Raw genomic sequence first — 72,089 nt, forward strand, 5'->3', positions numbered from 1 at the left:
TGAAATTAAAATACATTTCCCCCTTAAGAAATAACTCGTTCTTTAAATATTATTAATTATAAACTAGCCATTAATTTCAAATGAACAGTAAGTTAGCGATACTATCGTATTCATTATTATTATATCTTCTGATGTCACAAATGTGTTGAAATATTAATAATAGTGATTTTCTCTCTTCTTAAAGCACATAAACTACTAAAGGATTATACAAAATTTGTAAACAGGTAAGAAAAAATAAATTTCATAGGTTTGTCTCTTTCTGGAAAATAAATACATATATTTTAGGTCCCAAATTAATGTCTTAATAAAAAAAATCTTCATGGGTAAAGTGTCTGTGACTTCATACTTTAAAATTTTAAATTATAAATGGTAATACCTATGAGTAATTAAGTATTGAGATGAAGGAAAGTAATAAACATATGCCCTCAGCCAATTCAGTAACTTACAATTTTCACTGTAAGATTAATTCAGTGTCAATTATTCAAAAACCAGTGATTGAAAGAAAAAAGCATTCCCAATTTCATCTCACAAATATTTTTGATGTGAAATTCAATGAAACTTTTTAAATTTGAAAAACTACACAATTATTTAAAATGTGACCTATGAAGTTAAAAAAAAAAAACTACTAAAATTTGCTCAAAAGGCCAATTGGTGACATATGAACACTACAGAAAAATTCTAATTTTCCTGCTCAATTTACATCACTGTTGACTCATTTCTTAAATAATTGATAGATTTCAATCACTGAGGAGGACATATAGACTATTTCCCAGGTATTAAGCACACAAATGAGCTAAATCAGCATCATGGAATCTCAGTACATATAATCTAGTTCTTATCTCAGTTATCAATATGCTGCTTCCTTTTCTCCACTCCTTTCCTTGATTCTTATATTAACTTTTTATTCCTAAGTAGTAATAATAACAGGGTGCTGTATATTCCCCATTTTCATAGTACTTGAAGGTAGTTCCCATAGTTCAGTCATTGGTACCGCACTCCATATAAGAAAAAATATATATAATCTTACAGAACAAGCTGTAAGTTAAGGTCTTAGGGGCTCCCAAACAGACAACTTGAAAGTTGTGGGGTTCAGTCCTTATACTATTCCATATCTGAACCCGCATTCAGTGTTCTTTCCATGTCAAGGCCTGTCTTCCAGTCTTAAATTTGATAGAAACATTGTAACATCTAAACCTTAAAGCACTTGCTTTTCTAGTTTAATCTAAATTCAGCAAATTAACTATAAGAACGACAAGGTAAAATGATGGATATTTTAGATATAATCTCAGCAATGACCAGAAATAGTTGGGGGTTGTTACAGAGGACTGATAATGAGGATGTAAAGATACAATTTCTAGAATTATTCTCAGATACAGAAAAATAGAAAGAGGACTAGTTAAAAAAAAAAAAAAAAAGATTTGAGACCTGAAATAGGTGAAGAGAATTCTAGTAACACGTAGAGGTATTTTGAATGTCTACGAAAGCAGATGGATTAATACCCAGGTTTCTCAGATGATTTGAAAATAAGTTCATGGACATTCTTGAAACCATTTGAGGAAACTTGGTGAAACTTAGAAGTACCACAAGTTTGAAGTTTGACAAATAATTATTACACTTTGAAAAGTTGGATGAAGATTCTGCCTACTGCTGCTGAGTAGCATAATATCGCCTTCCTTTCTAAAGAACACATCATTAAAGTTGAAAGATGATTCCTTAGAGAAGGAGGTGAATATAGACCCACAAAGAACAAATCATGTCAGACTAGGCATTTGTGGACAAGATTTAGAAAAGTGCAAGATCAAAGTGATGGATTAGGAGCTGATTGAAAAACTCAACTCAAAGAGATGATTAATGGATAGATGTCAATGTGTAAAGGTGGTTTCCAGTAGGGTGCCACTGACTTTATCCTTGGCCATGTCCTTTTCAAAATTTTATCAATCATTTGGATAAAAAAATATATATAAAAGGCATGACGAGTAGCAGGAATATACAGCAAATATGTTCAATGACTAAATAATAGAGGACTTAGGTGATTCCTTTAAAAATGAGTGAATACATAATCTTCAAAATATGAAAGAGTAATTATTTTAAATGAGGGGAACAGTAGCCCTGTTCAATTCTATAGTGACCCAAGGATGCCTAGAAGTCTGCATTTCGTTTGTGATGCACGCTTTAAAAAAACAAAACAAATTAAATAGAACACACCGAAAGAAAATCAAAGAAGGAATTAGGCTGTATGAAAATACAGTTTCCATAGTCAGAGATTTTTTTCAGGCAATATTATTGGCTCACAACAGGAGGTATGTTGACTGGTTGGTGATGGTTTATAAGATGGCTTATATTTATTGTGTGCTGATGTGTTGACTGAATGACGAATGGTATCTGGAAGCTCCTGGAAGACAGATTTATATGCTAGCAGCTGATGACTAGAAAAGTCAGTGAACAGATTCAGTAGGCTGCGAGACCCCGTCTATTGTTTATGATCATGCGTAGGGCAAATGACCACTTGGTCAGGAGCAGTGCTGCTAGGGACTGCCAGCTGCAGGATTTGATTTCTAAGTGTTTTTTCAGTGTTATTTCTAATAGCAAATCTAAGTCACATGTGAAAAAAAATATATAAAAAACAGGTAGAAACAGCTATTAAGTTGAATTCAACGGAGATTCTATATCTGACAAAAATAAGTCCCACCTCTGTGTGGACTGTATTATTATTCAAAAACATTTGCTTCCTCGTCCAGGAAAGATTGAGAAGACAACTGAACTTTCAAGAGAGTTGTATTTCCAACTGTCGGCAGCATGGCCCCAAAGAGAGTTTGAGCATTCAGAACATAAGATAAGCATTGACACTCCAAACTGGAAGGGACAAGGAAGAGACTGAGAAACCTGTCTAGCCCCAGAGAGAACAGATACTCAATGACCTTCTCAGACATTGGCAAAATAAGGTGGTGAAAAGGAAGGACATCTCCAAGAATGGAGCCAGAGGGCTATAGGGGAAGGGATAACAGACTGGGAGAGGGAGTATCTGTTCCTAAGGGTTAGATCAGGATCTAGACAACATCTTTCATCCTAAAAGTAAGAGCTTCTCAAAATATCCACCCAGCAGGTATAGAGGATTACTATAGACCAGAGACAGCCGGATGCTTCCAATAGTTCCCTTTTCCAAATGAGAGCTTTTATCACAATTCTATTGTTTTTGTCGCTCCACTGAATACAGAGAGTGGGGGGAGGCATTTCCCTTGGTTTTTGTTCATAGGTCTCCTTATCAAGAAGACACTGCTCCAGACCGGATGTAGAGACTTCTACATGTCTGTGATGGATGATGTTTTTAGGATTTGGGCTTGATGCCCTTGATGAGGGAGTGTGGATGCCTTGTGAGGGAAGGAGGAAAATAAAATTAATGTCTAGAAAGATAGACCCTGCTGTATTATGACACCAAAAATATCCCCTGCCCCTCACTGGTGAAGAAATACACTTCCCCATCTTCCTGACATCCATCCTAGCCTTCTGACTCACCTGGTCAATAAAAAGAAGTAGAAGTGACACATCTTCTTCCTGGCAGAAACTTAAGCACCATTGTTCGTCTGCTCTAGGCTAAAGCTGCTTCATCAGTGCGTGCCCACGTCAGAAGGATGTGGAACACAACTGCAGTGGATCTGTTCATAGATAGCTACCGCGAGGGAGAAACAATGCTTTGTGGACATTTTTTGAGCTGTTGGCTTCCACTGGATAGTATTGGCTCTCTTGACCATGGCAGTCTCTGAGAAAGGAGAATCTTCTTCCAAGAGGCCAGTTACCTTCAAATGAACGGAAACCATGAGGCGGATCATCCAGCCCTGATATATGTGTATGTGCAGATACGATAGTACAAAATGCAGTACCCTGAGCAAATAAGACAGCTGCATATTTATCTAGTTTGAAAAATACAAAGGAATAAAATAAACTATTTGTTGATTTATAACAGGTAGAAACAATAGTCTTAAGATTATGTTCTGTTGCCTATGGTAAGAAATAACGCGTCTCTGCTGAATTCCGTTAACATGCAAAGAGATAAGAATTGCTATTTGTAAAATTCTTTCAAGTAAAAGATTATCTTCACCCATATGACGTATCAATATATGTGGCATATGTAGCCATAATTTGGTTAACTTTAATCAATGAAATCCTAACAGCATTCCATAACAAGTTGAAGGTTGTAATTCCATTCAGAAAGCAGTATTATAAAACACACTTGACTTATAAAAAATATATTCATATCTAGAATAAGAGAATAGCTTTATAGAGAAAAGAAGTTAAAAGCAACATATTTTTTTTGCGAATGCTATAAAAATAGAAGCATCAGTTAAATGATGCTTTTGGAGAGTATTTTTCTCTTCTGACTTTTAAAACCTAGAGCTCACCTCTCAAGCCCAATGTTTTTATTTTTTGTTTTTTAATGTTTTTATTTGAATGTAGTGGACACACAATGTTACATTACTTTCAGCTGTCCAACATAGTGATTCTACAAGTTTGTACATTATGCTGGGCTTACCCCTTGTGAAGCTAACGGCTGTCACCAGACAGTGCTGTTACAATATCATTGACTATATTCCCTATGCTGTGCCTTTTATTTCCAAGACTTATTCAGTCATTCTATAACTGGAAGCCTGTATCTCCCACTCCCCTTTACCCATTTCCCCCCACCCCTGGCAACCATTACTTTTTTCTTTGTATTTATTTACAGGTCTGCTTTTACTTTTTGTTTATTTATATTTTAGACTCTAAATATGAGAGAAATCATAGAATATTTGTCTTCTCAGTCTGGTTTATTTCACTTAGCATAATTCCCTTTAGATCTATTCATGTTGTTGCAAATGACACCATCTCATCCTTTTTTATTGATCTGAAATGGTCCATTGTATAGATAGATGATAGATGGTAGATAGATGATAGATAGATAGATAGATAGATAGATAGATAGATGATAGATAGATAGATAATCACATATTTGTTATCCATTCATCTGTGAATGGACAGTGAGTTTTCTTCTATATCGACTATTGTAAATACTACTGCAATAAATATAATGACGCATATATCTTTTTGAACTGATGTTTTGTTTTCTTTGGATTTCCCAGTAGTGGGATTATTGGATCATATGGTGTTTCTACTTTTTAATTTTCTGAGCACCCTCCATACTGTTTTCCACAGTGGTTACACCAATTTACATTCCCACAAACAATGCACAAGTGTCTTTTTTTCTCCACATCCTTGCCAACACTTGTTATTTGTTGCCTTTTTGGTTCTAGCCATTTCAACAAGTGTAAAGTAATACCTCACGGTAGTTTTCATTTGCGTTTCCCTGGTGATTAGTGATGTTGAGCACATTTTCATGTGTCTACTGACCATCTGGATGTCTTCTTACCTACAGAAAAGAAGAACAGATTAAAATTTCCAAAGATTTATTTCGTTGACCTCTTAATTCCCTGGGTATTTCTTTGCTTATCAAACCAAAAGTTGAGGTGGCATACAGCGCCCCACAGCAAATGTCACATTTTTTTAGTTTTTCTTATGTCTACAGGTGACCTATCACTAAGTTGTGGCTCATGCAACGTGAAGTTATGTGCACAGTTTCCAGGAAGTGTTCTTTATGCTGCTTGGAATGTGGATATGAAAGTTTAAGCTCAAACTGGTAAAAAGTGGCCCAAAGTCAAGGTACAGTGGAGAAGAAAGTGGGAAGAAATGTAGGATCCTGGCTCCCTGAGTATTCTGTGGAGCAAAACCAAACTTGCCCTCTGTTGCTTCATGCTCAAATTGTACGTAAGAGAGAAATTAACTTCCATAGTTGTTTTGATTGTTGATGATCCCAGACATTATCTAATGCTAACATACATGGTTACTGTCTTAGCCACTGTGGGTTTTTATAACGAAATACCATAGATCAAGTGACTTATAAAGCAACCGAAATTTATTTCTCACAGTTCTGGGGGCTGAACGCCCAAGATCAAGGCTCTGGCAGATGCAGTGTCTGGTGAGAATCTGCTTCCTCATTCTGAGAAGATGGTCTTCTCACTGTGCCCTTCTCCCTCGCAGAGGGAGCTCTTTGGGGCATGAATCCTATTCATGAGGGTTCCACCCTCATTACCTAATCATCTCCCAAAGACCCACACCTCTAAGCTACTTATGTGATTTTCAAGGATTTTCTTTGGAAACATTCTAAGATTACTTTAAGCAAATCTGAAAGTTGGAAAATTATGATCTAAGTTGTAATATTTAATTGATCAAAAACGTTGTGCAATTGGGGCGCCTGGGTGGCTCAGTCGGTTGAGCGCCGACTTCGGCTCAGGTCACGATCTCGCGGTCCGTGAGTTCGAGCCCCACATCGGGCCCCTGTGCTGACAGCTCAGAGCCCGGAACCTGTTTCAATTCTGTGTCTCCCTCTCTCTGACCCTCCCCCATTCATGCTCTGTCTCTCTCTGTCTCAAAAATAAATAAACGTTAAAAAAAAAATTAAAAAAAAAACGTGCAATTATTTTTGTTTTTGCAGAGCTTTAATTTACAAGGATATCCTTTTCAAAATAGATAAGCATATTGTTTTTCAAATGTTTTACCTATTTTTTTTTCAGTATATTCTTTGTTACAGACATCAATTCTAGCTTCTTCAGGATAACTTCATTTAAGCAATCTTTATGTAAATTTACAGATTGTTATTTTAATAATATTTAAGATCATTCCTCAAACACTTCAAGTCACCTGAATGTGTGTGTTTGTGTATTCAATTCATTGATTTTTTTTTTCCCTCGCACTAAATTAGCATCTGCAGTAATAAATACCAAAGTTATCACCTTTCTCATTGTCATTCTATTTTCTCTGGCAAGATTCATAATTTTCCTCATATTTCTAATTCCCTGTCTCTCTTTGCATTATCAACTCCTTTGGTGTTGCTTGTACCAACTTTTAATTTATAACTCATGAATTTAATTAGAGCAACAGATTATCTTTGAGATCAACAAGATATTGAATTGGGCTCATTCCAGGAGCAATTCAGAGCTGTTTCATTAGAGGCTTCCCTACCTGAAAACAAAACTGCACCCAACTGGTTAATTTTTCAAAGTTAATAGTCAAGTCATTATTAAATATTGTATTCGGCTTATTCATTTAATAAGTATGTTATTAATTTATTAGTCTTTTTCAGTGTGCATATGTCAATGGAATTTGTGAACATTTTTTTGGTAATTGTGTTGTTTTAAGAATATTTTAATGTTGTAATGAGAAATAAAGTGCTTTTGTAAGTGACAAGAGTCCACATTGAAATATTTCATGAAGAGTATTCAAAAGAATCTTAGCATCAGAGAAATCAGAATTCTCTTTCAGGACTTCTAAAGTCATTCAAAATAAGACTTTTACTGTCAATAATGGCAAAGGTTGTTTAAATATATATTTGAATCTTCATATCTGAAGGGTGGTCACTCTTCTGAAATTGGAAGCTGAAAATGCCCTAAGAATAATTCATCCCAGATAGGTTTTTAGGGTAAAGTTGAAAAGAACTGAAGAGATGTTAATAAAGGCTGGAAAAACAAACTATGAACAAGGAGATTGATATTTAGTTGGAAAGAAGATAGAGATACGGAAAAAGACTAAAGAGCTCAGCTGAGGCCACACTTTCTGGTCATAATCCCCTTCTGTTTTCTTATCCTAACCCTCTCCAGCGGTCCTTCCCTCTCTCCCCCAGTGGATGATGTCACAGCCCAGTCAGGCCAGGTTCTGGAAATAATACTGCCTACTCCAAGGCTGATGCCAGACGACCAGTAGCCCCCCACACATTCCCCCATCCCCCCAGAGGCAAAAGAAGTACACCTTACTGGAGTAAACATCCTCTCCCTGGCGCTTTTCTGTTTCCTTTTCTGGTACCCAAGGTCTTTCTGATCCAAGGGACTCCATTCAGGGCCCTACCCCTGCCTGTCGACTTTGCTGCCCAAAGGCACCTAGTTGTGGAAGGGTATGCAGAGTATAAGGATTGATATACAGCCTAAGCTCCATTCTACCCCTACTGTCTGTGCCCTTCCTGGACCTATACCTGCACTGAACAAAATGCACCTTTCCTGATTCCAGCTTAGGCTTGTTTGTGGAAGCCCTGGCCAGCCCTCTGCAACCCCATCTAGTCACCTCTGATAAGTCCTTACCCTATAAACAGACTCTACTGTTTCCCTTTGCACTCATGTTGGCTGTTCTGTAATTTCACACCCTCTTTGTCTCTCCCACACTCTTTCTTGAGCTTGTGAAATCATATATTTTTGTATATTTTGTATATATATATATTTTTGTATATTATGTGTGTGTGTGTATATATATATATATATATATATATATATATATCATATATCATATATTTTAGCTCCTGAAATCATATAATCCTTCATTCTTGAAGTTGGTTTTGGGTGTGCCATCCAGTTGTCTAACCTTAGACAAGTTATTACCCACTTTTAACCACTTCCATTTTGCCTCTGGAAAATGGAAAATGTACTCATGTCTCATAAGGTGATTGTCAGGATTTAATTATTTGGTTCCTGTAGAGAACAATGCTTTGTTCCTAATAAGCATTCACAAATGTTGGATTACATCACCACCACCATCACCATTGTCATTCACTGTTTACCCTGCCCCAAACTTATGTCCATGAATTCCTGTGTTCACCTGTTTGCCCAGGGTTATTTAGGCTATTCTTGATTAAGAGTGTTTATTTGGTGGGATTCTATTTTAATACAAACCGGTAAATGTGAAGGTACTAGCTAAACCAATGATGTTGGTGGACTGTATGGTTAATTTTCACCCAACCAGTCGGTTTGTATATCTGTCATCAAATTTCCTGAATCAACCAACTAAGGGCTGGGTATGTGAAAACATAGTGAAAGAGTAGAAATGTTAATTTTCTTTTTACTTGCTACCAAAAACTTCAAAGGACATATTTCTTATACTTTCAGAAGTTACTAATTGACACATTTTTAAAATAAATTTTAAGGTCAATTGAAAATTGAGTCCTTTTCTGACAACTAAACCAAAGAAACATCATCCAAAACCATATGACCTGAGAGTTAAGCTTCCCTATTTTCAGTTTGAGAGTCCAGTTATTTAAATATTGCTAAATTACTAAATTGCTGATTCATTCAGAATATCATTGCTTTATACTTCATTATTTCAGAGAAATTTATGAGTCTTGGTACTCTCTGGATTCAATCTCCTCTGTCACTCCTTTCTATGCTTTTACATATATCCAGGTTTTGTTCTGTATAGTAGTATTTTAAAGTTTCATAATATATTTATGATAGATCAAATTGGTGACAAAATATAATTTAATTATTTATGCTGTATAATGAATGTCAAGGCAAAAAAAAAACAAAAACAAAAAAAAAAAAAACAGTTGCTGATGCTTACCTGGTAAAAGAAAGTGCAGAAAAGACTCCCAACAGAATAAAGAAAACAAGAAACTACTTTTACTTAAGACCAATACAATTTACCTTTAATGATAATATTTTAAAAATTATTCTCCCTTCTTTATGCAACACATTATTTGTATTGTGGTTTTCCTTGCTAGTTGATTTCATCACACTCCATTATCCAACAGATGCATTAGCCAAATACAAGACAGGTCAGTTTGTTTTCAGTGCTCTTTTAGAGACGTCGCTTCCTGCGTTTGTATGTCATGAAACGGAAAAGGGCTGATAATATCCAGGTTGAGTGGAACCCCAGAGCAGGTGGGGAAGGGTGGCTCTTTAGCTCTAAGAGGAAAGTGCAGAAGCATAAAATGCATGCACACTGCTTTCTGCTCAGAATGCCACAAAAAAAAAAAAAAAAAAAAAAAAAAAAAAAAAAAAAAGGCGTATCTGAGAAGTAGGCAGGTGATTATTCTCGGAGACCCAAAATGGCATTCCAATATCTGTGTCTCCACAGATCAGTAGAATCAGTAGCATTCGGCATTCTAACCAGAAGGTCAGTCAGTGGTAGTTACCAGGAATAGCATCGCCCAGTCGACACTAAACAGACACTAAACAGAATCGGAGACAAAATGTCCTGCCGGTAACAATAGGAGACGAGAGTGGCAAGAAGTCAAGACAACGACTCAGACTCAGAGAATGAAGAGGGAATCAATATCAAGAAATGGATTAAATTTATGGATTGTGTCTTCCAAATACGGCGGGGACTGTTGCTGAAGTTCAAAAGGGACATGCATTAAGATAAACCAAGAACAAAGCCCACAGGGCCGGCTGTAATTCCTTGTGGATCATTCCTACAGTTTGGGATGCCTGGAACACAGGTGGGCCCCTAATGTGAGGGAGAAAAAAGAGCCAGTGAGATGCTACGTGAATTTCATCATGAACTGTTGGGCAAACTGGACCCTTTGCCTATTCTCAGCTTTCCCTCGGGACGGTGTTGGCTCTTTTGTGTCTTATCAGTTTCTAGAAATTCTCCTTCAAATATACCAGCTAACAGGTTTTTTATGCTGCAGAGAAAACCCCGCTATACCACAATAAACGTTTTCCTAAATTTTACGTTATTCTTAATTTAATTTTTTAAAATTTTATTAATGTTTATTTTCGTTTGAGAGAGAGAGAGAGAGAGAGCGTGAGCATGAGTGGAGGAAAGGCAGAGAGAGACACACACACAGACAGAGAATCAGAAGCAGGCTCCAGGCTCTGAGCTGTCAGCACAGAGCCTGACTCGGGGCTCGAACTCATGAACTGTGAGATCATGACCGGAGCTGAAGTCAGACGCCCAACCAGAGGAGCCATCCAGGAGCCCCTAAATTAATTTTTAATTTTATATTTAATTTTCCCATTTAATGAAATAATCTTGTTCCAAATATTTACTGGCACTCAATTTGATTTTGTTATTCTCTAATTCAGATTTTCAGGGTTGAATTGAAAATATCTTCCAAAAGCTTTGGGATTTAGATAAATATTTCTGAAGTATTAATTAGCCCTTTGTTCACAAAATGAATAACAAGTATACGCTAAGATTGAAAATAGAATTTTATGTCTATGAAGATATACAAAGTTATATATATAAAGTTATTTTATGCTTATAAAGATACAAAGGTTACATTAACAATTTATAATGGAACGAAGCTTTAATTCTGTTGTTGTTTTTTTAAGTTTATTTATTTATTTTGAGAGAGAGGTGCATACACATGCACAGGGGAGAGGCAGAGAGAGGAAGAGACAGAATCCCCTGGATGCGGGGCTGAGTCTCACAAACCATGAGATCAAGACCTCAGGTGAGATCAAGAGTCAGACACTTAACCACCCAGGCACCTCTAAATTCTGTTGTATTTTATATGTTATTATTTCTGGTCATTTTATTTAGTCACATTCATTGACTGCCCTCTATATCATGGAATGTAGTCCGTGAACATTTTCCTGGGTTGAAAATGCACTCCCTCACTTGTGCACAAGAAAATAAATCTCCTCATGTCCACTCTCCCTCTTGACTCCTACCTATTCTGACAATGGCTAAGCCTACAGGAGAATGTGGAGGGAGAAAGCTCATTCCTAGATCTGCAATGTGTCTGTCCCAATGCTAACTTTGAACAAAAAAATAATCTATTTGGTTCAAGATGTCTACAAACTTTTACATATCAGAAAGGATTTTCTTTACCATATTAATTTCCTGTGAATATCAAAGTGCTGAGTGGATCACCAGGTTTGTATTTTAAAATAACACATGGGGCGCCTGGGTGGCTCAGTCCGTTGAGCGTCCGACTTCGGCTCAGGTCATGATCTCGTGGTCTATGAGTTCAAGACCTGCTTCGGGCTCTGTGCTGACAGCTTGGAGCCTGGAGCCTACTTCAGAGTCTGTGTCTACCTCTCTCTCTGCCCCTCCCCTGCTCATGCTCTGTCTCTCAAAAATAAATAAATGTAAAAAAAATTTTTTTTATTTAAAAAAATTAAAATAACACATTGTAGACAATTGCATTATCAGGAAAGACTATTTGGGGTTTGGAAAGGCAGATAAGCACAGAGAAGACAAAAACTTATGAATGAATTCTTCATCTTTATTATCAAATTGGTTTACAAATGCCTAGTCTTTTCCGTGCATAAATACACATATGTATCAAAATATAGTTGACATTTTATGACTTCTACTGTGTGATATATACGACCAGCCAAATCATTATCAAAATGATTTCCTTCCATATTCCCTTCCATATCATATTTATAAAACATATGATATTTTAGAATAAGGAGATTATTATTAATTATCATGATTATATTTTTAGATTATTTTAAGTTCAAAAGGAGGAAACAATGGATTACGACGTCAAGACCAGAGTTTGCTAAAGATCGTAAAGGATATCATTTATTTAACATACGTTCCATTCATATTTAAGAAAATTTCAGGAAGAACTTTTGAAACCATTTTTATAAAAGACATTATAAATATTTGGGGGGAAATTTTGTTAAACAGATATTTTACTGACTTACAGAATCTAAAATGAGGACGAACCATGAGAGAAGAGGAGATTTCTTTAGAAAGTCACAAAGCTGAACTTATTTGGGATACAACTTTTATTTATTTATTTATTTTTATTTAAGCTTCAAAAAGTACTAGGAACAGAATTATATTCTTTTGCTATTGTGGGTTGGAATAAGTTATGTAATAAGTTATGTAATTCAAAGGAGTGTAAGTTACTCTGGCTAGGCATAGGGATGCAAATGAAACCAGATGTCAAGTATTTGGAAAACACACGTTGAATTTTATCAGGGAGAAACAGAAATGAAAAAGAAAGAAAAAAGAAAGGGACGGAGGGAAGGAGAGAAGATGGAAATGCAGGAAGATGGAAGGTATGGAGAAATGTGACCTTTGGTTGGAATTTTTCTCTCTTGTTTCCTGGAACTAATAACACCAGCCCAAATCTTCGGATTCTGTGAAAACGATTATGATCAAAATGTTTTTGTATAACCAAGTGGCCCTGCTTAACCTTCATCATGTAACAAGCCGAGTTGTAGAGTGATGGCCTGAGAAAGGCCACACCGTAGTGCCATTTGTGACATCCTGACGAGCATAAAAATCAAGCTTCCAGCTATGGAAAGAACAAGTCATGGGAATAACAGGCACAGTGTAGGGGATATAGTCCATGTTACTGTAAAAGCCTTGTATAGTGACAGATGGTGAGCAAAGCATAACACATAATCTTCTAGAATCATTATAGAGTACACCTGAAACTAATGCGACATTACGTGTCAACTTATTCAATTTTTTTTAAATGAAGAAAAAAAAAGATTTCAAAAGGAGAAAAAAAAAAATCTATGCATTCCATAGAAGATTCCAACAGCTTTCCTTAACGTCTGTGCCTCAGCTCTTAATATCAGAACCAGGCTTAAATTTAACATAATTTATTCAAACATAGTCCACTTATTTATGTATTAGGAATCTTGTCTTCACATGCTTAATACTTGTTGCTTAGTCCCAAATCTCCCCTCTCGAAATTAATCAAGGTGTTATTGCGGCGCCTGGGTGGCTCAGCCGGTTGAGCATCCGACTTCGGCTCAGGTCATGATCACACAGATGGTGGGTTTGAGCCCCCCGCATCATGATGTGTGCTCACAGCTCGGAGCTCAGAGCCTGGAGCCTGCTTTGGATTCTGTCTCCCTCTCTCTGCCCCTCCCCTGCTCGCACTCTGTCTCTCTCTCTCTCAAAAATAAATAAACATTAATTTTTTTTTTTTAAATTAATCAAGGTGTTACTTAGGACAGTGTATCTTTTTTTTTTTTAATTTTCTGTATTACATTTCTTTATTTTTGAGAGAGAGAGAGAGAGAGACAGGGTGTGAGCAGGGGAGGGGCAGAGAGAGAGGGAGACACAGAATCTGAAGCAGGCTCCAGGCTCTGAGCTATTAGCCCACAGCCCAACGCCGGGCTTGAACCCACGAACTGTGAGATCATGATCTGAGCCAAAGTCGGACACTCAACTGACTGAGCCACCCAGGCACCCCAGGACAGTGTATCTTTTTACCTTCTTATGATTTTTTAAATTTTCAGATAAATTTTCTTATCTTTGTAGTAATAACATCCATATTTATTCATCGTCGTTAGATATACAGAACTGCACAATTTCTGTTTGGATGGTTTGAAGTTTATTGTTATTCTTGAGAAGTGATCAATTTTGTAACCATTTTGAGCATTCAAATAAAATTTAGTATCTCTTTAGAGTGCATATTTTTTGATAAATAGCTAATAAACCAATAGAATTAATTAGCTAGTATTTTGCTTTTACTACCCATTGGTAACATATAGTAATGTTAACATCTGACATTCATTTTGGAATTTCAGTCAATATTTCCAGGCGATGAGAAGAGATGTTGTATAACATGTTTTAATATTCTACTCGAAGCTAATCAAATTTTCATTGTGGACTTTATCTCATCCAATTTGATTTTCTTTTGCCTTGCATCTTTCTCTGTTGAATGTTAATATAGACACCTTCACTTTATCTCTCTTTTCACGTTTAAGCCAATTTTAGTCCACCCCCTTTTTAAATTTACGGACGCATTTTTACATCAGAGCATGTGTATTTCTAGGTCTAAGTTAAAAAAAAATAAAATAAAGAGAACTATCACATATTCTCTCAGTATGTTCTCCTAACATTTTTATAAGTAGCCTTCTAAACTGGGGGAAAGAGAGTTTAAATCCTGAAAAGACGCATCCATATTCTTGGTCTTCGACTTTCAGGTTGTTGTTTATGCAGAACAAGTTCGATAACATTGAGAGGACGAGTTTCCTCTTCTGCCCCCCAGGTGCCCAGCACAATCCGCTTGTTCTACCTACGCTCTGGCTTTTTCCAAGACCCTGAGCAGCTGCTGCGCACAGCTGAGAATGTTCCGTTCCCTGCCTTAGTCTGTGCATTGGCCGACCCTCAGGGGTCAGGAGCACACTGGTACTAGAAGTGCCGGGGGCCAATTTGCAGGGAATGTTGACTTCTGAATAGTAGGAGGACATCTGGGAAGGAACTGGGAGGCTTGCTGGGACCAGTTCCGGGAGTGATCGACTTACACCCACGAAAGTGGCCAGAGGGGAGACGTTCCTGCCACTCTTCTGAAGGCAGCACGGACGCTCAAGGCCAAACGCAAAGAAAAGCAAAAACAATCTAAAAAATATAATGGAATAGGGGCACCTCGGTGGCTCCGTCGATTTAGCATCTGACTGCGGCTCAGGTCATGATCTCACGGTTTGTGGGGATTCGATTCCCGGTCCTGCCGTGTGCGGACAGCTCAGAGCCTAGAGCCTGCTTCAGATTGTGTGTCTCCCTCTCCCTCTGTTCCTACCCCGCTCCCACGCTGTCTCTCTCTCTCTCTCTCTCTCTCTCTCTCTCTCTCTCAAAAATAGATACACATTAAAAAAAATACAATGGACAGCCTGGTAAAAACAAAATATAAACTTCCTGGTAGTACATTGAGTCAGAAATGTGCACCTTTATGGGCATCTTAAATCAATAGATCCGCTTTGTTGTTTTTTGTGAGAAACAGTCAGTATTTTAACAATTGGGAAACAATAATTTCCAAATGGGTATTGAGTTATATCATAAAAGGTGAAAAGGGAATTTGAATTCTCAAGAGTTATGTCTGTGTTAAATTAATCTGCAAGTGCTCAGTATATTTATCGCAACTTTCCGTTAACATTAGCACTAACTAGGCTGCTGTATACAATGCAAGATATTAGGAAATATAAACTAGCACACATAATCTAGAAAGACGTTTGAAAGTGTGCAGCATGCCTTGTATATTTTAAAGTGACTTACCCCATAATTCCACTGACAAGAACTTACTTTAAAATAAAGGACATATATTCAAGGAAAAACATTAAAGTTTGTTTCTCAGGGAAAAAGTGACTGGCTATTTATGTGACTATGTAAACGTATGAAAGTGCACTTAAAAAAGATAAAATTGTGTTGTCATATAAATGTTTGTATGTTTAAAAATTTCTTAAGGTTTATTTATTTGGAGAGAGAGAGAGCGCGAGAGAGCGTGTGTGCATGTGCATGACTGGAGAAGGGGTAGATAAAGAGGGACAGAGAGAACTCCAAGCAGGCTTCATGCAGCCCTCTATAAGTATTCTTATATATTCACGTGTTCATGGCCTGTTGTTAATTTTAAAAGTTATAATATTGCAGGAGTGCCTGAGTGGCTCAGGAGGTTAAGTGTCAAACTCTTGGTTTCAGTTCAGATCATGAGCTCACGGTTTCATGAATTCAAACCATCCCCAACCCTGGACCCTGTTGAGCTCTGTGCTGGCAGCCTGCTTGGGATTCTCTGTCTCCTCTCTCTAAGCCCCTCCCCAACTCACCCTGTCTCTGTCTCTCTCAAAATAATTACATAAACTTTAAAAAAGTTATAATATTGCATAGATAATAAATACTTCAACTCAATTTTGTCTTGCCTTTCATTTTTATTCTTTCTTTTGATAATTTCCACAAATACTTAATCTTGGAGCACCGGAATGGCTCAATTGGTGAAGCGTCCGACTCTTGATTTGGGCCCAGGTCATGATCTCACGTTCGTGGGTTCAAGTCCAGCATCTGGCTCCATGCTAACAGCATAGAGCCTGTTTGGGATTCTCTCTCTCTCTGTTCCTTCCCTGCTTGTGTGCTCTGTCTCTCTCAAAATAAATAAATAAACTTAAAAAAATTAACCACCACAACAAAACAAATACTTAATCTTAAATCACATATACTAAAGAAAGCCAGTTTCCTCACTGATATTTCAGAGCATTTTGAAGTGCAGATTATCTCTGGCAACCTGGAATGAATCTGTGGCTGTTGGAGACAATGAGTCCCTTTGCATTGGCCCCAAGTGCAGATTAGTTCTTGTCTCTTTCATTCACGAAGGTCTTACTAACAGGCTGCTACGTGAACTGACTTACTCTGAATGTTTGGGCATAATAGAGTTTCTAGGGTATGTAAAGTAGAGACGAGTCTCTGTTTGAAGCTTGCCGTCTTAGAGTTCCACAGCGTATACCGCAAACAAGACCTTTAACATTTGCCATATTTCCTGGATACGGCATATGCCATGGGCTAAATGCTACGGCTAATTACTTTCTGTTCAAAACTTCTAATTCCTGTAACCTGTACGATGTACATAAGTCTGTTCATTAACCTGTAACAAAACTAGGATTAATACATAACCTTGAGTAGCCAAGGAGTTTCCTGCTGAGTTGATCTAAGCATACTTTTCATAGATGTCTGACACAATTACATAGATGATTCCAGCACATTCTACGCTATAACTGAATGCGATATATTTATTCCTGCTTGTATGCGGTGAAAAAATGACTAGATGTCATCTCCCCACATATTATGTAGCTTGTAATTTTCTTTCATGTTCCATATTTTCTGAAAATGTTAATTTACGTTATATTGTTTTTGTAATTGTGCTGCACCGCGATTCCTACCTACTTTTGTTTACCAAAAAATAAGTATGCTCATTTTTGTGAGAATAAGCCATGTATCATGGTGTCTTAACTTCTGGAATTGTAGTAGTGTCAGAAGAAGCATACACAGAGAGGAATAAAGAAGGGAGCAAGTTTACATTACGTTCAATAATTCATTAAACACATAATGATTTGGTGCCTACTAGTGTTAGGATTGGAATTTCAATGCTGAGTAAATCAGACACATCCCTCCCCACATGGCAAACATTCTAGGATCCATGCAGCACTGAAATAAATAAGTAAATCAAATAATTACTGACTGCTGGCAGTAATGGTTGATAGTTCGTAGGAAGCTTTTCATATTCTGTGCTAGAATCTGTTCTTCATTGCCTCTGGACAACATCTCCTGTACTGAAGACTGGTGCACCAAAAGGGCACAGAAACTTACCAAGAGAAGGAAGGTTGGCTGGTTCAGGAGGACAAGCCCCTCATCATTTATGCCTCTACTCAGCCCTCCCGTAACCCTCGTGGGTAAAATACAATACTTATTTTCATGGGAACTTGCGAGTCAAACAGTAAACAGGATCTTCAGCATGGGATTGCGGCAAATGAGAGCGTTCTATGGTGATTTGCGCCACGTGGAGCTCTCGCACTAGAAGTTGGCCCAGGATGCTGGAAAGGCCTCACAGGGGAACATGCCTTCACAGGCATCTGAATATCTTGGGCATCTGGACAAAGAACTACCATGAAAAAAACACAACAAACCACTTGATATGAGGTCTCTAAAACCTAAAACATTGATCTGCTTGTTGTAAGTGTACATTTGTTGACATGTTCTAGAATTCTGTATAAATGGAATCATTAAAAAAATATACACCTTTTGTGTGTGTGTGTCTGGTGTCTATTACTCAACATAGATTTTGAGAGTCATCCGTGCTGTTGCTTTACTGGTAGGTTATTTTTGGTACTATCAAGAGTGATCATGGAAGAAAGAAAGAAAGAAAGAAAGAAAGAAAGAAAGAAAGAGGAAGGGAGGTAGGGAGAAAGGAGATGTACACAAATGAAAAGCTGAATGAAAAAGGGGAATCATTACAGACACAGAAAAGCATCAACAAAATGAAACAATATTGTCAACAATTGAATGTGAATAAATTTGAAATCCTAGATAAAATGGGTAGGCTTCACAGGGCGCCTGGGTAGCTCTGGTCAGTTGAGCATCTGACTCTTGATTTCAGCTCAGGTCATGATCTCAAAGTTCATGGGTTTGAGCCCCATGTCGAGCTTTGCACTGACATCATGGAGCCTGCTTGGGACTCTCTCTCTCTCTGCCCCAACCCTGCACACACTCTCTCTCTCTCTCAAAAATAAGCATTACTATTTTTTTTAAATGGGGAGGCTTTAGAAACATATATAATGTCAACAACTGGCACAAGACTATATATAGATTTTTAGTAAACCAATTAAAGACATTGGAATGGTATTGAAAACCTCACCATCCCTAAAATCCAAAGACCCTCATAATGTAATGGGCAAATATTACTAGTTAAAAAAATTAATTCCTGTATTATGCAAGAGAGAAAGTAGAAAAAAATTACAGTTGCCCATTTTATTTTTTGAATCTAGTGTGATCTAATAAGGGGTAATGGCAATAGAATACAATTGTAATTCCAACTGTGAATATAGATAGGAAAATTATTAAGTAAAATATCAGTTAACAAAATACAACAGCAAAAGAAGTCATGGATTATCACCAACTAAGGTTTATCCCAGGAATTCCAAGATGATTTCAATTGGAAATGTAATTCACGACATTAATTTATTAATTGTAATCAACTTAAAAGAAATTATAAGTATTTCTATCAATGCAAAAACACACTACCCCTTAAAAATCTAATTATCTAAAAATGTTTCATACCTTATTACAAACCACACAACAAACTAAGAATGGAAAAATTAACTCCCTTAGCTTTGCATAGATTTTATAATGATAGAATATAGATAGACAAATAAACATTAGACAAAATTAAGCCACAATTATATGCTTAGTAGGGATCCATTAAAGACATTCCCTTCAAAATCTGGAAGAGTAGGATGTCCCCTGTCTCCTGTACTATTTAGCAGGGTGCTGAAATTCCTGGCCAGTGTTAAAAGGAAAACAAAAAAAGGTCTCTACATCCCGAAGGAAAAGAGATTGAATCACCAGCAGTTCAAGACAATATGATCATCTTTTGCATTGTAAAAACCAACTGAAACGACGAACAATCTCTTTGAACTAATTAGATCAGAAATGTTCCCATTACTGTAATTATAAAATGTTGTGTGCTGGTAATTTTAATTCAGAAAACATAAGATACTATTTAGTGAAGCAATAGAATTATCAAGGACCTAGGAAGTTATTGACCAAGAAGATACTTGAAATCCACGGAAAAGACTTTGCAACCACATGGAAATGGCAGTTGAAAAGAACAGATGAATAACTATGTCACTAATTATTTTGAAATATAAATTCTCATAAAATTAATCTACAAATACAATGTCAGTTAAGTATATGGTCAGAGGCTTTATTTTCATTTATTTATTTTGTAAAAGTTTATTTATTTTGAGAGAAAGAGAGAGTGTAAATGGGGGAGGAGCAGAGAGAGAGAGAGAGAGAGAGAGAGAGAGAAAATCCCAAGCAGGCTTTGTGCTGCCAGCACGGAGCCCAATGCGGGGCTCGAACCCACCAACCATGGAATCATGACCTGAGTTGAAACCAAGAGTCAGGAGTTTAACTGACTGAGCCACCCAGGCATCCCATGGTTAAAGGTTTTAAATATCTCAATAATCTTTATATATATGCAGTAGGTCCACAGATAGCTAGCTAACCTGGATGAAATTGGCGAAGGGGGAGGGGGCATAATTTATCACATTTAAAATATTTTGAAAGCTATAGTATTAAAAAAAAAGCATATTATCGTTGAATAAGGATATACATGGAAAAAGAGTAGATATATCAGAGAAAACCAGTATAAGAGAGAGCTCAGATACAAGTCCAGGTGTACATGAAAATAATTTATTTTGAAGTTTTATAATTTATTAGGGGACAGGTATATTAGTAAATATTATTTGAGAAAATCTGGAAAAATCAAATTGGATTCCTATCTCTTGCCTTATATTAATTTTTACTTCCAAATGATTAAGGCATTGAAAGTTAAAGGTCACATGTCTCCAGAATGCAAATCTCCAGTTTTATGATAGAAAGAGAGTGGCAGTTGGGGTGTGGAGAGCCTGGGTGGGGTATGGAATTTCGATACTCCCAGTGGATCGTTTGAAATGTTTCCCATCATCTATTTCACAGTCCTACTTCCCAAGTACCTGGTACCTTTCAGCTCTCAGTCTTTCTGAGATTCTTATTTTTTTTTTTCTTCAAAGTTTATTTATTTACCTTGAGAGAGAGAATGTGTGTAAGCGAGGGGAGAGTAGAGAGAGAGGGAGCGATAGAATCCCAGGCAGGCTCTGCTCTGTTAGCACAGAGCCTGATAAAGGGCTCAATTCCACCACCGTGAGATCATGACCTGAGCTGACCCCATTTCTAGGATTCTAAATTTTGCTTCTTTTGGTCCCCCACAAAAACTAGGTTTCAATTTTCTCTGTAATGAAAATGTACCCCTTGTCACCCCTCTCCAATATCTCTCTTGACATGAGTTATTTCTCTAAATATGTTTTTAATGATTATAAAATCAGATAAAATTACATAAAATATTAAAGATTGTCAACTTTAGACAGATTACTTTAAAATGTTATGAATGAAGAAATTTCAATATTGGCCACACCATGGTCAGATATTTCCATTTGAATTTGATTATAATTCAGAAATAATTTTTTAAATGTGAGATTCATATACATTTAGAAATTCTGGGTAAGGTATGTCAATGTCTTTTCATATTTATTGAGCTTACCAGAATATTAAAGTGCTCTGGAACAGCTGGGTAATCAGAATAAGATAATATGTCCTTGTCAAACAAGTAAGTAACCAGTACTGACTTTACTTAGGAGTGTAAAAATTCTACTAAAAATATCTGCCCCACTTTTTCATTATAACCTTATAGGACATAGATATGCATGCCAAGTAAAATGTGTCTCTATGGGGGTAATCGTTATCATGAATATAGTATAAACTAATTCTTAAGCTGCGTTTCTGACTGTCGCTGAAGTAACTTCGAAAATCGTTCATGAGTCCAAAAGCATAATTAGTGTCAGCTGACTTGCGCCATTATTAAATTTAGCTTTAAAATGCTACAAACAGAAGATAAAAAAATCAAATACCTGAAGTTATGGAACACGCTTTCAAATTTGAATTCTTTTAGTTATTATTATTATTATTATTATTGACAAAGAACTTACCAAGATCACAGGCTCACTGCCCAGCAATCATAAATGCTTCTCCTGATTAGGGCAGGATATCCTGTCAGAGCCTTTTCTTATTCTATTTTGTGTCTGCTTCTCCCCTAACATGTAGCCAGAGTGCCAAGAATTGAAATTAAACACGATGGTTTCATGTATGTGGGGTTTGTTTTTTCCATTCATAATACTTGGAGAAAGAGAGGAAGTACGCAATATATCTCAATTATCTCTGGTAGGTACTTTTTATGCTGACTTTTTAGGAGCATTAGACTTCCCGTCTATTCCTTCTAGAATTTTATCTATTCTATTTATTTCCTATAGTCTGAGTGTTCTGGGGAAACACAAAAGGCACACAGTATGATAAAAAAAAATCTTACATTATAAAGTCTTATTTTTTTTAATTTTTTAACATTTATTTATTTTTGAGAGAGACAGAGAGACAGAGCACAAGTGAGGGAGGGGCAGGAGAGAGGGAAACACAGAATCCAAAGCAGCTGTCAGCACAGAGCCTGATGCAGGGGCTCAAACACACAAACTGTGAGATCACGACCTAAGCCGATGTCGGATGTTTAACCAACTGAGCCACCCAGGCCCCTCTAAAGTCTTGTGATATAAGACAATGTGTCCAGCCCCTGATACTCAGTCTACTTAATACTTACATATGGCATCTAAGTGGGTACATTTATTGTCCCCATGGCTGTGAAGCCTGCATAAATTAAATCTGCACAGGAATTCACACAGCAAATAAATGTCATACCAGACCTCAACTATTGACTTATGACTCAGGGACCCTTGAATCTGTGCACTCTCCTGTCCCATCTCCAGTCATAACCGTTTTCATGAGCCTGTTTGCAGCCGATGGTGCTGGTAACAGTGGCATTGATGATCATTTTGTGTGATCTCTTTATATGAATGCACATTTGTGCACACCCACATACGTACTCATGCACATACGTGTGTATAGTTTACTGCAGAATATATTATAGACGTATGTATTATAAGCTGTCAGTTAAGCACTGATCTGCAATATTTGAGTCCTTTACATGCCCCACAAAGGACTTTCCTTAAGAGATTTTTGTTTGTTTCATGTTGTCTTTACAGTTAAAAATGTATTTGGAAGGCAGTTATTTTTTTTTTTTATTTTTTATTTATTTTTGGGACAGAGAGAGACAGAGCATGAACGGGGGAGGGGCAGAGAGAGAGGGAGACACAGAGTCGGAAACAGGCCCCAGGCTCCGAGCCATCAGCCCAGAGCCTGACGCGGGGCTCGAACTTACGGACCGCGAGATCGTGACCTGGCTGAAGTCCGACGCTTAACCGACTGCGCCACCCAGGCGCCCCAGAAGGCAGTTATTTTTTAAACAAAATGTAATTAAACATATCCAGATAAAGACATGAATCTATGCATTCCTTCTGAATGATTCCTACCTCAAAAAGAAATGTGCAAAGTGACGTTTTCAGCAATAGTGAAAAAAAGATCTCACTGACAGATCTATCAACATCTAAAGTGTATATATATATAAGTGTATATATATATATATATATATATGTATACATATATATATGTATATATATGTGTATACATATATATATATATATATACATATATATATAGTATGCCTGATATGGACAAATCACTCTGCTGGGTTCTTCTACAAAGAATTACAACTAACATTTGCTTTTGGGTAGTTTATAGTCTACTTGAGTAGGTAAACTTAGAAGCAGGAAACTGCAAGTAAATCCCCTGCCATCCTTGACCGTGGTTTTGTGCGCTGAAGGCCCCGCCTCCACATCACTGCCCATTTCTCTTGACTTCCACACCAGCATTTCAACTAAAATGTCCTTGCAAATATTACTAGGGGTCACCTGCTGGCACAATTTCGAATACCTCGTATTTTTTTTTATAACTCTCACACTCTAAATGGGGTATTAGACCAGTGCCTATTCAACAGTAATAGACTTAACTTTTTAAAAACAGTAGTACAGGGGTGGCTCAGATGGTTGAGCATCTGACTTTGGCTCAGATCCTGATCTCATGGTTCATGAGTTCAAGCCCTGTATGAACTGACAGTGCAGAACCTGCCTGGGGTTCTCTCTCTCTCTACCTGTCCCTGACTTGCACTCTCTCTCTCTCTCTCTCTCTCTCAAAATGAATAAACTAAATAAACAAATAAATAAAAACGGTATTAGATTTACAGAAAAATATGTAGCAGATAGTAGAGTTCTAATGTATCCCCCTGCGCACACACGGTTTCCACTGTTACATAAGTAGGGTACCTTTGTCACAATTAACGAGCCTATAGTGGCATGTTAAATAAAGTCCATAGTTTACTCGGATTCTTTTGTTTTAACCAATATTTTTTTCTCTGTTATAGCATCTCAATCAGAATGCCACATTACGTTTGGTTGCCAAGTCTCCTTAGGCTCCCGTGGGCTATGACATTTTCTGAGGCTTTCTTTGTGTTTGACGACCTTGACAGTTTTAAGGACCGGTGTTTTTTATAGGATGCCTCCCTGATGGATTTGTCTAATGTTTGTCTCATGACTAGAATAGGTTTTGGGTTTCTGGAAGGAAGAATGCAGAGATAAACGACCATTTTCATTACAGCATTCCACATTTACATATGATTTCCCAGATTTCTGACTGCTGACCTTGATCTTGATCACCTGACAGAGGCAGGCTGGCAGGTTTCTCCACCATTTTGCTCCCACTTGCCCCCTTTCTGTGACATACTCTGTGAGTGGAAGCAACCCTGTGCCTATAAGGATGGAGAAGTTATGCTCACCCTCTTTTAGGATCAAATCTCTACATAATGTCTCTGTAATTATTTTGCATGAGAGATTTGTTCCATTTATTTATTCCATCATCAATTTATTCCATTATTTGCTTATATCAGCATGGACTCACGAGGATTTATTTTATTCTCTACTTTACAATCTGGGACTACTTCAATTATTTCGTTGCTCAAATTTGTCCCGATCTGACCATTGGGAGATCTTTTCGTTGGCTTCTATACCTATTTTGATATACCTCCATCAAAATATATGCGTGTATGTGTGTGTGTGTGTGTATGCATGCATTTGAGCAGTCCCTTACAACCTGACTGAAAGACACCCCAGACTTCTCTTGTATATTTCCTGTCTTAGAAGAAGTCATTTCTCCAAGGAGTTTCGCTTCCTTTCTGTCGGAAAACGGTATCTGAAAGCAAGATCTAGACACTCCTTGCTTGTTAGTGTTTCATTCCTTTTAGGTATCCTAGGCTGGACAGAGAAAAAACCCATATGTGTGCATCCTAACGTGTGTAAGTTCACAGATATGTCAATATTTCTACATGGCGTCATCTGTATCTATGTTAGGGTAAGTATGAGTTCTGATGTCTCCAACTCAAATCTATATCTGCATATTTCCACTCTGACTGTAAGAAACTTGTCTCCCGTCCTCTGTCATCAGTTATTAATTAGATCAGTCCCAATATACATGCATAGTAGTATCATAATTGTTAACCTACACACCTGTGGGAAATACCTTTGCCCACTGGAGTATAGCACTTATGTGACATTTCTTCCACGTTTACTCTTACACTGCATTCATTTGCTTGGGTTGACATATTATTCCTCCAGCCTTTCAGTCATGTTGTTGAATATATTTACCTTATGGTTAGATTTTCTTGTAACAGTTTGAATCCATTCCTGAAACCTTTGACCTACTGAGCTATTTTTTTTTTAATTTTTAAAAATATTTTTGCAAAAGTGAGGTTATTTTTGTCCCATGAATCTTTATATGTTTTGGAAAACACTTAATATAAAATAATCATTATTACAATATTATATAGAACATTTCATTGCTCTAAAAATTACTCTATTCATGCTTCATAGCTTCCTCCTGAGTCCCAGCAAATCACTGATGTTTTCATTGTCTTGTCCTTGTTCTTTATGTCTTCCCCCCCCCCATTTTATCTCATTTTATGTCCCCATTTTCTTCCTTCTCAAATTTTCACTGAGCAGTTCATGTGATTTCATGTTCTCTCTTCTCTTAGCATATGAATTTCATTTCTTTAAAAAAATTAGTGGGGACCCTAGAGTTTACCATATACATTTACAAGTAAGTCCACTTCTAAATAACATTAAACTACTTCATGGGTGTTGCAGGTACTTTATAAAAGATCTTTCCCAGTTTCATGTTCCCGTCTCTTATACAGTCATTCATTTATCCATGCCCTATAATCACCTAACACAGTGTTACTAATTAGTATTTTGAAAAGCATTACTTACTTTTAAATCAACTAAGCCTAAGAAAAATAAAAGATTATTTCATCTTTGTGTATCCTTTCTCCAACATCCTGCCTTCTTTTATGTAGATTCAAGTTTCTGACCTGTAAGATTTCCTTTCTCTCTAAAAAACTTTTAATATGTCTTGGGAGACGGTTTTAGTGTTGATGAACTGCATCAGTTTGTTTATATGAGGAAGTTTATTTTTTGTTCCTATTTGAAGAACGGTTTCAATGGCTATACACTTCTAGGTTTGTAATGGGTTTTGTTTGTTTGTTTGTTTGTTTATTTATTTATTTATTTATTTTCTTTCAACACTGAAATACTTCCCTCTTGGTTTTTGGTGAAAAGTTCTCTGTACTTCTCATTCTTGTTCTTGTATAAAGGCTTATTTTCTCTGGCCTCTTTCAAGAATTTCTCTTGCAATTTTGTATGTACGTATGTATGTAAGGAATCGATTTCTGGTATTTCCTCTACTGGAGGTTTTTCTGAATTTCCTTGATCTCTGCTTTGGTGTCTGTTGTTAACTGAAAAGTCCTTGTCCAGGCTTCTATTCAGAAAATCTACTGATTTTTTTTTTTAGTGTTTGTTTATTTATTTTTGAGAGAGAGACAGAGAGCGAGCAGGGTAGGGGCTGAGAGAGAAGGAGAGAGAATCCCAGTAAGGCTCTGCACTGCCAGCACAGAGTCCAATGCAGGGCTCAAACTCACAAACCGTGAGATGATGATCTGGGTCAAAAGCAAGAGCTGGATGCTTAACAGACTTAATTATTTTTTAAATAATCATTTTGCTTTATTGTTTTATTCCTTGTTTCTTCATTTCTTTCCCCTAATCCATATTCTTGACCGCAATGTCTTATTGCTGACATATGGATAACATGATCCCCTGTATGACTTAGGGTTGGTTGACAATTCTGAAAGCTTCTTTCCTGGTTGTTATATTTAAAAATGCCGATACAGGGTAATGTCTTGTATTTGCTGAATTGTTGCATACCCTTCATGGTGCAAATAATCTTAAATGTGAGCATGTCTGTAGTTTAATCTCTCTTCAAATTCTTCATTCCCCCTAAACTTGCATCCTTCCAAATCATGAAGGAAAAGAAAAAAAAAAAAAATAGCAGTAACTCCTGGGCCTTTGCTCTCCAACTTGATCATTGTGGTTTGGGATGGAATAAGCCTGATTTTGATTCAAGTGCATAGGAAGCTAGTCTTCTGTACTCATTTGCTTCTATTCCCTTCTAAGTATTGTCAGCTTCCTGTCGGGCATCTCAAGGACAAACGTGGCCTGCAGACTGAGGAAAATTCCTCTTTGTTTCTGATTTACAGGGTTAGATTTACAGGGTTACAAATTCAAGAGGGCCACACATTCTTTGATATTCTTCCCATTGTGACGGGGATCTGATTCAACTCTTCTTGAGACAAGGCTGAACTGCTTGGGGTAGGAGTATATAGTGTATATGTATCAGTTTGAAACCTGGATATTAGGTGGACTGGTTGTTTTTGCCTCGATTACTTGGACACTTAACCTACCATGGGAGAAATGCAAGTATTCTAGTAGAGAGGCTATGTAAGGTAAGAGGAGTCCACTTGAGCCCAACACTCCAGGTGTCAAGGCTATCTTGGGTCTACGGTCCAGCCTAAGTATATGCATCAAATGACTCCAGTCAATGCCGTATAAAGTGGGCTTGCCCAGCCAAACTTTGATTGGAGTCTTAATCCACTAAACATAATAACAATATTGCTTTTGTTTTGGGTAGTTTGCTATGCAGGCATAGATAACAGAAACAGGGGTAAAGGGAAAGTTACTCAAGTTTTGAATGCCCTGCTTTCTCCTGCTGAAGAACCTCAACTAATCCTTCCTTTAATTCTCCTGTCCAGGATTCTGGCACAACAGGACGTGAAATGCTGCTAGCGTTACACTCCGCTTTGAGATTTTTTTACTCTCCTCAAGTATCCCAAACTGAATCCGGGTGATATTTTACCTTCCATAAAAAAAAAAAAAAAATGTCTGTGGGCCTCGAAGAAGAAGGAAATGTGTCCTTTAGTTTATCATACTGATACTGCTATTTTGGGGGATGCTTTGGCAAATATTGGGGAGATTCTTTCTTCCTTATAGAGTGTTAATTATTTAATTTCTATAACTTTAAGCAAAGAAGTCAGAAATATAAAAGACAAATATTGTCAATATTTATTTTATTCTAAGAAAGTCCCATATGAGTTACTCAAAATAAAAACAATTGGAAGATATTGCCCCCATCTTTGAAGACGGACCTCTTTTTCCATATCGTCAACACAAAATGAAACTTTTAGAATTTCTTTAAAAAAGTAAGAGTCTTATTTGAGCCCAGTTTAGGACAGCTGCCCAGGATACATAATCTACCCAGCAAAGAGCACTCCGGCAAAGCAACATTTGCCATAGGGTTAAATATCTTTTTTACATAAGAAGTTGCAAATTATTAGACAAAGGAAATTTCAGACAGTTGCAGACCTTACGTTTCTAGTATATGCAGGGCTGTATGACTTTAATCTAATGGGAACCAGGGAAGTTTCTTCCTTTTTCTTATCTGTTGTGTAATTTTCTTTAATGAGGCAGACGTACATGGTGTGCGTGGGGCAGAAATAGAAGCCTGTGCTTTGAGGTTTTGCCGAGTCATTTTGACCTTGGTGATGGATAGAGTATAGCTTCCCTAGAAGCCCAGAGCAGGGCCTACAAACATTGCAAGCTGAGAATTTCCTTTCTCAATATGAACTCAAAGTTCTCAACAATGAAAAGTCATATTAGGAAGGGTACCAAGAGAGGCCTTCAGTCACATTTACGTTCCAAATGGATGACATGATTATTTCTCCTGTCTAGCCATGGTGGATGACGAGGTTAATACTACCACCTACCCCATCTTCCTCTGAAGCCTGGTGTCATGTCAAGTTTCTCTATTCTCATAGATGAAAGTACCAAGAAGGCATAATTTCTCAGGGCAGAGACCAACATACCTCACTTAGCAGAAGAATTCTTGCTTCTCTTCCTGTCACTGCTCCTTTGGGGACTAGAAAGAACCAGCACATGTGGATATATTATATCAAGATTAATGGGAATTGAACAAGTACGTACTTTTCCAGTTGAAGTAAACCTTGTTAAAATGTTATTGCCAAGCATTTTGATCGAAGTGGCAGGAATTTCCAAGAGTGTCCTGATGGGAGAGAATTATCTTTCTAAAGTTCACTTCTCTGAACATCACACTGCTTTAATTGGCCCACAGAGTAAAAATATGTCTTCAAGCTTCACTATTAGCTTACTTGACCTGGCAGGATTTTGCCCTGCTGAACTTACCTCTATCGTGTCATAAAATCTTCTTCTAAACATACAAAATATTTTCCATCAGTTTACTAAAATTTCCAAAACTCTATACTTTTTACAACTTGTTTATCTTTACTTTGACTTTTTTCTAGAAGCCTAGCAAGTGAGTGCTCATTCATCTGGAATTCAGAGAGGTATAACACACTTGGAAGCATATTTTCACTCATGTATGTTTTAGGATACATCCCTCCTCCATATTTCACACACATAAACAATACAGGTTAAGTGTATTCCTACTCTTAGACCTATCCTTATGTTTTGTGATATTGTAATTTTTTTGCTGTGTGTCTTAAAAAATTGGGAATTTCTTAAGAGCAGGAATACATTTTTTTTTTCAACTTTGAAAATACTTAGAGATACCTAGCACCAAATTTTAGATACACACTTTGGAGAATTTATTTTTGTTCCTATTATATAATTTCACCTTAAATATCTTTATTAAAGTTAAAAGCATTTTTAGACAAGTTGTAATCTTCTTTGTTAACCCACTCTTCCATCTTTCAATATGGCCTAATGTATCCTGGATTTAGTGTATCCTTCCATATGAAAAAAATTCCAGATGTTTATTGCCTTTACATAAACACACACACACACACACACACACACACACACACACACACACAAGTAAACTTCAAGCTCTCTAAGTTCTCTAAGTAAACTTTGTCCACAGATGCACAGAGTCATGTAGAAGAATGTTCTATATGGATAAACATACATGAAAACAAGTGTTTGGAAAATGGACTGGAATTACTGAACACACACAAAAAAATGGGTGGCAATGAAACAAGGTCAATGCAACGTGTTAGGAAACAATGAAGAATAATTCATAATGTAATAAAAGGAGGAACATTATATAAAATAATAATTCAATGATACAGTGCATTGTGGGGTAAAATCACCTCCTGATTTTATGCTGTAACCACTACACTCCTGATTTCCTTCTCTAACCACACCTAAAAAACAAAGAAGATTTAATTTGTCTAGATGTTTTGATTCTGACAAATCTAAAATTATTTAAAAAAATAGATATGCCAGACTTTACATTTCATGCATGTTAGATACAATTCCAAAAATATTTTCAAATTAATATTATATAGTGTTGTTTACAGCAAAAATGCTCTATAAAATATAACAACGCATCAATATAACTGAGAAGAATTAAAACGTGAGAGGATGATTAAAACGCATGCGCAAAGACTGATGGGTAGGAAAACAAGGACATTAGCATTTAGGGCCGTTCAGTATTTCAGCTGTCTGTTTTAACAATATGCAAATATATAGCAGTAATTTTACCATTTTTCTCAAAGGAAAACGGTCCTACTTTGTATTCTTAATAAACACAAACTCATTTTCTCTTACCCTTGAAACAAGAGTGTGCTAATCTCAGTCATCATCATTATCATCATAATAATCCTTTTACATTCGTGTGGAGTCTACAGGGTGCACTCGGTTGAGAGAAGGTGTGCTTGTAGAGAAGTGTGAAATTAGAGAGCATTAAAAACACATGACTAATACCCTTAAGCATTTCTTTCCTGGATTAGATTAAACAGAAGCAAACGTGTCAATATCATATAGCTGCTTTCTGCACAGTCTATAATGAAGTTTTCATACTCCTTCCTCCCCTACCTATTCCAGGGTCCCCCCCGTACTCAGTGAAACCAAACACGGATCAAAGTTCTAAGTTGCGGGACCTGCCATGAGTTACCGGAGAAATGACAAAAATCGCAAAACTGAGGTAACCTCAGAAAAGGTCTCTCTAGGATTGCTCATCCTAGAGTCCAGAAAATGAGGGTCACTTTTGTGTCATGAGCACTTCCTGGGACTCTGGTGTGCTGAGCCCATTACGCAGGCCATCTCATGTAACTCTGACTCCCACAGCAGCCATTAGAGACTGTTACTACTGTCATTTCCATTTTTTCATGAAACTAAAGTGTAGAGAAGTTAAGTACAATTGATCTGGTCATATAACTGGTAACTAGTAACTACCAAGGTCAAAAGGACACTTGTCTATCTGCCTCCAGAGTAAACACTCTAAATTTTTACACCAAAATGAAGAACATGATGAGCGATGAAATTACTTATCAATGTAAGCCATATCAGAAGCCAGCGCTATAATAGTTTTTATTACAAAGGATGTGGTTTATTGGCCGCAATGTAATAAACAGAATGTAGTAAACTCTAAGTCCATCATCTGCTACAATGCTCATTAATTATTGTATTGGTTATGCATAAATATCTTCAATGAAGCAAATGAGAAACTCAGGAAAGCCAATTCTCCACAATATTTTCCTGAAAATGGAAACAGAAATAACTCTTAACTTATTCTATAAGGGAAACAGTACCCTGATACAAAAACAATGCAGAGATATTACAACAAAAGTATAGATCAATATTTCTTATGAACATAGCTTTAAAATTGCTCAAAAAATATTAGCAAATTGAAACTAACAACACATAAAAAGAATTATACAGCACAACCAACTTGGATTTTTCCAGATATTCAAATCTGGTTCAAAATTTGAATATCAATTAATGTAATTCATCATATCAACAGACTAGAGAAAACCCATATGACCATATCAATAGATGGAGAAAAAATATTTGACAGGCGTTAACAGCCATTAATGATGAAAACTCTCAGTAAACTAGGAATGGACGGGACCTTCTTCAATTTGATAAAGAATATCTATACAAAAACTACATCTAACATCATAATGCAGAGAAACTTCACGCTTTTCTTACAAGTTCGGGAACCGCTCTGTGAAAGAAATTGCTAAGAGAATTAAAAGAACCCACGGACAGGGAGAAAATATTTCCAAGACACACATCTAAAAGATTTGTATCCAAAATAATCAAAAAACATTTACAGGTCAACATTAGGGAAACAAAGCAAACATGAAACACTGGGCAAAAGATATTAACATGTTCCAGGGGTGCCTAGGTGTCTCAGTCCGTTGAGTGTCCGACTTCAGCTCAGGTCTATGATCTGGTGTTCATGGGTTCAAACCCTACGCTGACAGCTCGGAGCCTGGAGCCTGCTTCAGATTCTGTGTCTCCCTCTCTCGCTGCCCCTCCCCTGCTCCCGCTTTGTTTCTCTCTGTCTCTCAAAAAATAAAATAAAACGTTAAAAAAATTTTTAAAAGATTTAACATATTCCTTACCAAATATAAGTGGATGGAAAATAAGCATATGGAAAATTGTTCAACATCATCTGTCATTCGGATATTACAAACTAAACTAAAATATCACTACATGCCTATCGGAATGGCTAGAAGCCAAAATACTGACAACACCAAATTCCAGCAAGGAATGTGGAGCAGGAGAACTCTGATTCACTGGTGACAGAAATATGAAACGGTACAGATATTTTAGAAAGCACTTTGGCAGTTTCTTACAATTCTAAACTTAGTCTTATCATATGACCCCACACATCATTCCTAGGTATTTAGCCAAATGAATTAAAAATATACGTTTATATATTTTATATGTTTGTATATTATGTATAAAACAAGTCTATTAATATTTATAGCTGCTATATTCGCCGTTGCCAAAAAGTGGAAGCAGCTAAAATTCCCTTTGATGGGTAAATGAATAAACAAACTGGGTTGTATTCATACAATGGAATGTTATTCAGTGATAAAAAGAAATGAGCTCTCATGCCATGACAAAACATGGAAGGACCTTAAATGTGCATTGCTATGGGAAAGCAGCTAGTGTGAAAGGGTTGCATATGGTATGATTCTAATTATATGACATTCTAGAAAAGACTAACTGTGAAGACAGTAAAAAGCTATTGACAGGAGGGACAGGAGGAAGGATGAAGAGAAGAAACCTTGGGGATTTTTAGGGGAGGGAAACTGTTCTATATGATATTGTAATGGTGGATACATGACATTACACATTTCTAGACACCCACAGTGTAACACAAAGAATGAAACTTAATGAAATGGATTTTAGTTAAAAAATGATGTATAGAGGGGCGGCTGGGTGTCTCAGTCGGTTAAGCGTCTGCCTTCGGCTCAGGTCATGATCTCACAGTCCGTGAGTTCGAGCCTCACGTCAGGCTCTGCGCTGACAACTCAGAGCCTGGAGCCTGCTTCGGATTCTGTGACGTCCTCTCTCTCTGCCCCTCTCCCGCGGTCTCTCTCTCTCTCTCTCAAAAGTAAAACAAACATTAAAAAATTAAAAAAAATAATGTATAGAAATATGTGAAGGGTATTAAGAGTACATTTTCCATGATGACCACTGAGTAATGTACAGAATTGTTGAATCACTATATTATACACCTGAAATTAACATAACACTGTATATTAATTATACTGGAATTTAAGGATAATAAAAATAAATTAATTAAAAGAAAAAAGAATAATGTATAAATATCAGTTCATCAGTTATAATAAATTAACCACACTAATGTGAGATATTAAGAATAGGGGAACTTTGTGGGGGTGAGAAGGGTCATACGGGAACTTCATGCTCAATTTTTCTACAAGATTAACACAGCTGCAAAAATTAAAAAAAATACTAAAAGTGAAGAACTCATATTATGACATGATTAGTTAATTTTCTGAAAGCCATGTAGCAAGTTGGGGGAACACTACAATGCTGTGTTCCCACCTGCTCCATTAACCAAGGGCTAATAGCTAAGCACGAGCTTACTCAGGTTAAAGAGCTCCACGTTCCTCCACATTCTTGCTGCTTACTCTCACCAGTTCTTGGGGCCCATTCTTCTCTGGCTTTTCAGGGCAAAGCATCGCATGGTACTTCAATGATCCATGTTCATATATAGGAAGACTAGATCCCCGCTTGGTACAAGCACATAACATCAATCCTTTCAATTCCAGAATCCTCTATTGCTTTCACTAATTTTCCTACTGTGCTAGAACTACTTCTCAAGGATATACAGTTGTGAGAGGACTCAGCCACTTGTCAGTATAATCTATTTGCTTGTTCCAATTTCCATGTATTGCTGGATCTTACATGCTTGTTTCCATGCTTGGGTCCACTGTCTGGAATTCCAAAGTATCCTGAAAATGTATAATTACCCTTGAAAAAAATAGATTTATATTTATTTACGTATAAATAAAATATATTTATATACAGTATGTATAAATTTATATATAGTATTTATAAAGTATCCTGAAAATGTATGACTATCCTGAAAAAAATATATTCATAATATAATATATATAATAGAATAATATATAATATATAAAAATAGATTTATACTTATTTACATATAAATTTAATATATATTTATATGTAAATAAATATATTAATATATTTATATGTATTTAAATAAATATGTATGTAATTTATGTATGTATATTTATATGTAAATAAATATATTTATATATATTTATATGTACATAAATATATTTTATATATTTATATGTAAATAAATATATTTTATATATATGATTTATATATAATTTTTATATATAATATATTTATATATAAATTTAATATATATTTATATATAAATATTTATTTTATGTTTTTAAAAATTTTATAATAAATATTAAATAAATTTATTTATATATAAATATATAAATACATATTTAACTTATATATAAACTATATAATTTATATTTAATTTATATATATGTGTATATATACTTATATATGTATATATATACTTATATACATATAATATATATATTATATATATATAATACATAAAGACTAGGAGCTGGTATAAGCTGGGGACAGCAGAAGGACTCCAGGACACCCAGTGCAGGTCCCACTGGGGATGTCAGCATGGAGGATACAACAAGTCCCACAAACCCTGCCCCCGCAAACAGTGCCCTCTGTCCTCTCTGACATCTTGGCCTTCTAGTTTGCTCAGGTTCCCTGAGCTCAAAAAGTAAGAAGAGTTCCAAGCGAATTGCCTAACACATGATCATTTTATTCATTTCCCTAGTTATTGAGTTCCTCATAGCGTCTGGGGTTCTAGAGGGGTCACCTCTTGCAACAGCCATCCTAACACCTAGTGTTAGAGCTTCTAGGTCCATCCTTCCCTTACCTCTGTGCACCAGGCTGCCTGCCATTTTCACAGTGCTATTTATCTGGGTCTGGATCTGGGCTCCAAAGTGGGCTATACTGTTTATAAATATTTGGGTCCTCATTATAAGCCAGTTGCTTTTTATAATTCAGCCCTGCTCCCTTACATGACCTCTGAACTGGCTTCTCTTGGGGACTGGGGCCTTGGGGCTGGATTTGTCCATAGATGAGCACGAGCCTCAGTGTAAGCTGCCACTTGGGAAAGAGCTGGAAGCAGGAGTCAAGTCCCCAAGTTCCTCAGATCCCACACATCCTGCTCATTGGCTACATGGTTCTGGTCCCAGGATCCCAGGAGATGGCTCTTCCTGGGAATTCTCAATCCATGGAAGTCAGTGGACACTGGTGGAGGAAGCTTGGGCCTGGACTGGGAATGAAGCACCCTCTCCTGACCCTCAGGTCCAGAGCTCACCCTGGGCTCAAGGGGCCTTCTCAGCACTGTTGGCTTGCTGAAAGGAGATAAGGACACTAAGGACCTCGTAGTGCTGCTTTCCCCAAAAATTGTGTGACTTTTATAACTTTCTAAATAAAAGTACAGAGAATAAAACTAGAGTTTGATTTTTGGTATGTGTTCAATTTTTTATTTTAATAAAAGTAGGCTATGCACAACGCATGCAGTGCTTGCGTCTGAACTAATACAAGAGGCAATTGCCAATGGCTACAGTGATTTGAGGTTCAGTCTTTACATTCAGCAAGGTTTTTTTTAATTTATTTTTTTAATGTTTATTTATTTTTGAGAGAGAAAGAGACAGAGTGTGAGTGGGGGAGGGGCAGAGAGAGAAGGAGACACAGAAACTGAAGCAGGCTCCAGGCTCCAAGCTGTCAGCACAGAGCCCGATGCAGGGCTCAAACCCACTAACTGCCAAATCATTACCTGAGCTGATGTTGGTTGTTCAACAAACTGAGCCACACTACCCAGGCTCCCATACATTCAGCAAGTTTAAATCCATTCTTATGTGTTTTTTGACACCTTATTTGCGAACAGAAAATACTACTTGCTGATAAATTGTTAAGATCCACTCAATTTAATTAATATTTGAGAGGCACTAAAACTCCCATCTCTCTCTTTCTATACACACACACACACACACACACACACACGTGCACACAAACAAACACACATACACACGCATGAAGATAGAAAATGATAGGTATTAGATGAGAGGCTGATAGAAACACACTATTGCTGTGTTGCCACTCTTGATATGGTTTTCCTATTTTTATAGATTTAGCATATTGTTAGTTTCAGGTAGCTCCAAGGAGTAGAAAAAAAAATTGGGGTGGAGAAGGTAAGAGCAAATAGAACTTCCCCTCCACTCCCCAGAACACCTCCAAAGGTCATGCAATGTACAAGTGACACAACATGGACATTCACAGGGAAACTTAATAGTTGAATCATGTGTGTTGAATCATGATATTGGGGAAACTTACAGGACACAGAGTTGGATAAGAGAAGATTTTAGGATGTTAAGGACCTGTGACACCATGTTGGAAACACTTACGCTGAAGATTAGAGAAGAGGAACGTGGCAGTCTTTGAAACACAAGGTTTCACTGGGGACAGAGAACTTGGAATGATCCCTAAATATGATAAAGAAGTAAGTTTTAACAATGTGGACTACCAAAATGTAAGAACTTTGATGTAAATCCAATAGACAATTGAAGTTTTAATTTAGGAAAACAGCTGTTTATAAAAAGTAAATCTTTATCAGATTTGCACAATAATGACTGAATATTGTCAACTGTCCTTAACATCAGTCCATAAATTAGGAGGACGCTGGAAAATGTTCAAATGGAATTTGTTGTGGAAAACAGTGTTTGAATTTAGGGAAAAGGAAATTATCAGATGGTGAGGATTTGGACTTCCCCCTGTGTTTTTGTTTCCACTCCTAATCTTTACTGATATTTTCAGAGAATAAAATTATAGAAGTTGAAATTCAAATACATAACCAAAAACAAAAATTTTAAAGGAAGATATTTAATATGCATTGATTCATTATTACTTTTCAATTACTTTTGTGTCATACAAATTCCAAGGTACAAGTATGTGAAAATTGAGTAGATGAATAAAATCTATCCATACTGTTAGCATGAGAAAACTCACATAGGATGTAATAATATGCGATGATAATTTTACTGAACAAATCTGAATGTTGAGAAATATTAACATCTGCAGTTATATTGATGGATGTATCCTGGAGGTGATATTATATTCTCTGACTGCTGTTCACATGGTTTCATAAACACATATATCCCTGAAAACTTGGCAATAAGAAAAAATAAGATTTCCTTCTGATAATTGAATGACAGAACATGCAAATAATTGAATCATAAATATTTACATTTAGCTTACGAAGACAGAGTAGTTTAGAGGCCAGAGCAAAACCAGTGTATAATCTAACTGACAAGGTAGAGGATTAATATGCCAGTTAGAGGCGAGAATATTGTCAGCTTGGAAAACAAAGAACAATTGAAATAGACGCAACTCAGAAAAACACCTTCTTGGGAAGATGTTGCTCTTGAAAATCAGACACCAATATTCCCTCTCCTTCAATATCCATGTTGAGTATACCATGATATCTGATTTTGTTAATACGATGTTATACATCTTTAAACCATGTAAAAATAGTCTTTTTAGCAAGCTCAGGACTGATTGTCTCTCTGCATACTGTAATTCCAAGGAGAGGATATATTCGCCAGGTCACTATAAAGATGGTTACCTGCCAATCTTTTCAACTTTTAATTGAAAAGCTCGTCGATTGACAGAAGTTTGTATCTTTTTATTTAATGGAATTTCAACATCATGAATCACGGATTCACTGGAATGCAGTGAATTCACTTACTATATTTTAGAAGACCACAAGACAAGTAGCCCAGATAATATTACTCCTGGTAACTCACCTAAAACATTCTGTTTCTAAATTTCTACAAAACCCATTGCGTATATCTGATGCATAGTTTGGATTGGCAGGCCATGGTACACAATAGAATGGAGAATTGTTCCAAAGCAATTGAATCCAAATCCATGTAATTTCACGAGGAAAGGGCATTAATCAACTGAATTGACTATAGAATATATTTCGTCAAGTTCTAATAAAATCACTACAATATCAGATGCAACATGAAACACACAGTCCATCATCCATTCAAGTTCACTAATATAAAATCCCACATAGAGCTGTAGATATGATCAATAATGCCTGCAGAGCCTGGGATGGAGAATATTAAATCTAATGTTATTCTCTAGATTACATGTCTTGATGACACACTTGGGAAATGTGTTTTATTTAATATTAATAATTCCCTCAAATATTTGCTCTTTCAGGGACATATTACTTTTGCAGTTTTATCAGACTATTCAGGGAGAAAAATATATTAAGATTAAAGATATGCTGGAAGTAATAACATTTTCATAAATCTGATTTATAAATCTCATAAAACTTGGAAATACACCCTTAGTTTTTGCCATATCATTTATAGATAGCGATGTTATTTTGAATGAAAATTGTATAGTCTCATTCATCCCTAATGTTGTTGTTGTTGTTGTTGTTTTTAATCAACCATTTTGAGTAGTAAAATTTTATGTTTCTAGATGGCTCCATTAGTATCTAATGTACCTCTGAAAATCTATTTCAAATATTAGGGTTTGGCATTTTCTGAAATTTACTTGTGCCTTTTAAACGTTGAAACTTAAAACTATACATGTTTCTGTAGAACGGCACCAAATCCGAGAGAAGAAAATGGTGAGCAGTAGAGTTGAAGATCTTGTCATTGTTCAGAAATCAGTCTTGATGTTTCTTACTGCTCAAGGCCCTTTGCTGGATATGTGAGACATCCCACACAAGCGTTCTGAACCTGAGCTATCGCCTTATGTGGACCACTTGGTATGAACACAGTCTGTACCCACCAGTGTGCTGTAAATCCCATTGGCCAATGACCTCATGGAGGTGCTGATTTTGTGCTTTTCATAAACTAACCTTCATTAGGAATGATACGCTTGGGGCGCCTGGGTGGCTCAGTCGGTTGAGCGTCCGGGTCGGCTCAGGTCATGATCTCGCGGTCCGTGAGTTCGAGCCCCGCGACGGGCTCTGTGCTGACAGCTCAGAGCCTGGAGCCTGTTTCAGATTCTGTGTCAAAAATAATAAAAAATATTATATAATTTTTTATATATATATAAATAAAATAAATAAAATAAATAAATAAAATAAATAAATAAATAAATATTTAAATATTTATTTATTTTATTTATTTATCAAAAAAAAATAAAACGTTAAAAAAAATTAAAAAAAGAAAGAATGATACCCTTGCCATGTATTGTTATAGGGCCCGGGGATGCAAAGTGACTAAGAGAGACTAATTCTCTTCTCTCAGAGAACGGAGAGTTTGGTGGCACAGATTGTCATGCCTTAACACAAAAACAAAAACAAGGACAAAAGCAGAACTTGTCAACAATAAAGGCAAACATACTAAGAATAAAATCAGGGCAAAATTCTATTTTCTTCCTAGACATAAACAAGCAGAAACAATAAACATACAAAAAGGCCCCCGTGAACTGGTAAAAAGGGAATATTCTGAGACTAAAATATCATCCACGGGATCAAAAATACCATGTCCAACTTAAAACATAGAAATAAGGCAAAAAAAAAAGCAGATAAACTTCTATATAAAGGAAATCTGTGAAATAAAAAGTATCCTCTCTGTAATAAATAAAATTCAAACTGTGCAAGAAGAACATAAAGTTTTGAAGATAAGTAATGAATCTCTTCCTCATGTAAGAAAGAAATTATCGGAGTAAAGAATGGATTATTAGAAAGAGTAGAAGTAGCAAGATAAATACGAGAAATAGGTATTCTTCTCTGAAGGCTCTAGATTTTCAAATTAACTCACCTAATAGCTCCACCAGTAGTAAGTAAAACCCAAACCTACGAAATTGCAAACTTACCCCAAAGAGAGGTTTCAGACGTTCTCAGGCATAAATCAACAAATACAGTTTGAAATCAGAAGAGTTTCAGATTTTTATTTTAAAACCCTAGATGATTAAATATAATGAAACATATACAGTTTTGTGTAGAGCATGTTATTACTAAATAATTCTATATACTCTAGGAATGAGAAAAGTAAGAGAAAAAAACTACATATCTAATGCTCTTAGAAAAGAAGTCGGCTCACATACCCACATATTTCTGTATCTGAACTAGCTGCCTGATGAGCCAACTGGAACTCACAACTAGAGATGTAATCAGTCAGGAAACACATCAGGAAACAGAATGTGGTTCAATCCAAGCAAATATGTAACACACTTTCATAACAGTGTAAAAGTCACAAATAACCTAATATTCATAAACTAATATGTGACCATAACATTGCAATATAGATTTAAAAGCTAAATTATACTTTTTAAGTGAATATCATGGAAGAAAGGAAGGAGAAGGCAAAAGCAAATTAAAATTTTATTTTGTGCGTGTGAAGTTCACAGATACTACACGCTAGTAACTAGAGAGAAATAGTTGGACGTATGACATAAAGAGCAGGTGGAATAAAGCCACAACATAGTGGATTCAAATCATAGGAAAAGAGAATGAAGGACAAGTGGAAGTTCTCGTCTAGGAGATGTCTGACAGGCCTGTAGCTTAAATGCAGAAGACACCACAGGAAAAGGATACCAGCACCGTTTTCCTCATGTGGCCATCTGTGGGCTACACCTGCATATAAGTACATGCTGTGTGTAGATTAGTCTGCTATTTAAGAAGTCATTATAAGGCCACCTGGGTGGCTCAGTCGGCGAAGCATCCGACTTTGGCTCGGGTCATGATCTCACGGTCCGTGAGTTCGAGCCCCACGTCAGGCTCTGTGCTGACAGCTCAGAGCCTGGAGCCTGCTTCAGATTCTGCGTCTCCCCCATTCTAAGCCCCTCCCCTACTCGTGCTCTGTCTCTCTCTGTCTCTCAAAAATAAATAAATGTAAAAAAAAAATTAAAAAAAAGAAGTCATTATATACACTTGGACCAGGCAAGAACATGGCAAAAAGTAATAATAAGAGGTAAAGTTCTTAGATCTGCAATATTTGCATTCAGGATGGCATAAATAAGATGACTGAGAAAGTCAGCAGAAGTTTCTTTTTTTTAATGTTTATTCATTTTTGAGAGAGAGAGAGAGAGAGAGAGAGAGAGGGAAAGAGAGAAAGAGACAGGGTGTGAGAAGGGGAAGGGCAGAAAGAGAGGGACACAATCCCAAGCAGGCTCAAGGCCCTGCACTGTCAGCACAGAGTCCAACATGGGACTCAAACTCACGAAATGTGAGATCATGACCTGAACCGAAGTCAGACGCTTAATTCACTGAGTCACCCAGGTGCCCCGATTCTTATTTATTTTTGAGAGAGAGACAAAGTATAGGCAGGAGAAGGGTAAAGAGAGAGGGGGACGCAGAATCCGAAGCAGGCTCCAGGCTCTGAGCTGTCAGCACAGAGCGCGATGCGGGGCTCAAACCCACGAACCATGAGACAGTGACCTGAGGCAAAGTCAGATGCTTCACCCACTGAGCCACCCAGGAACCCCAGCAGAAGCTTTCTCAAGCATGGTATGCACCTCTGGAACTTAGGGCCACCTCTGAACCATGTGTTCCTTAGCTGTCCTCTAAATTAATACCTCTGCACCTATGATCTGATTAATCCTAAAGTTAGCAAATGGCTCAATGTTCAATCACGAGATGTGTATGTGAGTCTGACCTTCAGGGTATAATTAAGGCCTGTTCTGCATCCAACTATCCAAAAATAAATAAATAAATAAATAAATAAATAAATAAATAAAGGAAGGAAGGAAGAGAAAAGAAAAAGCAAATGCAATGAAATGCAGAACGATTTAAAAGCCACACATGGATATCCTAATATATAAATTTTGCTATTAGCAGAAAGCAGAACTTCTCCTACTAAAAAGCATGGTGTCAGTTGTCATCCACAAATAATGTAAGAGCATATAAAGGTGTCTAATATAAAATTAAGGAAGAAAACACTCATACATAATTGAGCGAAAAAATGTATTATAAGACTTCTGAACATTCTGGTGCTGGGATTATAAAAAATTATATATTATTTTCTAATATGAAAGATTTTATGTATATATATTATATATGTGAAGATTACAGCTATATGTATGATTATATACATGTATGTATTACATATATTATATATATAACTCTTTGTTAAAAAAATATCCTTGTCAAGACTAGTAGGCTCTAATATGGCAACCATCCCCAGTGAGATTCACTGACTTGTTCAAACTAGAATCTCCTTATGACCTTTTCTGGTGAGTCCTATTCAGTCTAGACAGCCCCCAATCCATTCTAGACAACTCCAATTCCATTCTGCAGGTCGTCAGATGGCTGTAGCAAACGAAAGACAATTACTATATACCCACGGATCTTCAGGTATCAATCTTGAGAAGAATGATGTTTTAGGAGGAATGTCACAAGAAATATATGCAAGGTGGTATTTTTTTTTTCACTGTAACTTCATACAACCCTTGAAAATCTATCAGTGAAAGCAGGACAATGCGCAAGGCTTAGTACCTTAAGATAGGAGCTCTTTTCACTAGAACTTCTCATGTTTCAAATTAAGCACTACAGACCAGCTAGAATGTATATTATTCTCGCTGCTCTGGCTTCATCAAGTGGCCATGGCTAGAGTCTGCTCCTCCCTTCATCCAGCCCCCGGCCGGCATACAAAGGAGTATGCTCAGATTTCACAAAAACCGTGTGGATCTGTCAGGCCATTGACGTCACAGTTGTCTCCACTAACATCCCTCCACGTTAGCTGAGTGAGGAGAAATCATCAGAGCTCAATTAAGATTTTCTAGGTATTTACCTGGTGCAGGCTGGGCTGATTTTTTTGTATGGTAGCAATCTCCAGAAAAAGTTGCATTCAGTTTCCCATCACTCTTTGATTTCATCTTGCTGTATACTGTTTGACTGTTCTCCTCACCAGAAGATACAGCCACACCTTTTCTCTCCCAGGCCCAGCAGCAAGAGGTAAGACGGAGTTAAGGAAAGAGTTCACACCCAGCCAAAAGCAGTAGGTGGGGTGGGATTTGGGTAGTGGATATCTTAATCCGACCAAGGTTTAAATAAGGTCCAATAAACCCTGTGATTTCAGACAAGTTACTGAAATATTTTGGGGTCAATCTCCTTATCAATGAAATGCAATAGAAGTATAGCAGCCTCAGTTAATGACCTGCCCATATTCCCTTGAATGATCTGAAGAGTCATCTCAGAAGTTGATGTATATGCCTCTGTGTTTCTCAAAGAACTTTCTCTGACTTGCAAAGCTGCTCAGCCTCTCTGCAGGGCAGGCTGAAAGTGGCCCAAAAGTTAATGCACCAGGAACAGATCTCAAACAATGAGAGATAGTTATTGGTAAGTGAATAACTTCACTTACTGTTGAGGCTCCTCAAGTGGCCTCTCAGTAGGATTCAACACCAAGTGCCCATGGAGATAAGGCTCCGTGCTGCATGACCGACCCACGTTCCAACCATCCTTGTCTTTCTCCTCTGTTTCCTGAGTGCTTCCTGGGATCACCTGTTGTATCAACTACTACAGCTAAGTCTTTTCCCAGGGCTTGCATGGGGAAGGGGGGGATCAAAACTAATATACCAGAGAGTAAACCCAGTGTTCCCGGAGGACCCAATAGATGGCGCTCATATAAACTGTGCAGCTCAGAGCTTGATTCAGAATAGGATTTTAATGAACACTGCTTTCCTTCATCCTTACCTACAACTTTACCCACACTGTACGTTGGATACCCTTGTTTTCCTGCCAGAGTTTAAAACCAAATGAAAACAAACAAAGCAAAAACAAAAACAAATGAGTCAAGAAGATGGCGACTAAAAAGTGAGGTCGATTACTGTTAGAGTTGCTGTAATCGTGGTTTAGGTCTGTAGCCACAGATAATTCTCAAAATGGAAACCTAGAATTAGGCCCACTTACCCATCTTATTATAGAGAGAGCTGAAAATGGAAGGCCTTCAATCCAGGGCTCAAGTTTGGTGAATCCAAATGTCGACTATTGCGGGAGAACTAGAGGGGCAAGGGTATGTCTTCCCAATTCTTCCTCAACAAAAGCTTCCTGCCTCCTGCAGTGGGGGAAAAGGATGAAAGAATGAGAGAGATGTATTAGAGTTGTCTGTATAAACATATCTAAAAGGGAGAGAGAGAGAAAGGGAGAGAGAGAGAGAGAGAGAGAAGGAGGGAGGGACTTATGAGAAATGGGTTCCATTCATGTGATTATGTAGGCTAAGAAATCCCAGAGTGTTTTTGGCATGCTCGTGGCCCAGGAAAGCTGGTGGTGTAATTTAGTCTGATCCCAAAGACCTGAGGAGCAGGAAAGCTGATGTGTAAATCCCAAACTGAGGACAGAAAAGGTAGGGTGAGATGCTTCAGCTCAAACAGTATGAGACAAGAATAAAAGGGGTACATTCTACCTTCCTCTGCTTTTTGTGCTATTTAGGCCCTTGGATTGGAAGACAACCACCCACACTAGGGGAGCAATCAACCAACTCAAATATAATCTTATCCAGAAATGCTCTCTCAGACACACCCAGAAATAATGTTTCGTCTGAGCACTCCAAGGCTTGTCAAGTTGACACATAAAATTTACCAGCACAAGGGAGAAAAGAGATTAAAAGTTAACTCTAAAGAATCTCAAAACCTGAAATGCAAATACCATTTTGTTCAGGTCTATTTTGCAACGCTCATGAGCAGTGTAGGGCCCAAATGAACCTCCAAGACTATTGTATTCAAGCCCGAATATTCACTGCTTTCTATTTCCCATCCCAAATTATGTTTAGACATATTGTCTGACAGTTAGCCATTCAGGATTGAGATTGCACGATAATATAAAGGTACCCCAGTGAAAATGCTAACAACATGGAACTCGCCCAAATTTAAATATAAACTTTCTTGTTATCAATTTTTAAAGAAAACATAAAAATTAAAAAAATAAATGTCCTTTAAGTTAGGTTGAAGTTCAAATATATAAAATGAAAAGAGAATTAAGTTCAATACCAAGTGACCCGTCTGTACGGGTCATAAAGATGTTAAATCCTCCTCAATTCCTTAATCTCATTCTCAGCTAAACACATCTTTATTGCTTGGGTGGAGGAAGGGTTTCCTTCACAGTTGGCCTGGGCTGTTTCTCACAAGGTTCAGTATATAGTTTCTCCAAAATATATCCATTGGGAATTTTTACTTTGCAGGGGTTGTTCTGTATGGTACCAGGTTGTTCTATACATGATCTCGTGCATTTGTCAAAATCCTTAGAACTGCATACTGCAAAGAATGAACTCTACCGTAGGCAACTTCAAGCATCAACCAGAAGGGGGGAGTCCGAGAATGGAATGCGGACTGTGTCAAAGGAGCCTAACCGCATTACAAGTGTTCAGCACAATTTCACCGGCTATAGTGGGGAGAGAAGGAGCTGACCCTTTGTAACTTGGAAAAACAGTGTTTTAGCTAAACATGGTAAGCCTAAAGATGGGAAGAGCTGTGTGTAAACACCTTACTCTAGTTGGTAAATGTGTTTCTCTCCAAGGTACAGGTTAGCAATTCTGAAAACTACTTTCTATGGGACACTACAATACTAAAATTGAACAAATAAGTAAATAAACTGCAGTTAATGGGAGCCAGATCTCTCACTGTCAAGGAAAGAGGTTTTCAATAAGCAAGAGGCAAAGTTAGAATAAACCCTGTGGTGCTAGATTAGAGTAGAAGGTGTTAATATTAACGCACATTTATTTTAATAGAGATGGAAGTATGGTACATGTATAGATAAATACATTTTGAAGGTAGGTAGGTAGATATAGATAGATAGGTGTTGACAAATGCTGATATATAGACAGGCAGACAGATGCGTAAGATAATCAGTCATGTGTATATACATGGCTTAGTACATATTCCATCGAACATGTAAATCCAAGTACTGCTACCTCTGTCCACCGACAGGCACTAGAAATGGTGACACCCCAGAAGCAATGAGCCCCACCAGTGTCCACATTTATTCTCAAAATACTGGTTTCCCACAAAAGAAATCGGATCTCCTTTCATACATGATTGATTCTGGGGCATCAGATGGTTCCCTGCCGGGTCAGGAAAATCACAAGATGGGGCAGATTGTCTTGTTGTGCCAGATAATAATGAAAGGCTTCAAAGGTAATAAATAGAAGATGGGGTCTGGTCCAAAGAAGCCAATGTGAAAGACCTCCCAACGATCAAAGGTGGGCGATTTATACAATAAAAGAAATAATGATAGTGTTGTGTTGAATAAAAAAGCATCCTTGAGTTCAGGTTAATTTAAGTAAATGATTAAATAAATGAATAAATGGAAGGCAGGGGATAATATTCTTATAGAAATATTCCAAGTAATATAGAGGAATAGGAAGAATAGAAAATCATCATTATGGGGAGCCACCTGTGTGGCTCATCCGGTTAAGCATCCGACTTCGGTTCAGGTCACGGTCTCACGGTTCGGTGTATGAGTTTGAGCCCCGCATCTGGATCACAGCTGTCAGCGCAGAGCCTGCTTTGGATCCTCTGTCCCCCTCTCCTCTCTGCCCCTTCCCCGCTCACCCTGTCTCTCAAAAATAAATGAACGTTAAAAAAAAAAGAAAAGAAAACCTCAGTTCAAATTTGGAAATAAAAATAAACCACACTAAGAAAGGAAAATACTTTACGAAATATATTTAATACCACATCTCTTAAGGAGATTCACATCTTATTTTTTAGAGCTAAAAATTACCACAACATTGGCCCTACACTAAAGACAGGGAGAAAATATGTCAACGCCCATTGCTGAAAGCAGGAATCCAAGGACAGATTCTGTTCCCTGAATATTATCCATGGTGCTGTCATCGACCATTGTCATATCTAAACAGCATGAGTTCAGGGTAAGCCCCTCTTCATTTGTTCCTTGACTCTGAATGTAGCTAGTTTAAATACTTACCCGGGTCTAGGTTATAACAAGTTAAGGGTACAACCTAAGAACGATTTATACTGAATGCAAAGCCCAAAGCACTGCATTTTTAAAGATATAAAATGTTGCTGTACTCATCGACGTTTAAAAAGCTCTAGGCAATATTCCGCCTCAATTTCATCTGCAATATGAAAGCGGGTTGCACTTGTGTGGTTGAAGGTCAAACTATAGCAGCTGTGCTTTAGGGTCACTGCTATTTGGCTAAGGGACCCACAGCTCCATACCCCCACCTGTGTAAAAATAGCCGCTCACATTTGGACAAAGCCGCTATAAAGTGCAGTGACCTGCCAAGGCCAAAAATCACATGTGCCCTAAAATTTCAAAGTCCTGCTGAGCTGCGATGGCTAAAACCCAATAGCAAAAGGGTAAAAATGAATTAGGGGCCTGATACAGGTTGCTGCAAATCACCAAGAGCAAAAGTCCTTGTGGCCTTGCCCTGCCAGAAGCTGTAATCAGCAACTGTTGTTTTCCTTAAAAAATTCTACTCAGTCTTTGCATCAATCTTGGTCTGACTGAGAGACAGAAACCACACAGTGGATAGAACACAAGGTTAACATAAAGAATTATTAAACACCAGTGATGAAAAGTAGTTACAGGATATAAAGAAACTCCATGGCATTCTAGGGCTGAGGGACTATCTAGAGTGGACAAACCTGGAAAAGAGGCCACTGCCCAATGCTTGTTAGAGAAGGTGTGTTGAACCCAGTGGTTTAGGGAAATCTGTAGATTTGCCCAGGCTGGAGCTAGACTACAAGTCACTGAGTGATGCAGAAGTAGCCCTCCAGAGTTCAGGACCTGCCCTCAGGTGACCAGCAACTGATGATGTGGGGGGTGGAGACAGTGTGGGGCTGGAAAGGAAACTGGCTGTTTAGTGTGAACAGGTATAGCAGTGCAGAAGAAGCCTTCAGGGCACTGGTTTCCATGTAGAGAAAGCTGCCGGAAAGGTGTCACCAGGCTAGGACAAGGGCTCAAGGGGAGAAGAGCAGTTCTTTCCCCCTTCAATGTCTTTTCTGCACCTTTTACTGAGAAAGCTAATGTTGTGCTCACGTAGAGGAGAAACGCCCATTATGGCAGAACATATATTGGAATAGTTGATAAGCGGCAGACACTTCTAAATGTTTCCATTGCAGTGTTGCAGCCCCGAACACTACCACTGGGTTGACAGGACATTGAACAAACTCCTCTGTGGAATCTATTTATTCTCAAATTAGCTAACATACAGTGTAGTCTTGGCTTCAGGAGTAGATTTCAGTGGTTCATCACTTACATGTAACACCCAGTGCTCATTCCAACAAGTGCCCTCCTTCATGCCCACCCCCCAACAACCCTCAGTTTGTGCTCTGTATTTAAGAGCCTTTTATGGTTTGTCTGTTTTTATCTTATTTTCCCTACCCTTCCCCTAGGGTCATCCGTTAAGTTTCTCAAATTGCACATATGAGTGAAATCATAGATTTGTTTTTCTCTCACTTATTTCACTTAGCCTAATACCTTCCAGTTCCATCCACATTGTTGCAAATGGCAAGACTTCATTCTTTTTCATCACCGAGTAGTATTCCATTGTATATATGTGTGTGTATGTGTGTGTGTGTGTATACACACACACACACACATACACACACATATATATACACGCACACACACATATAGTACATCTTCTTAATCCATAAATCATTTGATGGACATTTGGGCCCTTTCCATAATTTGGCTATTGTTGATAGTGCTGCCATAAACATTGAGGTGCATGTGCCCCCTTTGAATCAGCACTCCTGTATCCTTCGATAAATTCCTAGTATTGCAATTTCTGGGTCCTAGGGCCATTCTATTCTTAATTTTTGGAGGAACCTCCACACCATTTTCCAGAGTAGTTGCACCAGTTTGCATTCCCACCCACAGTGTAAAGGATTCCCCTTTCTCCACATTCTCTCCAACATCTGTTTTTTCCTGAGTTGCTAATTTTAGCTACTCTGACCTTCGTGAGGTGGTATCTCGGTGTGCTTTTGATTTGTATCTCCCTGATAATGAGTGAGGCTGAGCATCGTTTCATGTGTCTGTTGGCCATCTGGATGTCTTCTTTGGAAAAGTGTCTATTCATGTCTTCTCATTTCTTCGCTGGATTATTTGTTTTTAAGGTGTTGAGTTTGGTGGTTCTTTATAGATTCTTGATACTAACCCTTTATCCAACATGTCATTTGCAAATATTTTCTCCCATTCCGTCAGTTGCCTTCTAGTTTTATTGACTGTTTTTTTTTTTTTTGCTGTGCAGAAGCTTTTTATCTTCATGCGGCCCCAATAGTTCATTTCGGCTTTTATTTACCTTGCTTTCAGAGACATGTCAGATAAGAAGTTGCTACAGCCAAGGTCAAAGAGGTTGCTGCCTATTTTCTCCTACAGAATTCTGATCCTATGTTGTCTCACATTTAGGTCTTTCATCCATTTTGAATTAATTTTTGTGTATGGTGTAAGAAAGTGGTCCAGTTTCATTCTTCTGCATGTTGCTGTCCAGTTCTCCTAGCCCCATTTGTTAAAGAGACTGTCTTTTTTCCACTGGACACTTTTACCTGCTTTGTCAAAGAGCAGTTGGCCATATATTTGTGGGTCCATTTCTGGGTTCTCTATTCTATTCCATTGATCTATGTGTCTGTTTTTGTGCCATTACCATACTGTCTTGATGATTACAGCTTTGTGATACAAGTTAAAGTCTGAGATTGTGATGCCTCCAGTTTTGGTTTTCTTTCTCAGCATTACTTTGGATATTCGGGCTCTTTTGTGGTTCCATACACATTTTAGGGTTATTTGTTCTAGCTCTGCAAAGAATACTAGTGGTATTTTGGTAGGGGTTACATTGAACGTGTAGATTTCTTTGGGTAGTAGCGACATTTTAACAATATTTGTTCTTCAAATCTATGAACATGGAATGTTTTCCCATTTTTTGTGTGTCGTCTTCAATTTTCTTCATAAGGTTTCTGTAGTTTTCAGCATACAGATCTTTTTTTTTCTGTTAGAGAATTACTTTATTAATACAAAACATGCACAGAAACTAATTAAGTGGTGAGAAATTTAAATATCTAAGTAACAGCAAATAGGTGGCATTTCAGGGTTTACAGAACACATGGAGACTGCAACAGATTAGACTCCCATGGTTTAGAGGGCATCTTCAGAGGTGAACAGGGCCCCTGGTGTAACAGCTTTTCAGGTTCCCTGTCCTCAAGAATCATGAGAGGCAGTTCATTAAAGGGGAGGTGTACAATCCCTTCTTTCAGAGGTAGCTCTTCCATTTTACCTCCTGACTGCATTCTTTTCTTCATTCTTTGAGATTTGTTCCATTCCTGGTTTCTGTGTCTTTATGCTCTGTGTTGACATCTTCAGGTCTCAAGGCACTGCTTTCAGAGAAGCTCAGGTTATTGCAGATGATTAGGAGTTACTCAGAGAAAAAAAAAATATGACTCACTTCATGAATTTTTATAGAAATTTGAGGGGCACCTGGGTAGCTCAGTCGATTGAACTCCAACTCTTGGTTTTAATTATGATCCCAGAGTTGGGGGGTTGAGCCCGTTGTCAGGCTCCGTGCTGAGTGGGGAGCCTGCTTAAGATTCTCTTTCTCTCCCCCCACCCCCCGCCTCTCTCCACGTCTCATGCTTTCTGTCTCTCTTTTTCTCTAAAATAAAACAAAAAATAGATTGAAATTGGATTGCATTTATTTTATTTTTCAAATTAGTTGCTTTAGCCTTCATGTATGATATACCAACAGGAAGCTCAATGCTGTAGCATTAACTTAAGCCACATGCATTACCCAAAGACCTCAAGAATTTACTCACTCTGAAGACAGATGATGATCAGCAAAACCTAAGAAGTAGAACTGTGCTTTAATAATTCTAGAAATACTGCTGTTTCAGACACTTAAAAAAATCAATCCTTTGTGATTCAGTTCTGAGGGTGTATTTACACTGGAAACACTAGTGCCCAAAATTGGATCCCATACTCCCCACCATTTTCCCATTTCTCCACGTGGATGCTCTTTTTGATTGTGCTCAAAACATTCTTCCCCAAATGCAACAATCTTACCATCACTTCTGGATATGGAATGGACTTCAGAATCATGTATTTATTTATTTACTTATTTATTTATAATTTTTTAAATGTTTATTTATTATTGAGAGACACAGAGCATGAGCAGGGGAGGGGTAGAGAGAGGGGGAGACATAGAATCTGAAGTAGGCTCCAGGCTCTGAGCTGTCAGCACAGAGCCCGACACGGGGCTCGAACTCACAAACTGCAAGATCACGACCTGAGCCAAAGTCAGTTGCTTAACCAACTGAGCTACCCAGGTGCCCCAAGGATCATTTATATGCTATATAAACCCAGATCTCCAATAGGCTGAGTCAAGTCTCTTACCTTTGCTATCCTTGCCTTCTTAGTAAACACCCTCCTGACACTCTAAATCCACAAGTCCCTGGACTGTATCAACTATCAACTCTCTAAACTCGGAACATATGAGTATATGGATGTGTATATCTCAGAATATCCTACCCATCTTAGTTCATTCTCTACTTCTATTCTTCCTTCTTAGTTTATAATATTACTTGTGATGTGGGTTCACCATGCCATTTAAGAATATTCACTTCAGTTATAAAGAACAAGTAAATCAAGTAGGATGGATGAAATCAATGAAGTTTATAACCATTTGAAGGTAAATAAAGAACTAGCTGGTGAGACATGTTACACAGATAAAGAGCGCATATGTGTGTTAAAATAGACAAGAAGGTGAATGAAGGGACCAATTAAGTGACAAATACTCCCAAGGCACCAACTCTTCATGGAAGTCTTTGCATCCATAAATTGGCCACCAATGGGTGATGCTCAAAATGGTCCCCAGTGTTCTCTGTCCAAGACGTACTTGTAAAAATCATAGCTGCTTGACAGATTTTTAACAAGTGATAGCTGCTGCCATATGTTCCTGTTCCTGTACCTCTTCAATAAAACAAGGATGTATTGAGGTGGCATGCTAGTTCTTGAACCACCACACCTGTCCATAAGGAAGGCTGATACATCAGAGAGAAAAGAGGGGATATATACCATTAAGTATTATAATATGCACACACTCTTTAGTTTACATGAGGAATTATTAAAAATTATAGTTATTTGCCTTTATAAATAACTAAATGATAATTTTACCAAGATTAAAGTGGTTGTCCAGAGAGACACTTCTGCTTCTTCCAGAGAGACACTGGGGTCAGAGAGTATGATCGTTCCACCTTGCTCACAGCCTATCTTAACTTGTAATCTTCCTCTTTATCCCTCTGCCTCCAGTTTTATGTTTTATTCTCATTCAGAAAACCATATATTCGGAGCTCTTTAATTTTTGCCTGAGCCTTTCTACTGTGTCTCCTGAAACTCTTTGTCTGGTGGTCTATCTATAGACCATAACAGCACTCGGTCCACTTCCTGTTTGTGCGTGTCCAGATCACTCCAAAACTTCCCCCTTTACTGTGTCTTCCTTATTAGCTAAGATCTATTTTTCTCCTTAAACGCTAAACCCACACATCTTCCCTTGAACGAGCCCCACCCTTTTCCACTTGTCTTGTGACATTTAGTAATGCTTTTGACATCCTATAGACCTTGTACAATAATTCATTATGTGAATTGTACATCAGTCATTTTATGCACACACACACACACACACACACACACACACACACAGAGACTTTAACATTATATCAGTACAAATCAGGAATCAGTATGAGTCAGGAATATTTAAGCAATTGAAAGATAATTTGAGCCAGGGCTTAACCACCTTTTTACGTTTCCTTAGTGGTAAATGAGATTTTAGTAATTTAAACTTATTCAAGGGTAGATGTTTTAAAATGACTGCAATGATGACCTTCTTGCAAACATAAATGCCTTAAAATTAGCTTTAGTGCTTTAGTAATTGTAAACTCTGAATTCTGACATCTTCTTTCTTTTGTTCAATCATTACTATGAGGCTGTAAGCTTCCCAGGGGTGTATCTACAAGACACAGTGCTCCTCTCTTTCCATTTCCAGTGTTTATCTGTTCAAATAGGCTAATTTAAGGAGAACTACATCAAGCCACTGAGATTCTGGATGAATACTTACAAGGCCTGATCTACAGATCAATAGCATGCCAATAATTTTAAATTGCTCTAAGCCATAATTCCTAATATTTACTTTACTATGTCCTTCTGAGATACGACTTTGTAAGGCATATTCAGAAAATTTTTAATGCATTTTACTTACTCTCTGTAAGTAATATACAGTAATATACATGTCTGTATATTTCATATACAGACATGAAAAGAACGACTGAATCAATGGATTCTATAGACAAATGTTAAGTCGAGAGATGAACTGTGCTTATATTATGATCTTTTAATTTCAATTTTACCACAAGGACCGCTATAACTGTAGGTATTGGCGGTGAAGCTGCTACACTTTCTGCTATACTTGCTGAGGGAACACAGGTAGAACACTCCTTGTTGTCTAGCTGAAATACTACATTTCAGGATATACAGGGAAGACATAATGTGTCATGTTCATTCATTCCAGCTACACATCTCTGACAGACATTCTATTCCTAAGAGAGTCAGAAATAGTCCTGACATCCATGGAGCTTACAGACTCGAAGACTTTCCTGCAGAAAAATATCTTTGTGATATTTTTATTTTCTAACGGTAAGAGTAAGTTCATGTTTTTTTGTAAATACAGTCACAATGTGCAATACTATAAAAGGAAAAAAAGAAAAAAAGTAAGAATCTCCACTAACTGATCCTCCATAGAAAAACACTCTTCTGTAACTGGTAAATATATCATCAAATAAATACAACTCTCAATCATCAGCCATATGTTAATTTTTTTCCCTACTATGTGTGTGCCTCATCCTGTCTTAGGGAATGATGATAAAATGATGAAGGCTAAAGGAGAGATTTTCCACTCAGGATGTGTAGAATCCAGTGGAGCAGACAGATGTGTATCAAGCGATAGCATGCTGTGTTAAGGGACAGTATTGATAAGAATATAATGGGGAGATCGGTGATTTATGAAAGCGTCTAATGTGGGAATTTGATTTAATGTGAGGAACAGATAAGTACTTACTTAGTTTTTGAAGAAGGAAAATTGCCTGAGATCTGAAGGGTTGAATAGGTGATCTCTATTGAGATCCTAGATCTCTGCTGAGGCAGGGGGCACATCGTGTAGAGAAAGAACAGAAAGTTGGAGTTGTTGCAGTGTAGACGGAAACAGGAGATACGTTGTGCAATGAGTCTGGAGCTCTGGAAAGGAGCCAGATCACACAGTGAAACACAAATTGCGACAAGTACTATCTTCATTATCCTAAAAAGGAGAAGTCATGCAGCATTACAAGTAGGTGGGTGACAAGATCAGATATTTTTATACTTTGAGCATCGCCTGGTAAAAGCAGGGATGAAAGACATAGTGACAAGTTTCATTATAATACGTAATTTATTTGCAAATCAGTATCATAGCAAAATATAATGGACTCACAATTGCTATTGTATTTGATAAAATAGTGTTAGATACCTTTCCTTATGACAGCGTATTGCTCTACACAGTGGCACATTATTCATTATATCAATATAGCATGCTTTCAACAAACCCGTATTTTTATCCCTCTTTTCAAAATTTCAAATAATGTTACTAACGGTAGCCTTTAAGTTATATCTTTGAAATGTATCAAAATAGTTCCTTCTAAGGAGTTAATTTCTAGCAACTCAGGACTAAGGCTAGGCCCATTTTATTTTTCACAGATAATGTCAAACTGTCTATTAAAAACATTGTGACAATAGACTCTCACCTTCAAGCAAGGAAAACATCCTGGATTCTCATCACCTTTGCCAATGATGTGTGTTATTTTCTTAGATCAACTCAGCCACAATTCCTTTCAATGCTACTGAATTTTACCCACTCATTCTCATGACCATACTCTACACCTTGGTTTTATTGGGGCTACCTCTACAATAAAATATTAAATATCAACATATGTCATGTATGATTCACTTTAACTATTATAATGATGTCCATTTTACAGGTAAGGAAATTTAGTCACAAGTCCGTTAAGACACTTGCCCAAAATCATGCAACTAGTAAATATTCAGAAGACTTTTACCATTACGTGTTATTACTTTATTTTTTTTAATTTTTTTTAACATTTATTTATTTTTGAGACAGATAGAGACAGAGCATGAGCAGGTGAGGGTCAGAGAGAGGGAGACACAGAATCCGAAACAGGCTCCAGGCTCTGAGCTGTCAGCCCAGAGCCCGATGCGGGGCTCAAACTCATGGACCGCAAGATCATGACCTGACTGGAAGTTGGACGCCCAACCGACTGAGCCACCCAGGCACCCCTTACGTGTTATTACTTTAGAGAAGCTATTTGATGAAGCTCAAAATTGACTCATGATTTTTAAAACCTCTTAGTACACTAAAAGTAAACAAAGGCTCACTACCTTAATAAGTATTATGTAACTCCTAACAATAATTAAAATCATGTTTTATTGAGGGATTCCACAACTGTTCCATTAAAATGAAGGACCAGAGAAGTTTTAATGACTCTACTTTATAATATTCTTAATGGATCGTTTAGCCTGTAAAGTCACCAAGTTAAAAAAAAAAAGTGGATGACAGTCAGACAGTAGGAAATAAAGTAGTCATTTATTAATTAACTTATCAATACTTACGTCACTACTAAATACCCGTTCTGGGCTTGGCAGTGGAGATTGATAGGATGAAACATAGGTGATTTGCCCCTTCCTCATTCTTAGAATTGCTGGGTAAAAACCAATGGTCAAACAGAACTAACATTAAAGTTTGCTTTGTGCTATGTGAGGGAAAGTTCAAGATTCATTGTAAGAATTAGTACAGAGACAGACATTTCTAGAGATCCATGGAAAACCATCCACTGCAACTGTTAGGTGGAAAGACCACCAGCCGTAAACCAGACAAAAACATGTGGGAATGAGCCTTCCCTGGATTGGCGATGGTAATGGTGAGCTCACACAAGTGAAAGCATTTCAGGATAGAATAGAATAATATTAGGTGGGGATATTACAATATGAAGTTGTAATAAATGAGTAGGGAACTCCTTGGTTTATTTTTTATTAATGTTTATTTATTTATTTTGAGAGAGACAGAGAGTGTGAGTGGGGCAGGGGCAGCGAGAGAGGGAGAAAGAGAATCCCAAGCAGGCTCCATGCTGTCATCAAAGATCCTGACCCAGGGCATGAGGTCATGAAGCATGAGATCATGACTTGAGCCAAAATCAAGAGTCAGACACAAATGACTGAGCCACCCAGGCACCCCTCAGTTTAAAATAATAATAATAATAATAAATAATAATAATAATAATAATTGCAAATCAATTCAGTGAGTATGATTTTTTTAACCTGAAGATAAGGAAAAAGGAGCTGAAAGTTTTAAGAAAGGAGTTGCAATGTTAAAATTTTCAATTAAGAAGGATCACTTTGAATACTATATAGATTATCAGTGGGTATGAGAAAGACCAGAGGTAAAACTCCAAAGATGAAGATTTTGCTGTAAATAAGAGGATGATGATGATAGGACTAACTTGACTTGCAGATACAGATACAAAAAGAAGAAAAAAAAACAGGTTTGAGAAATATTGAATTGGTATGATGGCAGAACTCAGTTATCTTTGAGCTATGGAAGAAGGGAGAGAAGGAGGAAAGTGATGGGACCTTCCTCCGTAATGGGAAACATTGGACAACAAGCAAATACAGAAGGCAAGAAGGGATGACAAGCCTCATTTGGGACCTGTTGAATGTGAAACATGAAGGAGGTATCCTAATAGAGACATGGAAGTTGCAACGGGACTGCGGGTTTAAACTCAGGAAATTCTGTATGTCTTAGATATAGACTTATGATTTGTCAGCATATATATAAATACAGAATACACAGGAATAAATGAGATAGACTGTGGATTTTTACAGACTGAGAACAGGACCTGGGAGAGCACTTTGAGAAATATTCATCTGTAAGTAGAATAAAGAAAAGCCTGAAATGGAGGCAAGAAAGAAAGAAAGCAGGAAGGAAGGAAGGAAGGAAGGCAGGTAAACAGAGAGATAGGGACAACTAGTAGAGTGTAGAGTCAGAAAAACAAAGACAGAGTACTTTTCAAAAAGGAGGATACAGTCGGGAATCTCACCTCCTGGTAAGACGAATTTAGAAGGGGCTGAAAAATTGTCCCTTGATATTAAATACTGGTAGTTCATTGTTGACCCTGGAATGAACTATGTTAGTAGTTTCAAGGAAACAAGAAACATACTTAATTTTTGATTAATCATGAAAGGAAATTAGGAACAAGAAACTGGATGTAGAAAGGAATTCCCACAACTCAAACTACCACAGGATAAACAGATGTGAAGTTAAGTGAAAGAAGCTTTAGAGCAAATTGTATTTTGGATGGGGAAAATACAGAATATTTTACTGATGACTTTAAGGAGCCAGTAAAGATGCATTGTTGAAAATGCAGAAGAGCATAGGGCTCATCAAAATAAACAGAGAAGCAAGGACAAGATAGCTGGTGCAAAGCAAGCAATTGCATGCATCCGGGTATCTCAAATAAGCAACTGGGTCATGTTATTTACTGAACTGGAAAAAGATATTAGGGTGCTTGGGTGGCTCAGTTGGTTAAATTTCTGACTTTGGCTCAGGTCATGATCTCACAGTTTGTCAGTTCAAGCCCTACATTGGGTTCTGTGATGACAGTGTGGAGATTCTCAATCTCTCTCTGCCCCTAGTCTGCTCCCACTCTCTCCCTCTATCTCAAAATAAATTACATATATATATATATATATGTAATGTATATATATATAATATGAAAAAGATATTATATGGTCGTGGTGGTGCCAGTTGTGACTTTTATTTTGGAAATACTGCGTTCGAGGTGCTGCAGAGACCTTCCAGATGAAAACATTTGGGAACATTTTCAGTCCAGAGTTCAAAATGGAAAAACACATTAGGGAATTTTCAGAATGTTTATAGTAATTAAACCATAAGATTGGACAAGGTTGCCTAATGTCAAAGATACACACAACTACAAATTGGTCCAGAGCTGTCCGAAGCACTTGTATTTAATTCAGTGTTGCTAAAAATGTACTGGAAGGCAGAGACAGTAAGTTTAACAGCTCTGCCAGGCCCTGGATGCTCTGCCAAGCTCGAACAGTGAGTGGCAGAGAGGGTTCAGTTCAAGTTCGAGAGTTAAAATAAAAGTTACCACTCAGTGAGGACGTTCTGTATACCAGGGTCTCTTTCTTCTGCTGCTTTACATCTTTAACTCATTCCATCCTCACAGCAACCCAACAGCACAAATGCAATTCCTACGATGATTTTACATGTTAGGAACTTAGGTCATAGAAAATTGCTCAAGGTCATGGTCACATGCCACATACTTATGTGGCAAAGCCAGGATTCTAGCACAGGCAGTCTAACACCAGAGTCTGAATTCCTAAGCACCATACAATAAGGGACAGGAAGAAGAAATAGAATAACGAGTTTCCTGGGAGTCCAGCGAGAACAAAGTGATGCCAATCTGTACAATTTATGAGTGATCACTACTCGCACATGAGCTGTGTTTTAAGACTGGCTCCAATTATTGAAACCACACTTTCCAACTTTGACATTCTTACCAACAAAGATCCTGGGTTTCATTTTCAAAGGAGAAACACAGGCTTTGAGTCGCACAGTTTGACAAGCCAATCCTCCTTATCTCTTTGTACACAGTATCAAGGAGCGCAACACGGAAAACTGTCGCCAATGACAAAAAACAGAGCCCAGTCATCTTTAATCTTAGTTTATCTTTCCCTGTTCAGTCAGTAAATGAATTCATTGTTTAGCTTCCTGGTTTGAAAACAGTCTATTTCTTTATACTTTGCTTTCTATATGCAATTTATAGAAAGCTTTCCTTTCTATATACAATTTCCTTTCCTGTACTTTCCTTTCTATATACAATTTATATCCCAGTATCATATGATGTCAGAAGACAGTGGTGGCTCTGTATTGTGTGAGCTGAGCTAGGCTGGACTACGTTTCTCAGAACTCGTCACCTGCATGATTCCAGCTTAGGGTTTTGGCCCTGATTAGAAATGTGGAGGAGGCTTTCAGGGCAGAAAAAAAGGGGAAGAGTCATTTCGTGTGAGCTCTAAAAATCAGGGGAGAGCACCAGACCTATCCAATGGTTCTCCTTGCAGAAACTGCACCTGCCCTGGGTCTCCTATTTTAGCTTTTCTATGACCCTGAACAGCTAGCACTACAGGCCTTACACATGACTGATTCTGCAAATGAAAAGGCAGATAGACTCTGTTTCTCTCCCCAGTTTCCAACTGGTGCTCACTCGCTGGTCTCTGCACCTACCTTTTCTCCCTGACTGCTGGCCCTGAGGCCTACCCCAACTTCAAGCCCATCGCCACAAGCAGAGGCGTCTTCTTGACCATCTGCACTGACTCTACCACTGCATAATGGTGAAATGCTATGACAAACCTTCTATTCTGTGTCACTCATGGTGGTCGGCTTCCCCGAGGTTACCCTAACTGCCACAAGGTCCAAATGATTCAGCTTGTTGTTTCCCTTTAACTGAAGACTAACTGTTTAAAAAGAGATTTGTGGAAGTTTTCCCTTCTCAGAAAGAGAGCGTGTGATATTATGTGTCTTCCTTTGGGAGCATGTGTAGGGGGAGAAGGGCTGAGCCCCACAGACAACCAACACTTCAAGATCAGGTAAGAGAGGGAACATTCAGAAGGAGAAGAAAGAAATAGGAGGCCTAAATTTGGAAGGGAAGTCAGGAGACAGGGTGTCAAAGAAAACAAAGAAAAAGCATTTCAAGTCAGGAAAACATATGGTGCATCTCTCTTCAAAGATAGTGTGCATACTGTTTTTCATTCTGATGTATGGTTAAGGCTATAGCATATCATTTCTACAAAAACTCAAGATATTTTCCTTGAGTGTGATTTTAAACTGAGCCAACAGGGTTATATCTAACTTTCCTCAAATAATTGCCATTCTTTATGTACAGATTATTTCCAATATATTTAATTAAGAAAACCTCAATATATTTACACTTAAATTTTTACATAGTACTGTAATATTTTCAAGATAGAGTTTTAGAAGTGGTTTTTTTTTGTAAAAATATGTGTTTTTTTATATACTATGTACATAAAAATATATACAACCCTTCCAGGGAACTGACAATAGGACTAGGAGACATTTCTAGAAGGGGGACCAACACTTTCATGCACCATCTCCAGGGGACTTTGTCTAAATCAGGTCACAAAAGCTCTAGGATTTGGAAGCCTGGGAAAGGGTGAGTGGTTGTGTGGATGCCCCTGCTGATGCAATTGATAAGGATCTGCTTCCCAATGGGTTCCCCAAGGGGAATCAACACAATAGGGTCAGAGCATGGGGGCGAGGACCTGACCCTGCTCCCAGAACTAGGTTGTCAATCACTGTTGATCTGTTGAACCTGAGCCAAGGTCAAGATTGATCCCACTTGAGTTGCCCATTCTCCTCCAAGAAGTAAACATGAAGGCTGAATTACCCTGTCCTTTATGGTGGGAGAGGACAAGTCTATGAGCACAGACTTGTGACTTTGTCTTTTGCTGACAGTGAGATTCACATCATTAACAATATTTCAGCATTCAGTTATGAACTCAGAGAAACCGAATAATGGTAATAATAATAACAAAATGGTAATTGATTGTCTGAAGTGCTTCAGAAGCCATAATGAAGAGAATTCATTTCAGCAATCGGAACACAAATCCAGTTTCTTTCTGCTAGAGGAGACATGAACACCTGCATGAATAATGACCATGACAGTGTTGATGACAACAGAGTAGATGCACATGAAATAAACAAAAGAAGACTTTGTGAAGCTCGATTAAGCTTTTCTAGCTAAAAACAAAAAGCAAGCAAACAAATAAAAATGTGTTAGATAAATTAAAGGAGAGGACAATGATTTAAACACCTCGTCCGTTTTCCCTTGGAGAATCAGTTGTTCAATTACATTTCCCAGCGCCCTTCACAGCAAGTGTGTAGATATGTTACACGAATCTTCTCATTTGAATATGAACAACATGGAGAGAAAGGCTTTATGTAGAACTGGCCTTTGGTGGTGGTAATCCAAGGTAAGTTTCCTAATGGAGAACTGGTGGCATATATAGCATGGGAACAATTGCAACAGAGATAATTTTCTGGCATTTTATGTCCAGCCACAGCAGATGGTGGTAATGTCAACAGGCTGCACATGACCTGCGTTGGGGCATTATTTGTGAAAGCTTAAATGCAAGCTTTTTAATCTATTTTCTCTATAATTCTATAATTTACTTCATATCCATTACTAAATCCCTTATCTATTTAAACTCACCTGACCCCAGGGGCGCCCGGGTGGCTCAGTCGGTTGAGCGTCCGACTCCAGCTCAGGTCATGATCTCACGGTTCCTGAGTTTGAGCCCCGCGTCAGGCTCTGTGCTGACAGCTCAGAGCCTGGAGCCTGCTTCACATTCTGTGTCCCCCTGCTCTCTCCGCCCCACCCCTGCTCGTGCTCTGTCTCTCTCTGTCTTTCAAAAATGAATAAACATAAAAAAAATTTTTTAATAAAAAAATAATAAATAAATAAATAAACTCACCTGATCCCATCCTATTATTAGTAACTAAGGACATATTCTAAAATAGAATAAATTTCTACTTGGTGCCATGTTACAAAAGAACTTGTGAGATGACTTAGAAAACTGCAAATATTAAAGACTGGGATAATGGTGAGGTTATGCAGAAGTGACCAATGTATATCAGTGATGCATACATTTATATAAAATATTTACTTCAAAAAACGTAACATATTCAAAAATGAGATAAACAGGTATGTACACGTAGTACACAACAGAGCAACATAACAGCAATTGATGTTTGAAGCCAGGGTGCCACAGCTGGGACTTGAATCAGAAAATTGAATCCAGGAAGATGCAGTCCTATTGAAGAACAAGAAATTAGAGCATCTAGGGGAGCCTGGGTGGCTCAGTCAGTTAAGCGTCAGACTCTTGATCTCGGCTCAAGTCATGGTCTGTTCATGGTTCTTGAGTTTGAGCTCCACCTAGGCCCCTGCACCGACAGTGCAGAGCCTACCTGGGATTCTCTGTCTCCCTCTCTCTCTGCACCTCCCCAGCTCTGTCACTCTCTAAACATAAATAAACATTGGAAAAAGAAGAAAGAAGGAAATTACAGCATCCAATGCCTGGAGCTATGGGCAGAGACTCCCTGCACGAAACAGAGGGCCATGCAGCAGCTGCCTTGCCTGTGAACAAATCTGAGAGTATGGTTCAGGGTTCACTAGTGACTGTAAGAAATAATTCCAAAATCACAGTGCCTGAAACATTGCAGTTCTTATGTCACAGGGGGATGAAGACTGATGCTTGCAAGTGTTGTCTTTTCACATGATCATCTGCAGATCTTGACCCTCTCTACCTAGTGACTCAATCATCCTCTTGGCCTTAAATTACCCTGCTGCTCTGAATCCAGGTGGCCAAACAGAGAGGAAAAATTATGTGCAGGATCTTCTGAGTTTAATGAGTTTAGAGGCCAGGCTTACAAATGGCAACGATTACCCCTGCCCCTATTCCATTGGCTTGAACTCAGTCTTATGGCCTCATCTAACTCTTCCATTTTTATAATTTCTCAATATTTGTACCAACATTATTCTTTTTCATTTTTACCTCATTTTTCTTGGTATTTGCATGTCCATATAATTTTAATATCAGTAATACCAGTTTGTTGATTTCTACAAAATAATATGTTTAGATTATTATTGGTATTATGATAAGACTATAAATAACAGTTTGGAGAAATTCATTGTTAAATTATTGAGGGTGTTTTATTTGTTTATTTATTTATTTATTTATTTACTTATTTATTTTTAGGTCATTAGAACCTGTTAAGGATTTATTTCCTTTCTCTCTAGAGTTTATATATATTTACAACTGGACAACAGGGACTTATGATTTTCTACTGTAGGCAGCTTTCCCTCACCGATAAAGACATATTTTATTTTGGTAGTTGAGCCCACATTGTATGAGACAGCATCTTTATCTAATATTAATCAAACCCTTCAACAATGTTAATCCCATCTTCAATCTTGGATTTAGCTTAGGGTTTATAGACTTCTTGAACCCAACATTTAACTTGTTATTATTTAAATAGTCTGTCTTTCCTCTCTTCTTGAGACTCTATTTCCACTTATGATGTAAGTTTTCATTTTGTTTCTATTTGTCTCTTTGATCTTTTTCTTCTATCACTTTTCCACTTTGTGTGTAAGTTTGAACATTTTTCCAGAATTATTGTCGTATAGTTGACAACCTAAAATTGTGTTTATTTAATGTGTACTGTCACAGACTATGAGTCTGGAGTTCTCTCTCGTCCAGCAAGAGAGCAGATACAGAATTGAATACAAGAGAGGCTAATGTCTGAGAAGTCACAAGAGCCCTAAACAGGGGTTTCATCTCCGTATTTATTGAGCATTCAAGATCTTATGCACGTGGTGTGGTGACTTGGTGGCTCAGTTGGTTAAGCATCTGACTTTGGCCCAGGTCACGATTTCACAGTTCATGAGTTTGAGCTCCATATCGAGCTCTGTGCCAACAGCTCAGAACCTGGAGCTTGCTTGCTTCAGATTCTGTATCTCCCTGTCTCTCTGATCCTCCCCTGCTTGTGCTCTGTCTCTCTGTCTCTCTCTCGCTCTCTCAAATAAATAAACATTAAAAAAATTTAAAACAAAAAGATCTTACACACGTGGTGAACATGAATAAAACAATCAGATAGCAGTCATTAATTTGTGTGTATAAGAAGCAAAGGGTCCAAGGAGCATGTGGAGTTTGTGATCAAAGCAGAATAGTATATTGGTGCCAGATGAAAAGTAATTTCCTGCAGGTGGTATAACAAGTTACTTGTGATCTCATTATAATATCTCACCCCATGGTGGTGGCTTTCCGCCCTAAGCCTTTTTGTACTTAATGACTAACCTTGGGCACTTTTGCCCTGCGGTGGAGGCTTTGTACCCTAAGCTTTTTTCTAACCCAAATATGTAAGTGTAAGGAATTCTTGAACCTATTTCCCCACCGTTCCCCCCTTTTATTTCTTCATCTTCTTAAGTTTACATGTGAGGACTATCATGACAAGCTCCTGATCTGCATTTTGCTATTGGGTGGTTTGGAGGGTGATTCTGCAAAAGCATAAAAAGAGATATAGTGAAAGTATTCCACTTCCCGGAATTATCCAAAATCTGGGATGGGTGGTGGCTATAAGTGAAAAAGGATTTACGTTATGCCATATTGCCCAGGAATCAACCCATTCGTTTCTAAGTTGGTCTTCTGCCTATCGTAGTTGGTGCAATGTTACATCTAAATTTTCTGTATTTTTAGAGAGGTTGGAAGAAAAACACTGTGAAGGTGTGTCTGGACAGCATCCCAAGATTGGGAATGGAATGATTATCAGGAATGCCAGTCATGCAGATATGTTGTAGTTAGGTTCACAGGGCAGTTTAGAGTGGAGTATCAAAGCCTCCTGTCTTTTTCCAGTGAATTCCACAGCACCCTCAAGAGCTTTGAGGTGTGCCAATATTTGTCTGTAGAAGTTTGGCTGATTAGCTCTTTGGTAGTGTTGACCATAACTCGGTTAAGTATGTGTGTGCACTTTGATAATGTGGCAAAGACTAATTCCAGCAATGGTAACAGAGGCTATAATGCTTACTGTGGCTAGCATCCCCAGCATTAAGAGGCCTACGAATCGCCTTTGCCTGGTTAATCAATGCCAGTGATGGAGATCACAGCCATCAGATGCAAACTGGGGGTATATGCAATGCCATTGTGTTGTAAGAGGACGCTGGCCTGGTTAGGTAGGCATTTAAGGCTTCCCTGTGTTATATCAAGGGTAAAGACTTGCGTTTGTGGAGTGGCTTCAGGGTGAGGAATCTTCCATCTTGAAAAACGGGGGCAGTGGTAGCTCATTCCTCTGGACTTCCTCTGGAAGTCCTGGTTGATTGGTAGATATCCTTGGGGTCTCCACCATGCCATAATATGGCTTCAGCAACTGAGAGAAAATCCACAGAGGTTCAGAATCTGAAAGAATACAAACATGTCCTCTACCCCAGGTGAAGAGTTTAGTGGGTCCAGTCCATGAGGGTCCACCTTCGGGGGTTTTGTATAGCACCATAGGATGAGAGGCTATATCCAATTTTGAAGAATGTCACTCAGCTGCGGTTAGTCCTTGAGGGTCAAGAAAAAGTTAAGAGTGATCACAGTGCAATTGAGAAGTTGCAATTATGATAGAGATAGCAAGGGGCAATTCCTTGTTTTTTTTTAAACATGTTTTTGAGCATATTATGTGCTTGTTCTAGAATTGTTTGGCCATGAGGATTATAAGCAATGCCTGTGGTGTGTTTGATGCTCCATAGTAAAATCTTAGTAAAGTATGAAGGACACTTGTAAGACCCAAAGAGTCCCTTTTTGCAATAAGTCAAAAGCATAAACATGCATTCAGTAATTAATGCTTTAGCCTCTTATCTCATTAAATATTCAAGGAATTCAATCCCACTTTATCATGCAAGCCAAACTTTAACATTTTTGGTTACCAAGGACTTTGAAAGATGTCTTTGAATGACTGCATTGGTGTTTTCTTTTGTATGAGCTGAGGCAAAGACACCACTTGATTGGGTATCTACAGATACATATATATGTACTTGTGTTGACCAAGCACAGGGTAAACTGTTACACCAGTTTGCCAAATTACATTAGGTTTGAGACCCCCGGGGTTTGTTCTCGCTGGGAAGGGAACAGGGGGCAGCAACGGACAGTCTGAGCAGCAGCCTAATTTGTTTGGCCTCATTTATAGTAAGGTTAAATTGTTTGCTTGAAGCTCACCAGTTTTGATGGTAAAGATTATGGGAAGCTTTGGCTTCAAAGAGAGAATAACATTCTTGGAGAAACGATTTGATGGCTAGAGCATTACCTTCAATAATAGGTCCCGGAAGTGAAGTGAGATGGAACATGAATGAAAAAGAGTGGAGAAGTGCGGGAGATTGGAGGCTCTGAAGAAGAATAGAGAAGGCAGGGTCAGGTGGAAGGCGAAGGATATGAAAAGGAAAATTTGCCATTAATCTTACAGCATATTGAGAGTCGGAGACAATGTTTGAGAGTTGGGAAAAGGTTTCCATACCTAATAATATGGCTTGCAGTCTTAAATGTTGGGTAGAGCCCCGTCCAGTGTATAATATATGTTCCCAGTTTTTTTTCCAGTTTTCCAAAAGGCAAGAAGCCTAGTGAGTGTTTCCTGAGGCGTCTGTAAAGACAAGGGTATTCTTAATAAGTTGTTGCATGGGGGAGTGGAGGGTGGGGAAACGGAGTATGTCATCAGAGGAAATTCTATTCGTTCTTTCCAGGAATTAAGGTATTATTTCATTATGCTCTTTATTATGTATAACTATAATCTGTGGCATAAAGGACCACTCGAATAAAAGGAAGCAGAGGTTACTTATTTATAACTTTTTTATAGCAAAGGAGCCAGAAACTATTGCATTTGGCAGAAACTTGAAGGGATTCACAGAGTGGGAAAGATTAATGGAACCCCTATATTGTTTTCATAGCAGCGGTATAAATTATTGTCACTCTCATGTTCATGGAAGCACTGCTCATGATAGCCAAACTGTGGAAATAACCTAGATGCCCATTGACAGAAGAATTGGTAAAGAAAAGATGGCAGACACATACGATGAAATATATTCAGACTTAAAAAAAAAAAAAGAAGGAAATTGTGCAATACGTAATAACATAGGTGAACCTCGTGGGCATTATGCTAAGTGAACTAAGCCAGTCCCAGAGTGACAAATACTGCCCAGTTCCACTTGTATAAAGTATCTAAAGGAGTCAAATTCATAAAATCAAAGTTTGGAATGGTGGTTGCCAGGAGCTGGGAGAAGGGAAAATAAGGAGTTACTAATCATTGGGCATGAAATCAGTCAGGCATAATGAGCAAGCTCTAAAAAGTACTCTACAACAACGTACCTATAATCAATGATAATGCATTGCACACTTAAAAATGTGTTATGAGAGCAGACCTCATGTTACGGGTTCTTGCCACAACAATTGGCTCAAACATAGAAGCATGAAAAAAAACGTAGTGAAGAATAAAAGCTGGAATATGTTTAAAATAAGATAAACACTTGCTGGTGAATAAAAGAATCAGAAACTCATCAGCCTAAGATGATCTATTTCAGAAGGCAAGGTATTGTTTGGCTACTCATTTTTAGCCATAGCAGACTTCTGGTTTTATATTTCATATTTGTCAACTGTAACGGTTGTAGCTAATCTAGTTACTCAGGAGAAATACCATTTCACCAGGATGATGCCTTTTCAACAAGATTGGCTATTGTCCAATCAAGAGAACAACCCAATGGGATAGGTAAAAGCTATGAATTCCTTTGACCCACAACATTCACAACATTGACAGATAGTCACAGAATAAGGACTATTGAGCAGAAACGGAGAAGTGGATATTCTTGCTCTTAATCGCAATAGTTATAACATTTTTTTTGAGAGAGAGAGAGACCACAAGTGGGGGAGAGGGGCAGAGGGAGAGAGAAAGAAAATTTTAAGCAGGCTCCATACCCAGAACAGAGGCTGATGCAGGGCTCGATACCATGACCCTGGGATCACGACCTGAGCCAAAATCAAGAGCTGGACATTCAGCCAACTGAGCCACACAGGTGCCCCAATATTTATTTATAACATTCTTAAAACTTTACTACAATAATCAAAACAATCAGTTCTAACTTGATAAAAATAAAATAGGTAGTTAAAAAATAGTATAGTTATCATAGATCACTTGAAGGTTCTTTTGGTCCAAAATAGCCCTGCTTGAAATCTTTGATGCCTGAAATCTTAATGACCTTAATTGAACCTCTGTTGTTACTTTGGCACCTAAAATTACACATGTCTGTCAGTGTGTCAGGAACTTCATTCTGATTAGTGTTAATTAGCTAGTTTGTTTCTCTCATTTTTACAGTTTTGACTGGCCAATCTTTTTGTATGTGTGTGTGAAGTGGAAACCATTTGCTTTGGCAAGAACTATATATTGACAATAATGGTGCATAGAAAATATAGTTCAAATGAATAATAAAAAAATTACTAATATTTGTGAGGATGAGAAGAAATTGGAATCCTCAAACACTACTGATAGGAGTGTAAAAGGCAATAGCTAGAGTGGAAGTTCATTAACAATATTTCTAACAGTGAATATAAGTATACTGTATGATCCAACAGAAAGTGTATATTTGTTTTATAAAGCTATATAAATAACCATAACATCGCATTTATAATAGCTCTAAATTTGAAGGTATTCAATGTATAATCAATATTAAAATGAATAAATTGTGATAGATTTAACAATGGAATATTATTATTATATAGCAATGAGAAAAAACAGCATTTTCTATGCTCAGCAACATGTATAAAACTCAAAAATATAAACTTGGGAAAAAAGAAACCAGAGGCCAAAAAAAAAAAAAGCACATACTGCATTATTCCATAAGCACTCTGGACTATGTTCAATAAAACTATGCTTAAACGTGTTGGAATAAGTGATAGCGTCACAATTTCTAAATAAGATTTATTCAGCAATCAACTTAGAAGATAGAACTAAAGTATTTGTCTTGAAGCTGCAATTTCAAAACAATTTACATAAATGTGAAAATACTCAATTTTCCATTTTAAAGAAAGGGGATGTTGGTGGAAGATTTCTAAAGAAATCTACTACAAGCTGAAGCTTGTCCCCACAACCTACTGGCTTCATTAACTATACACGATGTTAGTTAAGTCCAGATCCATCTGGAATGTGACTGCGTGTCCAGCAGGCAAGATAAAGAACAGTAAATCTTTCTTCTTTGTCTTCTATCAAAGACCATATCCTTGTGATTTTCTGTTCTATATCCAAGTCCGATCGCTTTTTAATTGAAAAATGTGTACATGCCTTATCATTGAGGTAGGTTTTTTTGGACCAATATGGAACTTTAATCTGCCCTGCTAAAATTTCACCATCCATAAAGAGGTGTTAAAATACCAACCTGACATAACTGCGATAATTAAATCACATAGCAAAAGCAACGTGTCGAGAACCTACCATAAAGTGGTAGGTCCCTTCTCAAATTCACTACTACGCGGAACACGATGGATCCTTCTTTGTTTGATACAGAAACCCACTGCCCATTGCAGGAACATATGGCAGCCTGTAATAAAGAGTCCATTTTCTGTATGTTCTACCTCCCAGGCTGCTAGGTGTGGCTGTCTGCTATGGTGGAGCCAGTGAAAAGTACATGAGTGTCCGGTAGGAGCTTCCTCAAAAGCGTTTTAGCACACAGCTGGCATACACTGTGCCCCTTCCTTCACCTGAGGTAAATGCAATGGTTCCAACCCTACTCCCTAAGACCGTCAAGAAGAACAAGGGCATAATCACTGGGATCACAGAGCAGGAAGCTGGAGGGAGTGTGAACACCTGATGAACTTGAGGAACCCCACGTCAGTTTGATTCCCCAGATCCAGAGCTGGCATGCTTTTCTTCGACTGGCTTCCTCAGCCTCCATTTCACCCCTGCATTCTGTTTAGAAAGTTTGAAAAGCTAAATACTTTATTTTGCAGAACCTCTTCCAGACAGTCTGGGTGTGAATTCCGTTGTGAAACTCAAAGGCCCAGGTCTTTCTCTAGTGGCTCCTGCCTGACACAGCAGGATAGCAGGGGCCAAAATTCCTGCAACAGGCTCCAGTGCTTGTTCTCTAGATTCAGAAGCAACTGCAAGCGAGTTCTTACTCTGACTTCTCAACCCCCGGGGTGACCATTCTCCAGGTCTAGTGTTTTCTGAGACTCCTTGGGCGGGGGGTGGTTAGTGTGGCTATGAGGGGACATCAGAAGTGGGAGATCTCTTTATGGGCCATGTCTGAATTGTTCCCATCTGGTTAACAGTGCATTCTGTCCTTGTTTTTGCTGTTGTTGTTGTTTTTGTTGTTGTTGTGTTGTTTTGTTTTGTTTTTGTTTTGAGAGCATGAGTGGGGGGCGCGGCAGAGAGAGGGGGAGGGAGACAATCCCAAGCAGGCTCTATGCTATCAGTGCAGAGCCCAACGCAGGACTTGACCTCACGAACCACGAGATCATGACCTGAGCCAAAATCAAGAGTGGGAAGCTTAAGTGACTGAGCCACCCAGGTACCCCTGCCTTCTGCCCTTCTGATGACATGGTAAGAACAAGATTCCCTGAATAAAACCCTTTCCTGCTTTAGAACAGTTATTACTCCTTACTCTGACCTCTGGCTCAGAGAGGACTGGTGTTATAAACGTGATAAGTAAACTGGCATCTTACTTAGGCCACTGTTATTTTGGGCTTTGTGTCATTTGAAGCCAAATATAATTCGAATTCGTAAGTCACCAGATCTTTAACCTGGAAAACATTTTTGCAAACCTAAAAGACAAAGACCTTTAATATTCTATACACGGCCCTTCTAAACCAAGTATATAGATGGAAGTTCAATTCAACAATCTCAATGTAACATTTGTGAGTTGGGCATGCTGATAGGCGCTGCACCTGTGAAGCATAAAACAACATATTTTACACTGTATATAATTTAACTATTGATCAAAGGCAACCTCAGAAATGGCCCATCCAAAAGCCTTCGTTTTTTTTCTAAATTTAAACAGCACAATCTGTGGTTATGTTTCTGCAATTCCAAACATGCTTAATTCAGAATACATTGAGGGTTTTCAAACTTTAAAAACATTTTAATACATTTGCCATTTGATTCTATGCCACAGTTATTCTAATTTGCATCTCAATATCTCAATAGTCTGTTCTTTGCATCTTTTTACACAAATTCACAAAGATCCTTTAATCAGGAAACTAGGAGAATTATGCAGTATGTGGCTAGTTTAACATTTTGAGCTTGGGTGAGCTGGTTGGCTTCAGAGGTTCCAAATTCTGGCTGGCCACTGCATTATGCATGATGCAAGTCAAAAGGTGAACCCAGACAAAGCATGGTGATAAGCACAGGGCTGTCATCATCGCCACAGGGCACAGGCTCTATTGAGAACTGAGGGGTGAAGTCAGTCTCATTCAGATGAATGCTACAGATTGTTTTCTGCCTAGAATTCAAGTGGTTGACCACAGATGGCAAAGATCTCATTGGGACATTGTGCTCCTTTAAATAGCTTTTATTTTTCTCGGTGTGTGAATCTGCTGTCTATTCTAATATCCATTTTGAAACCTGGAAAAAGAATGGAATTATGTGTTTATTTTTATTTTATTTTATTTTTTACAATATAGTCTATGTTAGAGCTGGTTTGGTCACGAGGAAACTTCAAATGGATGAATGGCAAAGTTACATTAAACCCGCTGGTATCTGTCATTTACTCATTAAGGTTAAAATTAACAGAGGGAGGGGCGCCTGGGTGGCTCAGTCGGTTGAGCGTCCGACTTCAGCTCAGGTCACGATCTCGCGGTCCGTGAGTTCGAGCCCCGCGTCAGGCTCTGGGCTGATGGCTCAGAGCCTGGAGCCT

The sequence above is a fragment of the Panthera tigris genome, chromosome A2, assembly GCF_018350195.1.
Source record: "Panthera tigris isolate Pti1 chromosome A2, P.tigris_Pti1_mat1.1, whole genome shotgun sequence".
Lineage (NCBI taxonomy): Eukaryota > Metazoa > Chordata > Mammalia > Carnivora > Felidae > Panthera > Panthera tigris.